Below are 60,671 nucleotides of genomic sequence, written 5' to 3'. Positions count from 1 at the left end.
TTTACAGTGTATTCAGACGGACCTCTTTATATTTTTTGCAGTGTATTTAGATGGACCTCTTTATATTTTTTGCAGTGTATTTAGATGGACCTCTTTATATTTTTTGCAGTGTATTTAGATGGACCTCTTTATATTTTTTGCAGTGTATTTACAGGCCTCCTGGCTCTGTCCTCTCCTGCTGACTCGTCTCCGTCCGTCCAGCTGTCTTCGTCCTCGGGTCTTGTCCTCGTTGGGCTGCAGCTCATAGCCTGGATCTGTCAGAGGATGATGAGTGTCTCCTCAAACCGTCCACGGCTTCATGTGTGAGAAATTTTCTACCGGAGTCGAGTTTCCTCCAGAGCGGCTAGAAACGTTCCACAGAGGAGAACCTTCAACACAAAGACCTCAGAGATGAAGAACAACCTCCTCCATCTGCACGGCAGGAGGATGGAGGACCACATACAGGAGCTGTTTGTTCTGTTGATTATATTTTATAGATTTTGATCATATTTTATTTTGCCTTCGTTTCCCTTCTGTTGTCTTATTGGTAAACCCAAAATGAGTCAAAAATGATCCAAGATTCTTCTAATTTAGTCAGAAATCATTAAAAATGTGTTCAAAATGTCTAAAATCACTTTAACATGTTCAACATTACACAAAGTTTGTCCAAAATGAGAAAATAACGTCCAAAATCCTCAAAATTTAGATAAAACGACCAAATATGGCCAAAATCACACAAAATTTATGCAAAATGACTGAACATCAGTATAAAATGACTAAAGCTTTTTCAAAACAAATTAAAATGATCCAAGATTCTTTAAATGTTCTCAGAAATCATTCAAAACTTGTAGAAAATAATTCAGAATTTATTGAGCATGACACGATGACTCAAACTTTGTGTAAAGTCACTTAAAACTCATCCAACATGATACAAATAAAAAATTAACAAAATGACTCAAAATGAGAATAAAATCCTTGAAATTTTGTATGAAATGATTCAAAATTTGTCCAAAGGGAGAAAATCAATCAGAAATGAATCACAAATTGTCCAAAATGACTCCAAACTTATTGATAATTACATAAACTAAGTTCAAAATGACTCAAACCTTGTATAAAATTAGATGAATTTGTTTAAATTTTGTCAGAAATCAATTAAAATTAACCCAAAATGACTCAAATAACATCTAAAATTACTTTAAATATGCCCAACATGATACAATCCATCTAAAATGAGAAAAAAAAAGTCCAAAATGAGTCTAAAAATCCTTGAAATTGTGGATAGAATTTTTATTTTTCATTTATTTATTATTTTTCTCTGATTTAACTTCTTTTTTCAATTACAGATAATGTCCACTGTATATATATCTATACACACGTGGACAAAATTGTTGGTACCCCTCAGTTAAAGAAGGAAAAACCCACAATTCTCACTGAAATCACTTGAAACTCACAAAAGTAACAATAAATAAAAATTTATTGAAAATTAAATAATCAAAATCAGCCATCACTTTTGAATTGTTGATTAACATCATTATTTTAAAAAACAAACTAATGAAATAGGGCTGGACAAAAATGATGGTACCCATAACTTAATATTTTGTTGCACAACCTTTTGAGGCAATCACTGCAATTAAACGATTTCTGTATTTGTCAATGAGCGTTCTGCAGCTGTCAACAGGTATTTTGGCCCACTCCTCATGAGCAAACAGCTCCAGTTGTCTCAGGTTTGATGGGTGTCTTCTCCAAATGGCATGTTTCAGCTCCTTCCACATATGTTCAATGGGATTCAGATCTGGGCTCATAGAAGGCCACTTTAGAATAGTCCAACGCTTTTCTCTCAGCCATTCTTGGGTGTTTTTGGCTGTGTGTTTTGGATCGTTGTCCAGTTGGAAGACCCATGACCTGCGACTGAGACCAAGCTTTCTGACACCAGGCAGCACATTTCTCTCCAGAATGCCTTGATAGTCTTCAGATTTCATCGTACCTTGCACACTTTCAAGACACCCTGTGCCAGATGCAGCAAAGCAGCCCCAAAACATTACTGAGCCTCCTCCATGTTTCACCGTAGGGACAGTGTTCTTTTCTTCGTATGCTTGGTTTTTGAGTCTATGAACATAGAGTTGATGTGCCTTACCAAAAAGCTCCAGTTTGGTCTCATCTGTCCAAAGGACATTCTCCCAGAAGCTTTGTGGCTTGTCAACGTGCATTTTTGCAAATTCCAGTCGCGCTTTTTTATGAGTTTTTTTCAGCAGTGGTGTCCTCCTTGGTCGTCTCCCATGAAGTCCACTTTGGCTCAAACAACGACGAATGGTGCGATCTGACACTGATGTACCTTGGCCTTGGAGTTCACCTTTAATTTCTTTGGAGGTTGCTCTGGGCTCTTTGGATACAATTCCAACGATCCGTCTCTTCAATTTGTCATCAATTTTCCTCTTGCGGCCACGTCCAGGGAGGTTGGCTACTGTACCGTGGGTCTTGAACTTCTGAATAATATGAGCCACTGTTGTCACAGGAACTTCAAGCTGTTTAGAGATGGTCTTATAGCCTTTACCTTTAAGATGTTTGTCTATCATTTTTTTTCGGATGTCCTGGGACCATTCTCTCCTTCGCTTTCTGTTGTCCATGTTCAGTGTGGTACACACCTTTTCACCAAACAGCAGGGTGACTACTTGTCTCCCTTTAAATAGGCAGACTGACTGATTATGAGTTTGGAAACACCTGTGATGTCAATTAAATGACACACCTGAGTTAATCATGTCACTCTGGTCAAATAGTTTTCAATCTTTTATAGAGGTACCATCATTTTTGTCCAGGCCTGTTTCATTAGTTTGTTTTTTTAAATAATTATGTTAATCAACAATTCAAAAGTAATGGCTGTTTTTGATTATTTAATTTTCAATAAATTTTTATTTATTGTTACTTTTGTGAGTTTCAAGTGATTTCAGTGAGAATTGTGGGTTTTTCCTTCTTTAACTGAGGGGTACCAACAATTTTGTCCACGTGTGTATATATATAAAACAAATGCTTATTTGTTCTTTTATAACATTTGATCAAAAAATACAATTTGTTTTTTACAGTATTTAAGTCAGCAAAAAAAGTGCAAGTAATTTCTGTTATTTAGGATAAAATCTAGACAAACTAATATTAAATTGTATTTAAATCAGATATAAAGACATCAAAATTGTGAGTAATTTTCAACAGTTATTTGGCTAATTTATATCTGTAAAATAAGTTTGTTATTTTTTTATTGGATTCAAATATATATTGTTAAAAAAATTAATAAAAAAATAGTTTAAAAAATGAAAATACAGATTTTTGATGTGGACTCTTTTTTTACAGTCACTATTTAAATAAATACTTTACCGAGCAGAAAAGCAGATTATTATTATTTTTTTTTTTTTACAAAGGCAGGGTAAGTCTGCAAAATAACAAAATTATTCACCATTTTTCTATTTTTATTCAATTTTTTTATGTAATGGCAAATATCTGTAAAATAATGATTAACTTTTTTTTAGCACGTTTAATTTTGAAATTTGTGTATTTTTCTGGTCAAATAGAAAAGAAAAAATATTACTGCAATTTTTGATTTTTTTTTTTTTTTACAGTTTTGCCCAGTTTGACTTCAAGTGAAATAAATTCTCAAAAACATACGAAAATCATGAAATCTTCAAAGAAAATGTGGAGCTTTGTGTTTAATTCATTATAAATAGTTTTAAAAGAACATTTCTATTATCCGTTAAATGATCGATTGATCCTTTCAGGTCTAAATCACACAAATATCTGGTTGCCATGGAGACTTTAAATCACACTTTGAGTCATTCATGAACTGCAGGTGAAACACAAATAAAACATCATTAATTATTAGAGAAACTAAAGCATCCGTGGTGTTTTCTGGTCCTGATGTGATGCTCTGCAGTCTGACTGACTTTAAACTGATCTGAGAACAAACTAAAGCTGAACTTTTGCTCCTTCAGTTCAGGAAAACCTGCAGAACGGAGTTCCACTTCCTGTGGCGGAGCTCCACCTGCTGGCTGAACCCAGAACTGCAGCAGTTCAGTTTGAAGGGGAGCTTTAGTTTCATGTTAAAGTTTTTAAATTAACATGAAATAAACAGAAATAAAAAGCAGGAAATAAACGTTTACACTCGTCTGTTTGTGCTCGATGTTTCTCAAACATCTCTTTTCACTTTAGTTTTGCTTTTAACACGTTTTTTGACTTTGTGTTTTAAAAATTACCAAAATGACACAATTTTCAACTTTCCAACAGTCCTTGAACTAACCGTGTGGTTCTGTCCCGACAAATAATTATTCTGTTGATTTATGACCCACACGCTACACTGTAAAAAAAACTGTATTTTCAACTGTGATGTTTTTTAAACAGATTATTTTTGTGTTTTTAAATCACAGAGAGGAAAAAAGCAGCAATTTACATGTTAAACTAAAGAAAAAATATTAAAACGTAAATACGCCCGCTTCTTCTGTAAATTGTAACTTATTATTTTACTGTATTTAAATCTAGACCAAGTGTTATTTTACAGATATTCGTTGTTATTTTTTTTAAATCTGGATATGAATGATTTATTATTTGTGAGTGGTAGATTTTCCTTTTTTTGTTGGTTAAATTACAGATATCTGGTAAAATCACAGATTATGGTATCGATAATTTACATGTGTAAAGTTAAAAAAAGAAGAAAAAACTAAAAATAATTCTCACAGCACAAATCCATATTCTAAATGTTAATTACTTTTTAACTGTAAAATTACTGTTCACTGTTTTTAAATGCATTAAAATATATTTACATGTACTACAATATTTATTTTATCACTAAATTCTTAATAGATTATTATTCTATTATTTATATAACATAATATTATATGTAATATAAGTAATAGAATAACAATACATTAAGAATTTATTAATAATTATATACATTTAAATGCATTTAAAAATAAATACAAATATATAATAGAATTATATATATATATATATATATATGACATTCAACTTATGCAAAATAATATTTATTTTTAATTCACTTAAAAATAAATGTATTATTTTCACCTTTTAAAATATTTTTATGACACACTTGCCACCACATTTTGACTTTATTCTTTTTTTACCGGATTTAAAAAAATTGTTATTTTTTAATGCATTTATTTACATATTTATCTATGTATTTGTCTATTTATTCATCCATTTATTTATTTTATTTCTACAGTGCAGATCTGATTATTTTACTGGATTCTTTTAAACAAACCAGACACACACACACACACACACACACACACACACACACACACACACACACACACACACACACACACACACACACACACACACACACACACACACACACACACACACACACACACACACACGAGCGATAATATCAGATTAGAGGAGGCTTCAGTCATCACAGATCATCAAAAATTAACTCTGCAGGAGAAGATGGAGCTAAAACTGACAATCAGAGAGTTTAGATTCAAATTAAAACGACCAGATTAGAATGAAAAACTATTAACGGCAAAGAAACAGAACCAAAAATGGAATGTGGGTCATAAAAAAAAAAACCCAGCATCGATTGAGTGTCTGAGCAGCAAAGTGAGGACTGATGAAGGAGGAGGAGGAAGACGAAGAGGAGGAGGTGCAGGAGAGAGAAGGAGGGGAAACAAGAGAAGACAAAAGATCCATAAAAACTAAAAGCACCTTGTGGACGACAGCACAGAGTTGTGAGTACCGCTTCATTATTCTGCTTCTTTTTCAGCTGACATTTGAAATCTGCAGCAGAAAAACTGAGCGAGCTGCAGAGGAGGGTTCTGTTAGACGCAGAGCTCATTAACGGGCTGTGGGCTTGTGTGATGTGATGTGGGGCTGCGTGTTTGCTTCGTTAACAAACTAAACGAGGAAGGAACAGGTTCTAAAGCGGACAGAAAACACGGTCTGGCTGCTGGTCGTACAGTTGGGAAAGGTTGTGTGAAAGCTGGGAAAGAATGTGCGACTGTACCGGAGGAGGGGTGGAGGGCACCGAAAACACATTCTTTGGAGAGAACTCACATCTTGGACGGCAAAGTCACACTGACACATGACGAGAGGAATGATGCAGGGCGGGGAGCAGGGAGGAGGAATTAGGCAAGAGGAAAAACACTCGTGTGAGCCGCTCTATCGGCCTGTTTACAAGCCGTCCAATAAATACTAGGATAAATAAACGCAGGAAAAATGACATCAACCCAAAGAAAACACGGCCGCACACGTGTGTGTTCAGCTGCAAGGGAAAACATGACACGAAATCACCACAAAAGGGCACTAAATCATCAGAAAAAGACACGAAATCACCACAAAAGTTCACTAAATTATTAGAAAAAGACACAAAATCACCACAAAAGGGCACTAAATTACCAGAAAAAGACAAGAAATCACCACAAAAGTTCACTAAATTATCAGAAAAAGACACAAAATCAACCACAAAGATACAAAACAACCACAGATACTTAAACTACCCATAAAGAGACACTAAACGACCACAAAAAGACACAAAATTACCACAAAAGGTTACTAAATTACCATAAAAAGACACTTAAATATGCTAAAAAGACACAATTAAAGCACAAAAATACAAAACAGCCACAAAAAGACACAAAATTCTCATAAAAAGATGCAAAATTATCAGCAAAAGTCACTAAATTATCATAAAAATACACAGCGTTGCCATGAAGAGACAACATTAGCACAAAACACTAAATTACCATAAAAAGAGACAAAACTACGACCAAAAGACATAAAATTACTGCAAAAAGACACTAAATTACCTTAAGAGACATTGAATTTCCGTTAAAAGACACAAACCAATCATCAAGAGACACAAAACAACCAAAAAAAGACAAAATTTCTATAATAAGACAAAAAAATTACCACAAAAGGACACTAAATAAAGATAAAAAGTAAAAACTGGCCACAAAGACACAAAAATACACTAAGCTACCAGAAAAAGACACAAAACTAACATAAAAAGACACTAAGTTACCATCAAAGACACTGAACTTCCACAAAAAGACACAAAACAATCAGGAGACACAAAATTACCACAAAAAGAAACAAAATGTCCAAAAGAGACATAAAATTACCATAAAGGGATACAAAATTTCCCAGAGACACAAAATTACCAAAAAAAGTTATTAAATTACCATATTAAGACAACAAACAACCACAAAGAGACACAAAACAATGACAAAGATGCACTATTTCCATAAAAGACACAAAATTACAAAAAAAAATAAAAAAAATTATCCTAAACGGAGACTAAACAACCACAAAAGTCACTTCATTTTATTGTAAAAGACACAAAATTACCACAAAAAGCTACAATATTATGACAAAAAGACACAAAATTGTCAGACACAAAATTACCATAAAAACACACAAAATTACCATAAAGAGACACAAAATTACCGTAAAAAATTTATTAAATTACCATTAAAAAGACACAAAATTACCAGAAAAAGCTACAAAAAGACACAAAAATCGACAAAATAACCAAAAAGTCATGAAATTACTGTAAAAAGACAATAAACAACCACAAAGTCACTGAATTTCCATAAAAAGACACAACATGACATCAGCCCAAACACAGGTGTGTGTTCAGCTGTGAGGGAAAACATGAGCGGAGCGCCGCAGGGAAACACAAACACTCTTCATCGTCCTCTTCCTCTTCCTGCAGCTCGTAAAGCTCACCTCCGACCAGAACCGAACCGATGGGCGGCCTCCCAGTGGTGCTGCTCCTCTGCTGTTTCCACGGTAACAAACAGAGCACACACACGATCCGATTCGAGTCGCTGCCGCTGCTTCTCTGAGGAAATGTGTTTTGTGTTCCGCAGCGCTGGCAGCCGTGGGTCGAGCCCAGCAGCCCGGTAAGACTCTGGATCAGGACACGTCCGTCTGACTCACAGAGCCGCCTTCTGATCTAACTCTGCTCTCTGTTCTGCTTCTAGACGCCACCGAGGAGCCCGGAGGAGTCCTGCCGCCCGGTGAGTTCCCTCAGGAGACCTTCCCTGATGTTCTTCCTGATTCCTGAAGCTCTAACTGTATTTTCTGTGTTGTCAGACTGCAGGGAGGAGATGTATCCCTGCACCAGGATGTACTCCGTCCACAGGCCCATCAAGAGATGCATCGGAGCCCTGTGCCTCTACAGGTCTGATCATTCATAGACGTCGAACTAACACAAAGAGACACTAAACAACCATTAAGAGACGCAAAACAACCACGAAAAGACACTAAATTACCACAAAGACACACTAAATTATCATAGAATGCAATAAATTACCATAAAAAGACAATGAACAACCACAAAAAGACACAAAGTTACCAGAAGAGAGACAACATTTCCTTGGAAAGACACAAAATAACCACAGAAAAGATACAACGTTACTACAAAAGACTCAAAAAGGCACAAAATTTCCATAAAAAGACACTAAATAACCACAAATAGACACTAAATTACCAGAAAAGAGACACACAAAAAATTCTACAATTCTACAATTTCATTTAGCAGACGCTTTTGTCCAAAGCGACGTACAACACAAGCAAGAATTCAGACATAAGGAAAAACCTGTAGGAAGTGCAAAAAATGCGATTGGTCAAAGGTGTTGCCATCAAGTTGCAGAAGAAGTGCCAACCACCGCCTCTCCCCCACTTTTTTTAATACTTTGTCAGCGCTAAATGAGACACAAAACTTCAAAAAAAGAGAAAATTTTATCGAAAAAGTCATTAAACCACCACAAAAAGACTCAAACTTACTACAAAAGACACAAAATTTCCATAAAAGTCATTAATTACCGTAAAAAAGACAAAAGAGACATTTTATCACCATAAAACAGACACTGAATCTCCATAAAAAGGCACAAAATAACCACAAAAAGACAAACACAAAACACACAAAATGTCCATGAAAAGACACAAAACAATCATAAAGAGACACAAAATGACTAAAAATGACCACAAAGACACTAAACAACCACATGAAGACACAAATTCACCACAAAAAGACTCAAAATGACCAAAAAAGTCACTAAATTACATTAAAAAAGACAAATAACCACAAAGAGACACTAAATTACCACAAAAAGGCACAAAACAATCATCAAGAGACACGACATAACCAGAAGGGACACAAAATTACCAAAGTCACTAAATTACTGTAAAAAAAAACGACAATAAACAACCACAAAGAGACACTAAATGACCATAAAGGAGACACAAAATTACCACAAAAGACACTAAAGTATCACAAAAAGACACAAAATTTCCATAAAATGACACAAAACTATGACCAGGAGATACAAAATTACCCCAAAGAGACAGAAAATGACCATAAAGAGAGTAAATTACCACAAAAAGACACCAAACATCTAGAAACAAACTGAAAACGACTTAAACTAACGTCTAATAATCATCACATTAATGTGTTTTCAGACGTCTGATGGTTTATTTCCAGGATTCCTTCTACTGCCGATAAAACCATTAAATCTGACTTTCAGTTCCTCAGCTTGTTTCTGGTACCAGAGGAGGACTGGGCTTTGTTTTTCTGCACAGATTCAGTGACTAAACACAGATTCCTGAGAGCACAGTCAGCACTGAGCCTCCAGGTTTGGAAAACACCATTATTTCAGTCTTGTTTTTATTTAGTTAGACAAGGTTCTGTTGCACAATGAAGTCCTGTTGGAACTCAGCTCAGGGCAGCACAATTATTCAGTGGTAGACGTGGGCTGAGGAGGACACGAAAAGACACAAAAAGACACAAAATGAGCACGAAAAGACACGAAAAGACACGAAAAGAGCAGAAAAAGACACAAAAAGACACAAAAAGACACAGAAAGACACGAAAAGAGCAGAAAAAGACACAAAAGGAGCACGAAAAGACACGAAAAGAGCAGAAAAAGACACAAAAAGACACAGAAAGACACAAAAAGAGCAGAAAAAGACACGAAAAGACACAAAAAGACACAAAAGGAGCACGAAAAGACACGAAAAGAGCAGAAAAAGACACAAAAAGACACAGAAAGACACAAAAAGAGCAGAAAAAGCCACGAAAAGACAAAAAGAGCACGAAAAGACACGAAAAGAGCAGAAAAAGACACAAAAAGACACAGAAAGACACAAAAAGAGCAGAAAAAGACACGAAAAGACACAAAAGGAGCACGAAAAGAGCAGAAAAGACACAAAAAGACACAGAAAGACACAAAAAGAGCAGAAAAAGACACGAAAAGACACAAAAGGAGCACGAAAAGACACAAAATGAGCACGAAAAGACACGAAAAGAGCAGAAAAAGACTCAAAAAGACACAAAAGGAGCACGAAAAGACACGAAAAGACACAAAAAGACACGAAAAGACACAAAAGGAGCACGAAAAGAGCAGAAAAAGACACGAAAAGGCACAAAAAGACACAAAAAGACACAAAAGAGCACAAAAAGCACAAAAACACACAAAAAGACACAAAATGAGCACGAAAAGACACAAAAAGACACAAAATGAGCATGAAAAGACGCGAAAAGACACAAAAAGATACAAAAAGAGCACAAAAACACACAAAATGAGCACGAAAAGACACAAAATGAGCATGAAAAGACACAAAAAGACACAAAAAGACACAAAATGAGCACGAAAAGACACGAAAAGAGCAGAAAAAGACATAGAAAGACACAAAATGACACAAAAAGATACAAAATGACCACGAAAAGACACAAAGCAGCGACAAAAAGACACAAAGCAGCGACAAAAAGACACAAAGCAGACACAGAAAGACATGAAATTTGCACAAAAAGGCATAAAATTACCAAAAAAGTCATTAAATTACAGCAAAAAGACACTAAACTACCACAAAAAGACACAAAAAACTGTCTGTGCATTAAACACTCTTTAAGTCTGTGTCTGATTTTATTCCAGCCTCCCTCGAGTCTACGTGATCAACAACGAGATCTGTGTGAGAACCGTCTGCCAGCAGGACGAGTACCTGAAAGGTAAGACTGGAAATAATAATAATAAAAAATAAAAATAAAATAAAAAACACTGAAAGGTAAGACTGGAAATAATAATAATAAAAAATAAAATAAAAAAACACTGAAAGGTAAGACTGGAAATAATAATAATAAAAATAAAAATAAAATAAAAAACACTGAAAGGTAAGACTGGAAATAATAATAATAAAAAATAAAAAAAACACTGAAAGGTAAGACTGGAAATAATAATAATAAAAAATAAAAATAAAATAAAAAAAACACTGAAAGGTAAGACTGGAAATAATAATAATAAAAATAAAAATAAAATAAAAAAACACTGAAAGGTAAGACTGGAAATAATAATAATAAAAAAACAAGAATAAAATAAAGAAAACACTGAAAGGTAAGACTGAAAATAATAATAATAATAAAAAAAACAAAAAGAAAATAATAAAACACTGAAAGGTAAGACTGAAAATAATAATAATAATAAAAAAACAAAAAGAAAATAAAAAAACACTGAAAGGTAAGACTGGATAATAAAACATCAAATAAAAATAATAATAAAAAACAAAAATTAAATAAAGAAAACACTGAAAGGTGAGACTGGATAATAAAATATAAAATAAAAACAATAAAATAAAAAAAAACACTGAAAGGTAAGACTGGAAATAATAATAATAAAAATAAAAACAAAAAGAAAATAAAGAAAACACTGAAAGGTGAGACTGGATCATAAAATATAGAATAAAAATAATAAAATTAAAAAACACTGAAAGGTGGGACTGGAAATAATGACAAAATAATAATAATAAAAAAATAAAATAAACACTGAAGGTATTTTTCAAAAACTTATTTATAAATAACATCTGGAAAAAATTATTTTAAATTTTTATTATTATTTTTCAATGTTTTCTATATTTTTGAATTAATAGTAATTTTTTAAAAAGCTGTCACTGTACTGTTTGCTTTTTCCCCAAACAGATAAATTATTTTTTGAACTAAATAAGACCATTAACACTGTTTTTTTATTTTTACATATTTATACAATATATTTTAATATATTTAAAGAAACAGCTAAATTCAGGTTAACAGTGTAAATAATTTATTGAATATGGAAATGTTATTGTTTTTACACATGGAAATATTCTTTATTGTTTATGTATTGCAAAGTTAAAATTTTTATGCAAAACTAAATTTTTTAAAACAAAATAAGATTGTTTCATTTTCACAAATATTTAAGTTATAAATATTTAATATTTTTATTATAAAATCATTTTTATATATGCTTTTTATTTATTAAAGGAAACCATTAAATCTAGTATTAATAATGTAAATATTTTTTATTATTTAAATTGATCTATTTTTATTAGACACAATTGGACAATTATAAATATATATATATATATATTTTTTATGTGAATATTCTTTATTGTTCATGTATTGAAAAGTTCCAATTTTTTATGCAAAATTCAGTATTAATTCTGGAGGCAATTTTTATTATTTATTTTTTGTTACAGCATTAATGGAAACGGTAGTTTTATTGTTTCTACACACGTGAATGTTCTAAATTAAACATTAAAAAGCAATAAAATAAACATTTAATTTGAATTTAATCGACACAAAGTTAAAGTTAAAAATATCTTAACTATGGAGAATTCTAGTTTTTTTTATGAGGTAGTTATTTTACTTTTATTAAATAAAACCCTGTCCCGCCTCCAGCCGAGCTGTGCCGGGAGCGCTCCGGTTGGCCCCGACGCATCGAGAGGTCGTCCAATAGGAGACGCTGCCGCAGTCGCCGTAGCAACCCCAAAACCTGGGCAAGCAGGGCCTGATGGCGCCGTCACCGTGGCGACCTGGCGAAACAGCCCATAAAGCCGGAGTCATATCTACCTTCACGTACTAGTGTTACTGTTGATCCGTGTGCTGGAGGACACGGATCACGTCTTCATGTTTACGACCCGTTTAAGGTACTGTAGGAACGGTTCTATAGCAGCACTGAGCACTAACACCAGTAGTTAGCAGGACTTTATATGAGGATGTCACTAATTACCCAATAAAACATTTCACTTCTTCATTCACCTGTGTGCTTCTCTTCATTTAAAGCAGCTTCTACAAACGCCCACACACACTTTGGTTGGTTTTCTGCTGATTTCGCTCATTTTTTTGTCTCATTTCCATCATTTTGTTTCTTGTTTTGTGTCATTTCATGCCTCATTTCAGTTGTTTTGTGTCTCGTTTTACAAGTTTTATTTCAAATGTGAGACAGCTTTCTCACTTTTTCTGTCATTTTGAGTCTGATTTTGGTTGTTTTGTCTCATTTTAAGTCTGATTTTGGTTGTTTTGTCTCATTTTAAGTATGATTTTGGTTGTTTTGTGAATTTTTTGTCTTATTTTTGTTGTTTTCTGTCATTTTGAGGCTTATTTTGGGGTTTTTTTCCATCTTATTTTGGTTGTTTTATGTCATTTCATGCCTCATTTTGTTCAGTTTTGTCTGGTTGCGCAAGTTTTATTTCAATGTATGACGGTTGTCTTGCTTGTTCCATCGTTTTGAGTCTCATTTTGGTTGCTTTGTGTCATTTTTTGTCACATTTTGGATGTTTTATTGTCTCACGTTGGCCGTTTTGTGTCATTTTGGTTGTTTTATCCCATTTGAAGTCTAATTTTGGTTGTTTTATGTCATTTTCTGTCTTATTTTGGTAGTTTTGTGTCATTTCATGCTTCATTTCAGTTGTTTTGTGTCTGGTTTTGCTCGTTTTATTTCAATCTATGACAGTTTTCTCGCTTTTTCTGTCATTTTGACTCTGATTTTCATTGTTTTATGTCATTTTTAGTCACATTTTGATTGTTTTTTGACATTTTGAGTCTCATTTTGGGGGGGTTGTCTTATTTTGACTGTTTTGTGTCATTTCATGCCTCATTTCAGTTTTTTTGCGTCTGGTTTTGCTCCTTTTATTTCAATCAATGACAGTTTTCTTGCTTTTTCTGTCATTTTGAGTCTCATTTTGTTTTTGTTTGTTTGTTTATTTCACAATGTTACATACGTCAATTCTCCACTTTGAGATCAACAGAGTCTTGTCGGTTTTTACATTGTGAAAATGGACACCATGAGGAAGCTACAAGCCTATAAAGTACGTGTCCAGCATCCAACCACCCGTAACAAATTACTGTTATTAAAATAAAAATATATTTTACATTGTCAAGTGTAGCTCAGTACAGCTCATAGGTCTGCAAGACAACAACAGAACATGTATCAACATAGAACAGACTCTTACTCATGTGGTCTTTAGGAAAAAACACAGCACTTCCATTATGAACAATTACATCCTGCACATTACGAAACTGACAACATGCATAGAGAGAAAATGTAATCCTGTAAACACTGTAAATACTGGACCGCAAGTTCAAAAGTTGACCCTTTAGTTTTCTTTTAAATATCGATAATGTAGCAGATAATTTTAAGTTATTCTCCAGCCCATTCCATAATTGTGGACCTTCACAGCCTTGTGTCTCACTGAAGTAATATTATGTCTATTTTTTTTGCTTTGCGTCTCATTTCTGTCATGTAACGTCTCATTTGGCTCGTTTTTGTCATTTCATTTGTGCTTAAGACACTTTTGTCTCTTTTTTTAATCAGTTTGTGTCCCGTTTGTGTTGCTTTGTGTCTCTTAAATGTGTCTCTTAATTAATTAAGAAAAACTTCCAATCAATATTGACTCAGGAAATAATGATTTCTGTTATTTTCAGTTTGTTTCGGTTCAGTTCTGTGAGGTTTGGGACAGTTTGAAGGAACGTTCCATCTGTTTGGGAAGAAAAATGTTGACTTACCTTAATTAGGGTCCAACGAAGATGCAGAAACCCATCAGTGTCCAAACAGGTAGAATGAGGTTTATTCAGTGCTGCAGTTTCTTCTAGAATCTCCCAAACATCCACCTGGTCCTGGTCCTAGTCCTAGTCCTGGTCCTAGTCATGGTTCTGGTCCTGGTCCTAGTCATGGTCCTGGTCCTGGTCCTAGTCCTGGTCCTAGTCATGGTCCTGGTCCTGGTTCCAAAGACTCCGTTTAGTTTGTCATAAACATGAGCAGAAGCTGAACTTGTCTTCCTTAAATCTCCTCCATGCTTCCATTGCTAGCTTTAGCATTAGCATTAGCATGAGCTCCCAGGTGATTTATGACCTCACTTCCTGCTCTCCTGTCAGCTGTTCAGTCAGTTTAATTTCTGCTCCAACATGATGAGTTCAAGGACCATCAGGAAGTAAAAAATCGAACTATTCCTTGTATTTTCAGCGTTTCTGTCTGATAAACGGAGTCATTTTGGTGATTTTTTTTTTAAGGGTGACTCAGACTTTGCCTTCAGGACCCCCCAGAAATAAAGTTTTATTTTAAATTACAACTTAAAATAATCTTTATAGACTTGCTTTTATGTATTTATTTCTATTTTAGTTTTTTTAAATTTACTTGCTGTTTTAAAAATATACAGTTTTACATGATATTTTTATATTTTATCATATATTTTGAAATATACTTTTATATATTTTTATTATCATCTATTAATGTCAACTTGTTCCTTTTTATATATATTTATATGGTATTTTTTGTTTGTATCCATGGATCCAATATTACATATGATAAAATATTTGTTTTTTATTATGGCTTTACCCTCTATATTCTTCTTTTTTTCTTTCTTAATTTGATATGATAATTTGGTACTTTTATTTTTTTATTTGCATCCACTGGTGATTCATTTTGAAAAAAATTCTCCAATTTTGCTTCTTTGGTCTTTTTTGTTTTTTTCCTGAATATCCTCCATTTTTTAAACTACTTTGTAAGCTTTGTTTTTATTATAAACAACATTTTATTTAATCTATTAATGCTTTTTCCAGCGGTGAGCTCAGAAAAAAACACACAGCAGCACCTGAGAGTTTCGTTCGTTGAGTGTTTTCTTTATATTTTTCTTTGCATATTCATTTCCGTACACATTTACAGTTTGAATTACAGGTAACGTCTGGGAGATATGCACATAATCTGGACGACAAACACGCACCCACACACACACACACACAACCCGTGATACCGGCGTGACACAACCAGCCTCTGAAACGAGCATCACAACAACACATCTGTTCCTCTTCGTCAGTTAACAACATCTGGATATGGAATAAAGTTCACAGTAAACGACATGCGATGATCTCTGAGGAGGAGGAAGGAGGCCGCGCTCCTCCAGCTGTGAGGATGACATAACCACGACTTTTCCCCCGGAGGCTCGGATAAAAGCACTTGTCGCCTCTCCCATCCAGCCTCCTGATTTACAGCCAGCAGAGTCTCCAGTGAATCACACCCGCTCTCTTTCAAGTAGAATCACTTTGTGGTGAGCTGAGCGATAATCTAGGCCTCCTATTGGACGGCTGGACCGTCAGTCAGTGCATAAATTCAGTCCCACTGCTGAGACTTGGAGGAGAAGCTACACGAAGAGACGACACCACAGACCATAATTACAAACCACTGACCATATATACACATTAAAATAAATATTCTCTGTACATTAAACTCCTTCATTGATAGATTTCATCTTTAGGTACGGCTGAGACGACTCCCTTGATATCTCTATTATGTTTTAATCTACATCAGAAATAAAACACCGGAGGGGAAGGAGCGGCAGAGTTAAACTGATCTAGAGTCTGCTGAGTGTTAGATTGTAAGACTGCGCTGTGATTTCTGAGGGTTTGGGGCACAGAGGGCTGCCCTGCTCGGCAGGGAGAGACACGGGACCCCAGAACGGAGGAAACAAAAAGGTTCAAAAAGAGCTGCATAAGTTTACAGACGGCGACGACAGAGGAATGGAGCTCCTCACTTTGGGGAAACGGAGTCAAAGTCTCCCCAGAGGTCGGAGCTGGAGGTGGAGGTCGGGTTGGACGGAGCCACAGAGTTGGAGTTACTGGAGTCCAGGTCCAGCAAACAACCTGGAGGAGGGAGAGGAAAGAGAAACGGGAGAAAAATATGAGACTGTCTGCTTCTATCCATCCATTATCTAAACACCGCTTAGTCCTCAGTAGGGTCTGGATGGAGTCTATCCCAGCTGACTGAGGCTGAAGGTTTACCTGGACGGAAATACTACCACCACTACCAAAAAGACACAAAACCTCCATAAAAAGACACAAAATAAGCATCAAGAGACGCAACATTTCCACAAAGAGACACAGAACAACCACAAAAAGACGTTAAATTACCAAAAAAGTCATTAAATTACCACAAAAAGACACTAAATGTCCAAAAAAAAGAAATAAAGTTACTATAAAAAGACACCAAATTTCCACAAGACACAGAACAACCACAATAGACACAGAACTTCCAAAAAATACCTAAAATTACCAAAAAGTCATTAAATTACCATAAAAACACACAAAATTACAACAAAAAGACACTAAATTTCCATAGAAAGACACAAAATAATCATCAAGAGATGCTACATTTCCATAAAGAGACACAAAACAACCACAAAAAGACATTAAATTACCAAAAAGTCATTGAATTACCATAAAAACACACAAAATTACCACAAAAACACACTAAACAACCACGAAAAGACACACAATTATCACAATAAGACACAAAACCACAAAAAGACACTAAAGTTCCATAGAAAAGACACAAAACTGTCATCAAGAGATGCAAAAGTACTCTAAAGCGATGCAAAATTTTCACAAAGACACAAAACAACCATAAAGAGACACAAAATTATCACAAAAAGACACTAAATTACCAAAAAAAGACCTAAAATTACCATAAAGACACTAAATTTTGATAGAAAGACTCAAAATTACCACAAACAGATACTAACTTACCAAAAAAGGACCTAAAATTACCACAAAAAGACACAAAATCACCACAAAAAGACACTAAATGTCCAAAAAAAGAAATAAAATTACTATAAAAAGACACCAAATTTCCACAAGACACAGAACAACAATAGACACAGAACTTCCAAAAAATACCTAAAATTACCAAAAAGTCATTAAATTACCAGAAAAACACACAAAATTACAACAAAAAGACACAAAATTTCCATAGAAAGACTCAAAATTACCACAAAAAGATACTAAATTACCAAAAAAAAGACCTAAAATTACCATAAAAAGTCACTAAATTACACAACAGACATGCTGAATTTCTATAAAAAAAGACACAAAGCAATCATCAAGAGATGCAAAACAACCACAAAAAGACACAAAATGAGCTTTTGGGATGTCAGCCTCTGAAACTAAAACAAGAATGGAGGTAAAAAGAATTTTATTGGAGTTAAAGTATTAAAAAATGAGTCTTTCCACAAACAGTTTAGTCTTTCCTCTGAAAAAAAGTCACAGCCCTATTTAACAGCTCAAATGAACTGTTTTATCCTCATCAGTTCTTCAAAGACAAACTGTAGAATTTGTCTTTAAAAGCTTTGAGCGCCACAACAACAGAGAGTTCAGGAGTCTACATGGATCTCAGAGGAATCCCTGGATGTGTTTCTGGTTTGATCCCACCAGGAGGAAACGGTGACGCTGCTCGGTTTGTTTTCAGGATACGACAACGTGGCTTCACAGTGTAAACACTTCGGGTCCGGAGAAGGTCAGAGCGGCTTTTTATGCAGGAAAATTCCAGAGTTTTACGGTTTATTTGTCATAGTTCTGGCTGCTTCTCCTGTAGGTCAGCGTGACAGTGAACTCAGCACCTCCACTGTAAAGACCGAACGCTCCACTGGAAACTGAAATACAACAACAAAATAACTTTCCTCTGCTTCATACAGACCATTTACAGTTTCTATAAACACCACTCACCCCCACTGGAAGTTTTCTGCTTCTCCTGCTCTTCAACTTTGAATCACTGAGTTTACAAAAACAGACTCTTTCATGTCAAAGTGAAAACAGATTTCTACAAAGTAATGTCGGATAATTAAAAATATAAAGTGAGTGATAAAATAAATTCAGTCAATCCGGGATAGAACCACACCATGAAGACTGAAGAACTCCAAGAATCTCTGAGAAAAGGTTGTTGAAATGCATCAGTCAGGACGATACAAGAACATTTAAAGTTCCTGAAGATCTCCTGGAGTCCAGTTAAATCCATCATTAAGAAATGGAAGAAGATGGCAGCATCATGTGAAGCACGGTGGTGGCAGCATCATGATATGAAGCATGGTGGAGGCAGCATCATGACGTGAAGCACGGTGGTGGCAGCATCATGACGTGAAGCATGGTAGTGGCAGCATCATGATGTGAAGCACGGTGGTGGCAGCATCATGACGTGAAGCACGGTGGTGGCAGCATCATGACGTGAAGCATGGTAGAGGCAGCATCATGATGTGAAGCACGGTGGTGGCAGCATCATGACGTGAAGCACGGTGGTGGCAGCATCATGACGTGAAGCACGGTGGTGGCAGCATCATGACGTGAAGCATGGTAGAGGCAGCATCATGACGTGAAGCACGGTGGTGGCAGCATCATGACGTGAAGCACGGTGGTGGCAGCATCATGACGTGAAGCACGGTGGTGGCAGCATCATGATGTGAAGCACGGTGGTGGCAGCATCATGATGTGAAGCACGGTGGTGGCAGCATCATGACGTGAAACATGGTGGAGGCAGCATCATGACGTGAAACATGGTGGAGGCAGCATCATAACTGACGATAATTCAGTGTTGAAAGCAGTAACATATGATATATACTGAAGCAGATTAAAGTTATTTAGTTGTTTATCTTGTTATTTTGCAGTTTATTTTGTTGCTAAATGCTCAGAAACGCTGTAAAGTCAACACGAATCCAAATTCCCGCCTTGTGTTGTTTTTTTTACGCTGACTGTTTGGTGTGGTTTCCAGGCGACGTCTGCTGTCACAATAGAGTCTCATTCCTGCTTTTATTATTTTCAGCCGTCATGAAGTCACACATCAAACAGACGTGACATCAGTCTGAGGGTGGAGGCTGCTTTGGTTCTGCTATCATCACATCTGGACCTCTGCAGCTCTTTCTACCTGCCAGACCCAGAACCCATCTGAAACCAGCAGGGGGCCATCTGCTCCACCGCCTCCTGGAACTTCTTGATCATTTGAAATCATGAAAATATCGACACATATCGTCATTTTTTAAAAACTCCCCGTCGATCCACTTCCATCAGGTTTTTCTCTCATTCAGTCTGTTTGAACAACAACATCTGAGGAACTATTGAAGACAAAAATCTGAACTTTTCTCTCTTATTTCTCATGTCATTCAGAATTTTCAATATTAAACAAATACATAAAATAATTTCTGATTATTGGAGTTGAATTGTGAAAGTAAAGTCAAGTTTTCATGAAAATTTCCATCTTTGAGCTCACGAACATAAAAGTTTCTCCTCAAAAAACTGAACAAAATGCAAATAAAAGTGATTTTCTTAGTTATATTTGGAGAAACATGTATTAAACTCTAGAAATATTTTAGTTTTTGTGCTAAAACTTGTCAAATCTGCTCAATTAGTTATAAAATTTTAACTAAAATAGCTATATTTTCATGTTTTTGATCAGATATTTCATATTAAAGTCTTTAAGCTGATATTAATAATAAAACTGCTCATCAGAAGTGAACTAGTGATATTTTCTGAACCACAATAATACAAAACTAAACATGTAGAATGCTTAAAATGAAATATGACAAGTTGTAATACATAATATGAGCATATTTTACTTTTTTGGAGGAGAAATATTTTAGTTTTTGTAAAATTCTGATGAGATTTTCATTTCCAAAGTCCTCAAGAAGCACTTTGGATTCTGAAAATAATCTGTAAAAACCCACCGGTGTCACTTCCTCCTGCTGGCGGTTGTGTGTTGTGATTGGTGGATCTGGATGAAGGGGGCGGAGCCAGCTTGCCCCCAGGTGGAGGTGGGAGGAGCCCGAGACCACCTGAACCCTGAGGACGAGACCTGTCCTTCTTTTTGGATTGCTGGAGGACGAAGAGACGAGAAAAGAAAACGGCGAGACAGTTGGTTCTTTCACTTTAACCCTCCTGTTGTCCTCATTTACAGGCACCAAAAATATTGTTTCCTTGTCTGTAACAAATCCAAAAATTCAGGAAAATAATTCCCCAAATTTCTGAAAATTAACAAACCCTTAAGGAATAAAATTCCACCCCAAAAAAACCCTCAAATTTGGAAAGAAAATTCTAGGAAATATTTTCCAAAAAATGAGTAAAAATCTTCCAAATCCTAAAAATATCAAAAGTGATTCCATATATATCAGTAAAATGTTGAATATTTTCTTTAACCATCTTGTTGTCTTCATTTACGGGCACCAAAAAATATTGTTTCCTTTTCTGAAAAAAATACAAAAATTCTGCAAAAAAAATCCTCAAATTTCTGAAAATTTGCAAAACCTTCATGAAGAAAATTCCAATAATTCCTTAAAAACCTTCCTTGAGTTGTACTTTAAAAAATCCCCCACATTTGGCAGGAAAATTCTTGTAAATATTTTCAAAACTTGTTCCAAAAAAATCCTAAAAATATCTAAAGTGATTCAATATATATCAGTAAAATTTCCAATATTTTCTTTAAGAACATTCACATAAAAATCATCCAAAATCCAGAGAAATTCGATGGATTTTGGTTGAATTTTTTCTGAATGTTCTTAAAGAAACACTTCTGTTTACATTTCTGTTTTTCCCACCAAAAATGTTCAAAATCAATTAAATAAAAAAATTAAAACAGTTCAATTTGACCCGCAGAGTTAAACCTGAATCGTGATTAAAATGACTGCCTGCTTTGCTTTGAAGCTCCAGCCTGGTAATCGTGAAACTGTGAGGACGTACCCCGATGTTCAGGGTGATGGTCTGTCCCTCCTTGAAGCCCAGGTCCAGTTTGGGGTCGAGTCTGGAGCCTGAGCCTGTTTGGTGAACTCATCTTCCTGCTTCACCCACCTGAAGACGACACAGAGATCAGAGATGATTGAGGAACAGAAATCGTTCCCAGTTAGAGGTCAGAGATGATTGAGGAGCTGCTTTCGTACTTGAAGTGGTCCTGAAGAGCGACGTTGAAGTCGAAGGCGTCTCCTCGATCTCCAAACCCGATGCCGATGAACGCACTGCGACCTGAGAGAGAAACAAACACAAAAACACAAAGAGGTCAAACCTGAACACAAACACGTCATCCTCTAAGTTACGAGCACGTTTCAAAGACGTTTCCACCGGCCCACCCACCGTTGTCGTCCTGGATACGAAGCACAAAGTAGCGGCTCGAGTCGCTGACTGTTTCCACGGCGATACCTGGATATTCATCCACCGGAGCCTGAGCGAAGAGCTCACCTGGAGGTCACAGAACAATATTTATTGATTGGTTTGCATGCCTTTGTGTTTGTTTTGTGTCTATTTGTGGTTCCTGTTCCTGTTCTGCAGCCGTGGATCCAGACTATAAGCCGCATCACTGACAAAGTCTGATCCCTTGGCCTTTGTGTCATTTCTGATCTTCCCTGAAAATTTCATCCAAATCTGTTAGTCTGTTTTTGAGTAAAGTTGTTAACAGACAGACAGACAGACAAACCAATATTGATCGTCACATAACTCTGTCGAGGCTTGGTCTCAACAAATGATCACGAACTGACATACAATGACCAAAATGTGACAAAAAGACAAAAGAAACGACCAAACTGGTTTCAAAACAACCACAAAGTAGCATAAAACCACAATAAAAAGAAACAAAATGATCGCAAATTGCCACAAAATAACGACAAAGTGACAAAAGAATATAGAAACTGACACAAAACCACCACACAGGGATGCAAAGCGACCACAAAGGGATGCAAAAAAGCTCCAGACCCGCAAAGCGACTACTTTAAGAGAGCAAATGATCAGAAACTGACAAAAAAATAACCAAAAAGGAAGCAAAATGGGTGCAAAAAGACAAAAAAAATGCCAAAATGGGCATAAGAGAACCACAAAGTAACATAGAACCACAAGAAAAAGGCACAAAATGACATGAAAACGATGTAAAATAACCATAAAGTGACAAAAATGATTACAAAACATAAAAAACCACCACAAAAGGATGCAAAACATAACAGAATAAACAAAAATTAACCAAAATGGGCACAAAAAGACAAAAAAAACTACAAAAATCGGCACAAAGGAACCACAAAGTAATATAAAACCACAATAAAAAGGCACAAAATGACAAGAAATTGATGTAAAATAACCTAAAATAACTCAAAAATTCTATTAAAAAAAAACGACAGATTCTGAAGACATGAAGCAGCTCTGGGTTCCTGGTGATGAAAGCAGCCAATAGAAGCTCTGATCTGAAGAAAGCAGCCAATAGAAGCTCTGATCTGATGAAAACAGCCAATAGAAGCTCTGATCTGAAGAAAACAGCCAATAGAAGCTCTGATCTGATGAAAACAGCCAATAGAAGCTCTGATCTGAAGAAAACAGCCAATAGAAGCTCTGATCTGAAGAAAGCAGCCAATAGAAGCTCTGATCTGAAGAAAGCAGCCAATAGAAGCTCCGATCTGATGAAAACAGCCAATAGAAGCTCTGATCTGAAGAAAGCAGCCAATAGAAGCTCTGATCTGAAGAAAACAGCCAATAGAAGCTCCGATCTGATGAAAACAGCCAATAGAAGCTCTGATCTGAAGAAAGCAGCCAATAGAAGCTCTGATCTGAAGAAAACAGCCAATAGAAGCTCTGATCTGAAGAAAACAGCCAATAGAAGCTCCGATCTGATAAAAGCAGCCAATAGAAGCTCCGATCTGAAGAAAACAGCCAATAGAAGCTCCGATCTGATGAAAACAGCCAATAGAAGCTCCGATCTGAAGAAAGCAGCCAATAGAAGCTCCGATCTGATGAAAGCAGCCAATAGAAGCTCCGATCTGATGAAACAGCCAATAGAAGCTCCGATCTGATGAAAGCAGCCAATAGAAGCTCCGATCTGATGAAAGCAGCCAATAGAAGCTCCGATCTGATAAAGGCAGCCAGTAGAAGCTCCGATCTGATAAAAGCAGCCAATAGAAGCTCCGATCTGATGAAAACAGCCAATAGAAGCTCCGATCTGATGAAAGCAGCCAATGGAAGCTCCGATCTGATGAAAACAGCCAAATAGAAGCTCCGATCTGATGAAAACAGCCAATAGAAGCTCCGATCTGATGAAAGCAGCCAATAGAAGCTCCGATCTGATAAAGGCAGCCAGTAGAAGCTCCGATCTGATAAAAGCAGCCAATAGAAGCTCCGATCTGATGAAAGCAGCCAATAGAAGCTCCGATCTGATAAAGGCAGCCAGTAGAAGCTCCGATCTGATAAAGCAGCCAATAGAAGCTCCGATCTGATGAAAGCAGCCAATAGAAGCTCCGATCTGATGAAAGCAGCTAATGGAAGCTCCGATCTGATGAAAACAGCCAATAGAAGCTCCGATCTGATGAAAACAGCCAATAGAAGCTCCGATCTGATGAAAGCAGCCAATAGAAGCTCCGATCTGATGAAAGCAGCTAATGGAAGCTCCGATCTGATGAAAACAGCCAATAGAAGCTCCGATCTGATAAAAGCAGCCAGTAGAAGCTCCGATCTGATAAAAGCAGCCTATAGAACCTCCGATGCTGCTGGACGTTCTGGGTCACCTTGGAGATGACTAACAGCAGAATGATTTACAGAAAACCCACCAGATATTTTGTCCTCCAGCTTCACGTACACCACTTTGCCCCGAGCCGTCACTCTCATCCGTCCCGTCCAATCAGGAGCGTCCAGCTTCCAGTCTGCAGCCCTGACACACACACACACACACACAAACAAACAAACATGGATGTCGGTGATGGACTCAGACAGAAACTCTCTGACCAAGACGTCCGCTGTCATGTCAGCCAATCAGAGGCCTCCGTCAGCGTCCAGTCAGGAGCAGCGGGTCAGACTGGAGGATCAGCCAATCAGAGGGCAGTAAACAACCCAATGACAACCTTTCTGGAACGTTTCTGCTGCAGGTGATGGAATGATGAGAACAAATCTGTCAGCTGCAGCATCACAGACACCAAGCAGCCGTGTTGTGTAGTGATTTGTGGTGGTTTTGCATCCCATTTATGCTCAATACTGTTTATTTGTGGCGATTCGGAGTCTCTTGTTGGTAATTTTGTGTCTCTTCGTGGCCGTTTTATGCCGTTTAGGTCGTTTGCGCCTTATTTGTTGTCATTTTGCATCATTTTCCCACCGACTGTGTGTTACTCTGCAGTTGTTTTTGTGTCTTTTAACAGTAATTTTGCATCCATTTATGCTCTTTACTGCTTATTTGTGGTGGTTTTGAGTCTGTTTTTGGTCATTTTGTGTTTTTTTGTGGTCATCTTGTGTCTCTTTGTGGCAGTTTTTTCGTGTATTTAGGTTGTTTGCGCCTCATTCTTGTCATTTTGCGTACTTTCCACCTATTTTGGGTTACTCTGCAGTTGTTTTGTGTCTTTGATTGGTTTGCATGTCTTTGTGGTTGTATTGTGTCTTTTTGTGGTAATTTTGTGTCTTATGGTTGTTTAGTGTCTTTTCGTGGATGTTTAGTGTCTTTTTGTGGTTGTTTGTATCTTTTTGTGGTCGTTTTGTGTCTGTTTACAGTAATTTTTGCATCCATTTGTTGTCCTTTTGTGACATTTTTGGTCATTTTGCGTCACTTTGTGGCTGTTTTCCACTTCTATTTGTGGTTATTTTGTGCCCATTCTTGTTATTTTCCATCTCTTTTCACCTACTTTGTGTTACTTCTGCAGTTGTTTTGTGTCTATGTGGTTGCTTAGTGTCTACTAATGGTTGTTGTGTATCTTCTTGTGGACATTTTGTGTCTATTTGTGGTTGTTTAGTGTTGATTTGTGGTTGTTTTGTTTCTTTTTGTGGTCATTTTGTGTATTTTGTGATTGTTTTGTTTCATTTTGTGTCTATTTGTGGTTGTTTAGTGTTGATTTGTGTTTGTTTTGTTTCTTTTTGTGGTCATTTTGTGTCTAATTTGTGGTTGTTTAATGTTGATTGTGGTTGTTTTGTTTCTATTTTGCGGACATTTTGTGTCTATTTGCGGTTGTTTAGTGTTGATTTGTGGCTGTTTTGTTTCTTTTTGTGGTCATTTTGTGTCTATTTGCGGTTGTTTAGTGTTGATTTGTGATTGTTTTGTTTCATTTTGTGTCTATTTGTGGTTGTTTAGTGTTGATTTGTGGTTGTTTTGTTTGTGTTTGTGATTGTTTTGTATCTTCTTGTGGACATTTTGTGTCATATTTGTGGTTGTTTTAGTGTTGATTTGTGTTGTTTTGTTTCTTTTTGTGGTCATTTTGTGTCTATTTGTGGTCATTTTGTGTATTTTGTGATTGTTTTGTTTCATTTTGTGTCTATTTGTGGTTGTTTTAGTGTTGATTTTGTGGTTGTTTTGTTTCTTTTTGTGATTGTTTGTTTCTTTTTGTGATTGTTTTGTTCTTTTGTGGACATTTTGGTGTCTATTTGTGGTTGTTTAGTGTTGATTTGTGGTTGTTTTGTGTCTAATTTTCTGATTGTTTTGTTTCTTTTGTGGACATTTTGGGTCTATTTGTGGTTGTTTAGTGATGATTTGTGGTTGTTTGTTTGTTTTTGTGATTGTTTTGTTTTTTTGTGATTGTTTTGTATCTTCTTGTGGACATTTTGTGTCTATTTGTGGGTTGTTTAGTGTTGATTTGTTTTGTTTGGTTTCTTTTGTGTGTCATTTGTGTCTATTTGTGGTCATTTGTGTATTTGTGAATTGTTTTGTTTCATTTTGTGTCTATTTGTGGTTGTTTAGTGTTGATTGTGTTTGTTTTGTTTCTTTTTGTGGTCATTTTGTGTCTATTTGTGTCATTTTGTGTATTTTGTGATTGTTTTGTTTCATTTGTGTCTATTTGTGGTTGTTTAGTGTTGATTGTGGTTGTTTTGTTTTCTTTTTGTGATTGTTTTGTTTTCTTTTTGTGATTGTTTTGTTTTCTTTTTGTGGACCAATTTTGGTGTTGGTCTATTTGTGGTTGTTTAGTGTTGATTTGTGGACATTTTGTGTCTATTTCTGATTGTTTTGTTTCTTTTCGTGGTCCATTTTGTGTGTTCTGTGGTTGTTTTCTGTCCATATTGTGATCATCCTGTGCATATTCATCGGTGTTTTCGTGTCTGTTTCAAGGAATCAAACGCTAAAATGCCGACTGAAGAGCGACCAACGTGCTGCATCGACAGTTTTTACATCAACGATAGAGACGACAACGGACGCTGCGACACCAAAAACTGACCCGTGAGAGCAGAAAGTGATTATTAAAGCAGAATATTCGGTTCAAACACGTCTCCAGCTGCTTTTATCTGCATCAAACTGGTCTAAAGGTGCAAATGAGGTGCAATAATGATGAAACGTAAAGGAGACACATCTGGAGTGCAGTGATTAATAAGCTCGATTAACTGTAAACTATTTTTGGAATATTGTCTAAATTCTGTGACTTCAGCTTCTTAAATGTGAATATTTTCTGGTTTCTTTCCTCTGTGACGGTAACTGAAGATGTTTGGACATTTGAGGAAACTCTGATCCACGTTTTTAAACATTTAAAGACATTTTAGAACCAAACAGCTGATCAATTTATCATAAAAAGAACATCTATAAATGAATAATAATGAAAATAATCATTACGCTCAGAGCAGGTAGTTCTTGGTTTGACGTGATTTTAAGCGTGAATTTAAGAGAATCTGCCACTAAAATCTGTATTTTGGGCCTCTTTAGGGCAAAAACTACCAATTATTTCCAACATTAGCGTTTAATCTGCTGATTATATTTTGGATTATTTTTATTGTTTTGGCTCTAAAATGTCTCAGGATGCGAAAATGTCCCATCAGCATCTCTTAAAGTCTTTCTTGACAGCTATTCTGGTCATTGGTTGATCAGTTTTAAATTAGAAACTGTCTAAATTCTGTGTTTTTAGCTCCTTAAATGTGAACATTTTCCTGCTTTCTTTCCTCTGTGACGGTAACTGAAGATGTTTGGACGATTGATTCATCCACAGTGAATGTAAATAATCATGATGATTTCAGCCCCAATATCATAAATATTCTACATTATAGGATGTTTATCTAGAATATCTTTGTTTAAATTTGTAACTAGACTTTAATTATTGCTGATTTTAGCCTATAAATAAATAACTGATCTCGTTAGAGGTTGTGTAATGAGCTGTATATTTACATTCTGACCTGTCAGTGGTTCTGGTGTATTCATAATATTTCTGAGACAATATTAAAGCTGATAAACGCGTTTTTTGATCCGTTCAATCGGTTTTATCCGGTTAAACACCTGAGCAGGTGACATAAAACAAACAGAAATCAGATCGTGTTTGTGTTTTCAGGATAAATCCGGTTAACCAGAGTCCAGATTTAAACCGGGACGTTAAGACGCAGCGGGGATCCGGTCCCGTCAGGACACCTGCCACCTGTCCGGTACCACCGTCCGCGTTCCGGTTGTTTATCGTGACCTTGTAAACAGACGGCAGCAGAAACAAACAACCGGTTTGAGGCTGCAGGACCGGGAGGGGTCGGTGCTCGCTCGGCTCGGCTCGGACCGGCCCCGGGTACCGGTACCGGCACCGGACCGCCGCCTCCTCTGCTCACCTGATGGCCCGGTTGGATGCTCTGGGCGGGATCCGGTAAACGTTCACCTCGGGCTTCACGCACAGCACCCGACTCGTACTCGAACTGACCCTCGTCGCCATCTTGCCTCGTTCTCGGTGGATGCGCCGGTCGGTGACGGTGATCCTCCGGTTACGGCTGCGTCACCGTTAAAACACCGAGTAGGTGCGCAACGACGCTGCGCACCGGGACGAAGAGGGACGGTTTTACCCCCCAAGGGGACATCATGTTTATTTTTCTTCAAAAAGAGCGTATTGTCAATAACAAAAACAGCAACATAATAAAATAATAATAATAACTTTATATATACAATAAATATAATAAATATAAAAATAAGAATTTTTTATTTAAATAATAAATAAATAAAAACTGTAAAAAACTAAAAATTCATAAAAAGGGTAGAAGTTAATATGTATTAATTATTAATGCAATTTTTAATGAGATTTTATTGATATTATTCTGAAATTTTTACAAAACAGGAAAAATCTGTAAACAGCAGTTAGTGAGCTATTTATTTTTTAAATGAATTTTTCCATTATTTAAATAGGTATAAAATATTGTTTTATATATATCTGCAATTATTTGAAAAACAAAACAAAACAAAACGAGCATGTTAAAGGTAGCATAATGATAAAAATAATTAAATAAATGCTGTTTTACACATGCTTCCTGCTTTGTTAAATTATAGATAATATCTAGGAAAATCTCAGGAAAATCTTTTTATTTATTTTACATATTAACCCTGATCTTTTTTAAAATGTATATATTTTTTACTATATATATATATATATGTATATAAATTTCATTTTTAATTTAATTTTAATCAGTAGAAAATATTTTTATAGATATTTGTTAACTATTTCAAAGAAAAATTAATATATTATTGGTTGCATAATGATAAAAATAAGTAATAAAATGCTATTTTATATGTTTTGTATATTTTGTTAAATTGCAGATATCTAGTAAATTCGATTAAAATTTTGTGTTAATTTAGAAATTATCCCCTATGACTTTGTATAACTTAGATTTTATTATTTTGCATATTTACATTATTTTATTTATTTATTTAAACATTTTTTTACTTTATTGAAATCAGTAGAAATATTATTTTATTATCTAAAGGACCCCCCCCCCCCCCTTTCAGAGGCAGGAGGAAGCATACTAGAGGTTGCACAATAATAAAGATAAATAAAAACAAATAACTGCTCTTTTACAGATTTTTCCTGTTTGGTTAAATTGCAGTTTTGAGCTGTTTTAGTGGAATCTGGGATTTCTAAACTACTGTTTTACAGTTGTATTTGTTGAAATACGCTTTTAATTTGCAACCAGTCCTGAAGAAAAAAGAACAAAAAACAAAAACCTGTACAATGGTCATTTTTCCACTGCAGGAACATTTACAGGAACTAATCAGATCTTTCAGTTTTCTCTTTCTATTGTTGCTCCAACAGCTTCGATATTCACTCAAAGTGACCAAATATCTGATTAAATTACTGGATCTAGCTCCAGTTCTATGGAGGAAACAGATGAGTGGAGGTTTGGTATATCAGAATATCTGGAGGAATTTTACATTGTTGAAGGCAAGTTAGAGAGAAGAGCGCTCTTAGACAAAACCAGTCAGCACTGAGACTCTCAGACTCTCACCTACCCTGAAAAAGCACTAAAAGGGATTCGCTTCAAATCTAATATTTAACAAGAAAGACACGGTGCTGTGACTTTGTAAGCAGCGTCATCAGGAAAAGGGAATAATGAGATATTAAAGAAATAAAGAAAATGAAAGAAATAAAAAGACATTAGATCAAAACAGCCTAAGATTCCACTTCCTGTATCAAACTCCTACACAATCCTGGACACACCATAAAATCAACAACACAAACCCAATCTCATCGGACATTATTTTATTTCACATTGACTTTGATGCTACAGACAAAGCTGCCTTCTAACTTTAAAAGCTTGCTACATCTGAAAGCAGTTTTTTTCTCAGTTTTTTTTCGCATTTCTCAGTTCAGCGGTTGTAGTGACGGATCAACAGGAGGTTTTCACAGTCCCAGAAGCTTGAAGGCGTCTCGTAGATCTTCAGTCTCACAGGGCTGAGGAGCAAAAGGAGAGTTTGTTATCGTTTTAAACTCACTGTCGATGGGTTGGATCGCTACAAAGAACTAACGTTGTGTTTTCATGTCCTACTGCAGGATGCGGTTGAGTTTTCTGGCCAGACGGACGGAGTTCTGGTGCAGACCATCCCAGGGTTTGAACTTACTCTGATTCCGAGCCACAAAGGTCTGCCAGCAGTAGAAGTAGTCTGAGGAGGGTTCAAAAACAGTAGTGAGAAGCAGTTTGGTGGAACTCCAGAGTGGACTAAAACAGGTTGATGGACCACCTTTGTAGCTCATGACCGTTAGTTGAACGCCGCTTTCTTCAGGAGCCTCAGACCTTCTCGCTCCCGGCTTGTCTCCATGTCGCAGAAGTAGAGCGAGCACGAAGATCCGGAGGCGAAGGTTGGGCGTCTGATGGAGGAACTGGCCAGTCTGAAGGAGCAGTCGGCACAAGGAGACCAGGAGCAGAACCAGGTGATGGAGTAGTGGTCCTGTTCTGTCCGGTGGACTCCATAACCCCAGAGACCAGGACACAAGGCTCCCAGGTAGCGCAGGACAGCAGCTGGACACCAAACAGGAGAAGATTCATGGAGTCAAGTTAAATACTAGTCATAAGTTAGGCTTTAGGGAGTTTTTGTTCAACCAGCAGTCTCTGTCTGGATGGAAATGACAAAACACGTCGTCTTAGTGATGTTAATGATGATTTTGTACTATTTCACAAGCTTTGGTCACAATTTACTGTCCAAAATCATTCAAACTCTTTGAAACTCTAAAAAAATTTTGATAACAGGTAGCTTGTAATCTCATTCCAATGTTCTTGTTAGCTGATGCACTATTTCTCTAGTCAGTTATAGTCCCAAAACAGACTCAAAATGATTCCTCCCCAAATGCCAAATTTGGATTTATGCTAAATTTTTCTTTGACCAACAAGTTTCTTCTGGCTGGAAATGACAGAACAAGCAACAAAACACTTAATGTTTTAGATGTTTTCATCCAAACTGGTTCCTCTTGTTCCTCAGTGATCAGAGTCTTCATGTCCTCCATCAGTCCACCAGTAGTTTCTAGTGTCTAACAGTCTTTCTTCAGGTCTCCACTGGGATTTGGTTCCTCCAAGTGTCTATCTCCAGCTCTTTGAAGGCTTCCTCTCCATCACTCTGCTCTTCAGTTCCTCCACAGATTCTGGATGGATTCAGGTCTGGATCTTCTCATTCTTTTCTCTTCACCACTTTGGCTCCATGTTTCACTCGTTGTCTTGTTGGAAGCTCCAATGCTGTCCAAGCAGCAGTTCTTCTGCAGACCGACTGATGTTCTCCTCCACATCTTTCCTCCTGATGCCGTTTCCTTTGACCAGGCTGCCAGAAACAGCCCAAAGCATCACATTCCCAGCTTCACCATGTTGGAACCATTGGATGTTTCTCCTCGTCCTTTGATGAGTCCTCCTTGGTGTGATCCATGGAGACCAGCCTTGTTTCTTCTCATGGACATGTTGCTTACCAGAACTGCTCACATTCATCAGGATGCTCTTGGAGCTGATCCTTGGATTCTTCTTGGCCTCTACCGTTCTTCTTCCTAGCAGCCCTTTGACATGTTCTACAGTGTGGAGCTCCTTGGACTTTTCCATTAGGCTTCAAACTGAGAACACTGGACCTTGAAGACACCGAGATCTGACTTTAGAGCCTTTAAAGGTCTTGTGAGCAGCAACAATGTGCAGTGATGGACCCTAATAGCAGCTCAACTGGCCCACATACAGACCTGTCGCCCTCACCTCCCACCTCATGAAGACCATGGAGAGGCTCCTCCTCCACTACCTCCGCTCAGTGGTGAGCTCCGACCTGGACCCGCTGCAGTTTGCCTACAGGCCCAACATGGGGGTAGAAGACGCTGTCATCTACCTGCTGCAGCGAGCGCTCACTCACCTGGACAGCGCCGGCAGCGCTGTGAGAGTCATGTTCTTTGACTTCTCCAGCGCCTTCAACACCATCAGGCCGGCGCTGCTGCGGGGGAAGCTGGTGGACGCGGGAGTTGATGGACATCTCGCTGCCTGGACCACTGACTACCTCACTGACCGTCCACAGTACGTGCGGCTGCGCGGCTGCGAGTCAGAGGTGGTAGTCTGCAGCACGGGGGCGCCCCAGGGCACCGTCCTCTCACCCTTCCTCTTCACCATCTACACCTCGGACTTCACCTACAACACGGACAGCTGCCATCTCCAGAAGTTCTCCGATGACTCCGCCATTGTGGGCCGTGTGTCTGAGGGGAACGAGCTGGAGTATCGTCGGTCATCCAATGGAAATTTGTGGACTGTGTGAGCGCAACCCACTGTGCTCAACACCAGTAAGCGAAGGAGATGGTGGTCGACTTCAGGAGAGGACACTCCCAATCCACCACCTGAACATCAGGGCAGGACATTGAAACAGTGGACAGTTTCAAGTACCTGGGTGTTCACCTCAACAATAAACTGGACTGGTCCCACAACACCGATGCTCTGTACAAGAAGGGCCAGAGTCGCCTCCACCTTCTGAGGAGGCTGAGGTCCTTCGGAGTGTGCAGACCTCTACTAAGGATTTCTACGACACTGTGGTAGCCCTCTGCTTTCCTCTACGCTGTCGTCTGCTGGGCCCCGGGCAGCACAGAGCGGGACATGAAGAGACTGAACAAGCTGACCAAGAGGGCCAGCTCTGTCCCTGGGCTGCCCACTGGACTCTTGTGATGGATGTGGGTGAAGAGGAGGATGTTGACCAAGCTCTCATCCCATCATGGACAACAGACCCACTGCACCGGACTGTAGTGGAGCTGAGCAGCTCCTTTAGCACGAGACTCAGACACCCTCAGTGCAAGAAGAGCGCTACAACAGTCCTTCATCCCACTGCCATCAGACTGTAGAACACTACTGTGTAGTTGTTATTATGTGCATATTTATTATCTTGTTCTTGCACTTTCGTGACTTTGCACTCCTCTGTTTTTGTTTCTAAGAGCCCTGTAATGTTAATTTCTCCTTTGCGAGATTATAAAGTCTATCTTATCTTATCTTACACTGTGCTTTTACTTTCAGACACGACTTGGAACTGACTAGAAACCTGACTAGAAGATCTACTGCATCAGCTGTTCTAACCTTTATAGTGACTAGAACTTGATAGACATGGAGGGAACCAAGAAGAACGTCTGGAATTGGATAGAAGCAACATTTTTACTGAGTTTTATCTCTTGTTTATGTCATTTCCAGCAGAAGAAATTTACCGTAAATCAAAATTTGGCATGGAGAGGATCATTTTGGGTCTTTTTTTGGACTATAAATGACTAGAGAACTGCTGTTCTACCTTTATAGTGGACTAGAACGCTCTAGAACATAGCAGAAACTAACCAGGACATCTGGATGAGATAGAAGAATTGTAGAATTGTTTATGCCATTTCCATCCAGAAGAAACCTGTCGGTCAACAAAAATTTACCCATAAATCAAAGTTTGGCATGGAGAGCAATCCTGTTGGGTCTTTTGGGACTATAAATATCTAGAGAACACTGCTCTACCCATCATCCAGCGACTAGAACGCTCCAGAAACTACTGGAAATATCTGGAATGAGATGGACGAATTGTAGAACTGTTTACGCTGTTTTCCAGCCAGAAGAAACCCAAAGTTGCCTCCACCTCTACATGGCAGCGGTTGCGGTTCCGTAGATGTCCGAAGTCGAAGGACAGCGATACGGACCGGCTTCGTTTTTGATCACGAAGCAGAGGTAGTCTCACAGCGGCCTCTGGCCCAGCGGAGGTTCTTGTAGTGGTAGATGAACTTCTTTCTGGGCAGAAGCACACTGAGACAAACACACAGCTGCAGACGTTAGTGGATTCAAGAACAACAAACCCGGTGGAGAATCTAAAGCAGCATCTTTACAGTCATCTAATGGCAGCAGAGTCTGAGACGAACCCGATGAAGGAACTGAATCCACGACTCATTCATTAATTCAGCTTTTAATGCACATGTTAAAACAGTAAGTCATGTAAAAGCTGTGGTTAACCAGCAGCTAGCATTCACTAACAAACTCTCACTTTCACAGCTTTTAGTGAAACTAGTCCATCAGCTATTAATACTGAAACCCTGATCAGGTTCAGCAATACATCACTCACTTCTCATATTAGCATCGAGAGCTTTAAATTCAAAGATTTCTGCAGAACTATTAGTAAAAACTTAAATGCTGCAAATTAACTCATGGATTTCTGCGTTTTGCTCACCTGTCGAGCTTTGTGATCATTTCAAACGACGCGCTTCGCCTCGCCACCCGTCGAACGTGGGTTTAATAAATGGAGGTGAGTGAGACAGAGTGAAAGTGTGTGTGTGTGTGTGTGTGTGTGTGTGTGTGTGTGTGTGTGTGTGTGTCGGGGGGGGTTAAAAGGAGGGAACTGAGAACATATACGTCTAAACATAAACATCCTGCGTACAACAATCGCAGCTTCTGGTTGGACAGAAGGTTTTTCAAAGTGACTTTTGGGCGGCGTGAAGCAGAAACGATGCTGCAAAGAAATCAGTCTAAAAATGGATCCTCACCTGCTGCTCTCCTCTCTGTACACACCACCGGTTAAAGGTTTGGGGTCACTGAGAAATGTCCTTATTGCTGAAAGAAAAGCAGTAAAGCTAACATTAAATGAATGATAAATCCAGTGTAGACATAATTAATGTGCTAAATGACTATTCTATCTGGAAACAGCTGATGTTTAATGGAATATCTCCATAGGGGTACAGAGGAACATTTCCAGCAACCATCACTCCTGTGTTCTAATGCTACATTGTGTTAGCTAATGGTGCTGAAAGGCTCATTGATGGTTAGAAAACCCTTGTGCAGTTATGCTAGCACATGGATAAAAGTGGAAGTTTTTATGGAGACACATGGAATTATCTGGATGACCCCAAACTTTTGAACGGTAGTGTCGGTCAACTTTAACTCATATAGAGCAGCTTTAATTCATTTTAGAGCGACTTTAGCTAATATAGAGCAACTTTAGCTAATGTAGAGAAATTTTAGCTAATGTAGAGCAATTTTAGCTAATATAAAGCAACTTTAGCTAATGTAGAGAAATTTTAGCTTATGTAGGGCAACTTTAGCTAATATAGAGCAACTTTAGCTAATGTTGAGCAACTTTAGCTAATGTAGAGAAATTCTAGCTTATGTAGGGCAACTTTAGCTAATATAAAGCAACTTTAGCTAATGTAGAGCATTTTTAGCTCATGTAGAGCTACTTAAACGAAAACAGAGCAACTTTAATATGGAGCAACCTTAATTAACGCAGAGCAACTCTAACTGATATACAGCAACTTTAACTCCTTTAGAGCAACTATAACAAATATAGAGCAACTTTAGCTCATTTTAGAGCAACTTTAGCTAATATAGAGCAACTTTAGCTCATTTTTGAGCAGCTATAATTCATGTACAGTATAATCTCCTTTTCATGCGCTGTTTCTTGTATATTCCTGCTCGTCACCTAAGTATATGTGAGTGAATGTGACTCTGAATGAGTGTGTTCTGTAAACAGGTTGATCACAGCCCTGAGGTGGAGATTTCACCGCCTTTGAGTCCAAATGTTTGCTTTCTAAATGGTTTGAATTTACTCTACATTAGTCCACGTCGTAATTAAAGCGAGACCATTGTTTTGGTAGGAGGCAGTGCAGGAATTTTACTGGCCCGGCCCGATTACACAACTCAGATCTTAGAAAATAATCAGAGTGACCACACATGAGAGCAGTGTTTGACGTGGTTCGTGACCTTTGGAGTTTTTCCACAGACGTCAGTAAATGCAGCAGGATTTTCCAGACAGAAGTAAAAGCTTCCAGATTCCTTCACACCTTTACCAACCGGCGGGGTCGACACCGACCCCTCGGTTCCACCTAAACCCTCAGAGGAGGTTTTTTGTGTTCATTTTCTGTGGTTTTGTGTAATTTTTTGGTTGTTATGCATCTCTTTGAAGTTGTTTTATGTCTCTTTGTGGTTGTTCTGTGTTTCTTTGCAGTTATTTTGCATCTCTGCTGTCAGTTTGTGTTTCTTTATGAATGTTTTGCATCCTTCTGTGGTCAGTTTGTATCTCTATGACATCCTTTTGTGACTCTGTGGTTGTTTTGAGTCTCTTTCTGATCATTTTGCATCACTTTGCAGTTGTTTTGTGTGTCTGTGGTTGTTTTACGTCCTTTTGTAGCTGTTTTTTGTCTCTTTGTGGTTGCTTTGCTTACCTTTGCAGTTGTTTTGTGTCTCTTTGTGGTTATTTTGTGTCTCTTTGCGGTTGTTTCTTTGTCTCTTTGCAGTTGTTTTGAGTCTCTTTGCGGTTGTTTTGTGTCTCTTTGTGTTTGTTTTGTATTTTTTTGCAGTTATTTTGCATCTCTGTTGTCTTTATGTCTGTTTATGGATGTTTTTCATTATTTTCTTCCCTCAGAGGTTCTAGGTGGAGCCGAGGGGTCGGCACTGACCCCTCGGCTCCACCTAGAACCTCTGAGGAGGTTTTGGTGGAGCTGCAGGCGTTTCCAGACTCGGAGGCCCCGACACTTTCTCCGTCCTCTGATCTGGGTTTTCCCAAACTGTGTGTCTGTAATCGACCTCCCTTCGCCCCACGCCGGCCAGCTGACCGACCGCACTGTGCGGACGAATCTCGCTCGGAGGCCTTTGAAGCGCTGTCCGCCGCCGCCAGAACCAGGATGTGCTTTATTTTGCTCTCGCTCCGTCTGTTTTAGCTCCGCTCGCTCGGCGGCACTGCATGAAGGCATCCTGCTTTCCCATGACTCCCCTCACCCTCTCATGCACTCTGTGGTCGGGGGAATTCACCGTTTCCCAGGGTGGCTGTTTTTGGAGCTCATCTGTGTGTGTGTGTGTGTGGCATGTGTGTGTGTGTTAGACATCTGTATGAGCATGTCATTAACACAGTCTATATGTTATACCTCATCTGGAACTAATTCATCTAATTTATCCTGTGATTGTGTGGTGCCCCAGAATTCAGCGTGATTCATGTGTGTGTGTGTGTGTGTGTGTGTGTGCGTGCGACCTCACATCATATTGCATTACTCTGACGCTGCACTCAGACTAATGTCTCTGCACATTTGATCTCGTGTGCATGTGTCTTTTCTCGACTTCAAGAGGCTGATCGGACGCCAAACTATATGTAACCACTTCCCACCCGGCGCTCTGGCTTCCACCGCAGCTGACCAAGGTCATCTCACAGTCACACGTGAACGCTCACATGCACATGCACCGTCCGTCCGTGTGTGTGTGTGTGTGTGTGTGTGTGTGTGTGTGTGTGTGTGTGTGTGTGTGTGTGTGTGTGTGTGTGTGTGTGTGTGTGGCAGTACAGTAGTGCATTTAACCCGTAGTCAGGGGCAGAAACCGGGTGTAAGAAACGCCGAGTCATATTTTCCGAAACCCACCCGCCCACACCCTGCACCACGCACACACACACGCACACAGCACACACGCACACACGCACACACGCACACACACACACACACACACACACACACACACACAGCCATACCGTGCAGACGCATACGACCACAGTCACAAACAGACTTTCTTTCCAGTGTGTGAACTCACATCTGTTCCTGACAACAATATAGCAGCAGATCGGCCGGGTGGAGAAGCAGCTCACAGGTGTCTGCAGCTCCACACTCCGGACCCCAACAAGTGGGACTTTTTTTTTTCTTTACGAGGTGAAAACGACAACGCCGCCGTGCTCCCTGGGTGTCGCAGCTTTTTCATTCAGTGACTTTCCCCTCCGGTAAAGCTGCACTCACGCTCACTTCTTCCCACACTCGGTGACACGGTGTTTACCTGCGGCCTGTCGACGCTGCGCTGACAGCGTCTGAGGTTAGACTCGCGATGCAAGCGTGAGGGCTGCTAACCAGATTCAGGTTAGCCTCAGGCAGGAGAGCATTTCCACGCTTAGTCACATAAACTGCCACTCACCTGCTAACCACACTCAGTCTGAAATTGAATGCAATGAGCTGCAGAGAGCATGCCAGAAATTCAGCTCGATGTTCACTAAATCTTTAATAACGCTCACTTTCTCATTACTGTAAATAAGTTTATATGCATATTTACACTCAGAGAGGGCAGTCCTCCTCCAAAGCTGCTCATTCCCTCATTTGTAAGAAATGCAGCATTTGTTTATTAGTTACTGATGATCAGAAATCCTCCATCCATCCATTTAATATAGACGAACCCACAAACAAAATGACCTGAGAACTGACTTTATGCATGTGTGCAGTATGTACGGATATTGCATCAAAATGTGACAAAAAGGATAACAAAAGACAAAAAAATGGGTGCAAAACAACCACAAAGTAGCATAAAACCACAATAAAAAGGAACAAAATTATCACAAATTTCCATAAAATACTGAATAAGTGACAAAAAAGCCCCAAACTGACACAAAACCACCACACAGGGATGCAAAGCGACCACAAAAGGATGCAAAAAAGCTCCAGACCACAAAACGACTACTTTAAGAGAGCAAATGACCAGAAATTGACACAAAATAACCAAAAAGAGACCAAAATTGGTGCAAAAAGCCAAAACTCTACCCAAAATGGGCACAAAAGCACCACAAAGTAACAGAAAAACACAATAAAAAGGGACAAAATGACAAGAAATTGATGTAAAATAACCAAAAAGTGACAAAAATAACCCAAAAATATACAAAATCACCACAAAAGGATGCAAAATAGCATCAGACCTGCTAAACGACAACATAAAGAGAAGAAATGACCAAAATGGGTCCAAAACAACCACACAGTAACACAAGAAAAACACTGAGAGAGCGCAGTACTCAGCTGCATTTCTGACAATGACATACGGGGGAATGGACAGCCTTGGAGGAGGACTGAGCTCTCTGACTGGTTTTGGTGCATTAATTAAAATCCCAACACTCTGCTAAGCGTTCATTCAACAGACACCTGCCGAACGCTGAAGCTCTAGCAGTCGTCTTTTAAAATAAAAACCCAGAAAACTAAAAGCAGAACTGGAGGTAGCGGTAAATAGAGCAGATGGCGTTTCTGCAGAGTCACCGAGCCACAAAGTGTAGGTGAAGGTGAGCAGCGAAACGCGAGGAGATGAGGGACGATAAATTCTGCACATTCACAGAAACCACTTCCCTATACAGTAACCGTTCACACCTACACACCGGTACAGTTTCACACACCTTCACTGCTCCGAAACGACGCAGGAAAGCAGCTTCAGGAGGCAAGAAAGCGGCAAAACATGAGGCTTCAGCACGTCGTTTATTAAACAATGAACACGCTTTTGTTTTATCAAATGAGCAAATGTTGTTTTAAAATGAAAACATGACAAAGAAACCGTAACAGCAACACATACAGCAAATAAATACTGGAATAAATAACACATAAATACCAACTTACATGTCCAAAAACCTTCAGCAGAACATTTATACTCATAAAAGGCATTTACCCCCATTTAAAGTATTAATTTTTTATTGTTTTTAAACACTGAAATCATGGTGGAATTCATTCAGATTTTTTGATTAAAAAAGACTCTTCCATGATTTCTACAAAATAATGTCAAAAAATATAATATATAAACTGAGATATTGAGATGTACCACCACCGCGCTTCAGTCATGATGCTGCCACCACCGTGCTTCATGGTGGGGATGATGTATTTGCTTAAGGTGGTAGTCTACCCTAATTTATTAAACAACCTATTTTGTTATAATTTCTAAACATGCAACCAATCAACACAAAACTTGGCACAAAGATAGATTTAGTAGAAGCATTTTACATTTAGCTAAAGTCTGCCACATTTTATAGTTTCCATAGCAACAGATTTGGCGAGATACCAAAAATCTTGTGGAACAAAATCTTCAGAAGGAAAACAGCTATCAACACCAGATTTGGTGTGGCTGACTCCTGATGTTATTATGGATGTTTTAAGTAGACAGATTTTACTTCATCTAATATTTCTGCTCAAATAGGAAAAAAGGACTCTTTTTATGGTTATCATTCTAGTATACAAAAGTAGGAAAAATTGTCTACTTAAAACATACATTAATAAGGAGTCAGCACACCAAATTTGGTGTTGATAGCTATTTTCCGTCTGAAGATTTTTGTTCCACAAGATTTTTTGTATCTCGCCAAATCTATTGGCTATGGAAACTATCAAATGTGGCAGACTTTAGCTAAATGTAAAATGCTTCTACTAAATCTATCTTTCTTTGTGCCAAGTTTTGTGTTGATTGGTTGCATTGTTCAGAAATTAGAACAAAATAAGACTACCACCTTAACAAAACCTCTGCTCTGATGGACAAAAGCTCCATTTCGGTCTCCTCAGACCAAAGAACCTTCTTCCAGTTGAGACCTTCTTCCAGTTGACTTCACAGTCTCCCACATGCCTTCTTTGACATTACTTTATAGAAATCTGTTCTCACTCTGACACTAAAGAGTCTTTATTGGTAAATTCTTGTCAAAAAACTCAAATTAAACTGGCCATGATTCAGCGTTGAACAGCAATCAAAGGGTCAAACTTCCATGGGGTTAATACCTTCTGTAGCTCCTGCATGTCTTCACTCAGTCACAAGTCTTTGTAGAACACCTTGGTGAGGGGTATCCCAGGAAGCCCCTCTCTGGAGTCTCTAGTTTCAGCTCCTCGTCGTCTTCTTCACCGGTTTCCCTGCCCCAGCAGCTGGTAGCCCAGCTTCCTGAAGAAGGCCTCGCCCACCTTGGATGGGTAGGGTACGTGGGCGTAGACCCGGTGGGCTCCGGCCTCCGGTCCCTCTGCTCCAGGCTCTGGACGCAGCAGTCGGCCCAGACCCTCCCTCCGGTACCAGCAGCCCGTCACCAGCCTGCAGATCCGGCTGACGCCCGGTCTGGTGTCGGCCTCCCTGAAGATGCAGCCCAGGATCTCCCCGTCGCTGTCGGCCCACAAACACCTGGCCGGCCGCCTCCTCCCTCTCTGGGCTGATCTTCTCCGTGGACGCATCCTTCTCCTTGTCTCTGGATCCGATTCTGCGCCTCGTCTGGCAAAAACAACCAAAGTTATCCGGCTGCACGGTGACGTGGTTTTGATGAACTGGAGTTAAAGTTACTGATGCCAGGAGGACAAGTTCCAGTCTGACAAACATCCACAACAACCAGAGTCACGTGGTCGTTTGTGTCCGTTTGACTGGTTCTGTGTTGGGTTGTTTTTGTTTGTTTTGCATCTCTGTGGTTATTTTGTGTCTCTTTGTGGCTGCTTTGTGTTTCTTTGCAGTTATTTTGCATCTCTGTTATCTATTTGTGTATCTTTATGGATGTTTGCATCTTTCTGTGGTTGTTTTGTGTGTCTTTGTAGTTGTTTTGCATCTCTGCATGGTCATTCTGTGTCCCTTTGTGGTTGTTCCATGTCTCTTTGTAGTTGTTTTGTGTTTCTTTGCAGCTGTTTTGTCTTTGCGGTTGTTTGTCTTTGCGTTTTTTTGTGTCTTTGCAGTTGTTTTCTGTCTCTAAATGTTAAAACAGCTCGTGGTTCTGGTTCTAGTACTGGACTTGAGTCAGAATCGGGCTACCTTCAGTGAACTGACCTTCTTGTTAGCCGGGGTTTTGCCGCTTGATCCTGCAGTAGGGGTTCTGCAGCGTCTCGTCCTGACCTCCTCGATAGCTGCTGCCCACGTAGTCCCAGTAAGGCCGGCTGCTGCCCAGCACCCGGTGGACTTCGGCATGGTGATCTTCAGGAAGACGATGAGCAGGAAGACGGGGATGGCCAGGGCCAGCATGAAGGAGTGGACGAGGCAGCGCAGGATGGAGGAGAAGACGGCCAGGACGAAGAGGCAGAGAGACGGGTGAGGATGTGGAGGATGAGGCGGTTCTCTGTTCCCTCACTGCCCTCCTGGAAGACAGTCAGAACACTGGGATTAACAGGAATAAAGCAGCCTGGAGGAAGACTTAACTGGAGATGTTCTACAGATGGACCTCTGGGACACTAAACTGAAGATCTTTACCACGAACTGACATTTTTCACCACCTTCTGACTTTAGAGACAAAATAAGCAATAATTTGATCGGTTTGAGTCACTTTTTAAAATACTGCAGTAAACATCTGGCAGAGTCTCCTCAAACCAACCTTGATGAGAGCTTTGACCAATCTCGATGTCTTCGTCCTTCATCCTCCTCATCACCACCTGGTCCAGCTCCAGCCTCACCATGTTCAGGCCTGCAGCTCCACCACACTGCTCAGGACTTCCAGCCTGGGAGAACATGAGGAGCCACACATTAAACCTGCAGGTTCTCCACAATAAAGCACCTCGGTGTGTTTGTCTGTTTGTTTGTTTATGGGATGCCGGAGCTGAAACGCGTCACCACGCAGCTCCGTGCGGACAGAGGGGGATTATGGGGGATTAGGTGATTGTTTCTCTGCACATTTCAGAGCTTGTGGAGCAGCCCAGAGAGCAGCTTCAGCTCCTTTTATGGTTCTGCTCTGCGCTGCGGTGAACTGACCCGTTTCAGGCCCGGCAGCTGCTCCTGAAGCGGCTCTTCTTACCTTCCACGGCGCGGCTCGGATCAGCCGAAGAACGCGGAGAATAAAACCCGCCGCTCGTGTTTCTTCTGCTTTAAAGCCCGGACTGCTCGATTCAATCTCCACACTGTCGATTCCTGCGCAAACAGCCCGATTCTGGACGCAAACCTGCCCCGTTTTATCCTCCGTTACGCGCTCCACTGTGCCAAACTGCGCCATCTGCGTACGCACCATGCGCAATGCGTAAAAGAGACGTGGATGGCACGTAACGGCGGAAAGAGCGTAAAGAACACATGGCGACCTTAAAACTGTTCATCTTCAGAATAAACAAAGATTTATAGTGAGTTTTTATTTGAACAATAGGCTTATTCTGCATGGAAGTTACATAAACAAGCGAAAAAATACAGTAAAACTCACGTTTATGGTCAATTTAATGATCAATTTGAACTACTTCATGTTTTTTCTTGATTTTATTACAATTATTTAGAATTTTTGAGAAAATGCAGCTTTTGTAGCATCTCTAATGCACTATAACAGATGTAAAAACCCCAAAGTGATTCATATCAATGCCAAATTTAGATTTTTTTGGTTTCTTCTGTCTTTAAATGACATAAATAAGCAACAAAAAAGCAGTACTTACTTCAGAAAAGAATTATTCGAATAATAAATAAAGCTTCCTACTGTGAAAGTACCAAGAAACTATTTATAGAGTCATGCACCTTGAAATTTTTAGATATTGTATACTTAAAAACATTAGAAATACTATTTAAAGTAAAGAATAAAAGTCTCCCTATATGTATTCAACATTTTTTTAAATTAAGAGAAAAAAATTATAATTTAAGAGGGCTGAGTGTCTGACAGGGGTAAGATGAGAACTAATTTTGGACGTGGCATTTTTTGTAAAAATGCTTTTAAAAAACTGAGAAATTGTTAAAAATTCATCATTAACATCTCTAATATAACGTTTCTGTTTTATCTCTTCTTTATGTCATTTGTTAGCGATGTCGGTGAGGAATTTTAACTACTTCCATGTTTCATTTTACATTTTTTGTAAAAATACCACATCCAAAATGATGAGTACTGTGGAAATTGTGTGATATTTTTGATAAAATGCAGCTTCTGACCCATTCCAGATGTGTGAATACACTGCCACAGAAAAAGAAGCAGAAAGATAAAAGGTATTAACAGATTTATTAATAATAATTAGTTCCTATTAACACGGTGGAGAAAGTCATTTATTTACTGGATAAACAGACTGCCAGCGACAGTATAATTTAAACCGAAAGATTTCCGAACACGCAGGTCCAAGTGCAGCCGTCTGAATGTATAACATTTCTAGTAGGAGGCACCATGGCTGTACAACAACCTGTTCACGTTCTCCTAAGTCCTGGAGAACTCAGCTAAAGTGCTAACACGCTAACACACACACACAGGCTAACACACACACACACGCTAACACACACTCTCTTGTTTTTGTCATTTTGTGTCTCATTTTTGTCATTTTGTTTGTTTCCGTCTTGTTTTTGTCGTTTTGTGTCTCGATTTTGTGTCTAGATTTTGTCGTTTTGTGTCTAGATTTTGTCGTTTTGTGTCTCGATTTTGTCATTTTGTGTCTAGATTTTGTCGTTTTGTGTCTAGATTTTGTCGTTTTGTGTCTCGATTTTGTCATTTTGTTTCTGTCTTGTTTTGTCGTTTTGTGTCTCGATTTTGTTGTTTTGTGTCTAGATTTTGTCGTTTCGTGTCTCATTTTGTCGTTTTGTGTCTCGGTTTTGTCGTTTTGTGTCTCGGTTTTGTCGTTTTGTGTCTCGGTTTTGTCGTTTCGTGTCTCGGTTTTGTCGTTTCGTGTCTCGGTTTTGTTGTTTTGTGTCTAGACTGTCGTTTTGTGTCTAGACTTTGTCGTTTTGTGTCTCATTTTGTCGTTTTGTGTCTCGGTTTTGTCGTTTTGTGTCTCGGTTTTTGTCGTTTTGTGTCTCGGTTTTGTCGTTTCGTGTCTCGATTTTGTTGTTTCGTGTCTAGACTTTGTCGTTTTGTGTCTCATTTTGTCGTTTTGTGTCTCGGTTTTGTCGTTTTGTGTCTCGGTTTTGTCGTTTTGTATCTTGATTTTGTCATTTTGTGTCTCGATTTTGTCACATTCTGTCTTGTTTTTGTCGTTTTGTGGAAAGCTGCAGGCTTCATTTTCCGATGGCCTTTCATCTCCGTGTGGAAGTGCAGGATGTTCGACTCCTCCCGGCCCCCCATTGGTGCAGCAGTGACATCACCCCTCCCTAACACACACACACACACACACACACACACACACACACACACACACACACACACACACACACACACACACACACACACACACACACACACACACACACACACACACTCTCTCCGTCTCCTCAGTTAGGGCATCTCTTTGCCGATAGGTCCGTTTCTGATGGCGTCTTCGCTCTGAGCTCCGTCGGGTTCTTGGTTTCTGGGTTTGTCCTTCGCCTCCCCCCCTGTGGGAGCTCCGCCTCCCCTCCTCGCTCCACCCTGCCCTCCCTCAGGCTGCTGGTGCTGACCTCGATGATGACGATCTCGTCTCCGCTCTCCAGCTGAAATATTCCCTCCATGGACGCCGCCGTCGCCGCTCCGCCCTCGGTGACCCCGCCACCTCCGCCACCCGCATCGCTGCACCCTGCCCCCTCCTCCCCCGTCATCACCCCTCCCTCGCCCTCAATCAGCGCGATCATCTGCATCCCCTCCTCGACGTCTGGCTCCATCTTGGCGGCCCCGCCCAGCTCCAACACCACCTCCTGCCCGTCCAGAGGCACCAGGCTCTGGGCGTCAGAGCAGGAAAGCTGCAGGCTTCGTTCTCGGCCTCCGCTGACGGCGCCGCCCTGCGTCTCGGTATGGAAGTGCAGGACGTACGACTCCCCCCGCCCATCCTCTCCGCCGCCGCCCGCTGCCTCCCCCGCCTTCTCCCCCCCCACTGGTGCAGCAGTGACATCACCCCTGCCTTGTCTCCCCCCTTCCCCCCCTCGCCGTCCGTTTTGAACTGCAGCACCAGCGACTTCCTGTCCCCGCCCACCCCTCCGTCCGCCTCCCCCTCGGTCGGGTTTCCCTCAAACTGCAGCACGTACGACTCCCCCTCCTCCCCCATCCTCACCCCCTGCTTGGCCCGGCCCTCGTTATCGAAGCACAACACGAACTGCTTCCCCGTCACGCCGTCCTCCGTCCTCGTCTGCTCTGAGGCGGGGTGAGGTCGGCTCTCCGGGGCGGGCGCCGGGGCGACGCTGGGCGGGGGACCTGAGGTGTCCGTTGTCGTGGATACGGGAGGCGGCAGCGGTGGCGACTCTGTGGCATGGCCGTTAGTCACCGGAGGATTTGCTGGTTTCTGGAGAGCGGCTTTGGGTTTCCGTCCCCGTCGACCCCGAGCCGTCCTCGTGCTCCTCCCCAGGATCGGCCGGTTGAGCAGGTAGCTTTGCGTCGCCGTGGCAACAGGAGCGTGCGTGTTGTTGTTGTTGGTGATGATGATCCTGGTCTGCTGCTGCTGAACGGAGGGAAACTGGGCGATCTGCGGCTGGAATGTCTGGATGGTCTGCAGGACGGGGAGGTTCTCCGGAGCCGACGGGGGTTGGCGGCCGTGGGGACGAGGATCAGGCTGGACTGGCCGCCGCTGTTTGCTGGACACTGCAGGAGGAGGAAGTTCTGGGGCTGCGAGGGAGGCGGCGGAGGAGGAGGAGGAGGCGGCGGTGGCGGCGCTGGAGCGGACAGAGGGATGAGCTGCAGGCCGCTGGCGGTCTGGATCATGAAGTAGTTCTGGGACGTGTTGGGGGGAATGTTGAGCGCCGGCTGGGACACGATGAGGCTGCCGCTGCTCCCCGACGCCTCCAGGGTGATGGGGTTGAGCAGCGTGGTGGTGGTGGTCACCCCGCCCACGCTCGCCTTCACCGACACGCCGTCCTTAACGCCGCCGCCGGCCTGCAGGGAGACGCCGCCGCCGTGCGTCCGGATGTGTCTCTGCAGGTAGGAGTGCATGACGAACTCCTTGGAGCAGAAGGGACACTTGAAGTCTTTGCGTGAGGAGTGGGTGCGGAGGTGCAGCTGCAGGTTGGAGGAGTGGGTGAAGCTCTTACTGCAGTGGGTGCACTGGAAGGGACGCTCGCCGGAGTGGGTCCGCTCATGCTGAAGAAGAAAGAAAGACAAGAGACGTTGGAAAAACAGTCTGGGTCGATATGATGGAGGGACTTCTGAAGTACAGGGGAAAAATTAGCATACATTTTTACTGGGGTTGGTTGGTTGGTTTTATCGTTTTCTGTTTCATTTTTGTCATTTTGTGACTCATTTTGGTCATTTTCTGTCTTGTTTTTGACATTTTGAGTCTTGTTTCTGTCATTTTGTGTCTCATTTTTATTGTTTTGTCTCGTTTTTGTAATTTTCTGTCTCGTTTTTGTCACTTTGTGTCTCATTTTGTTGTTTTGTGTCTTGATTTTGTCATTTTGTCTTGATTTTGTAATTTTGTGACTCGTTTTTGTCATTTTCTGTCTTGTTTCTGTCATTTTGTCTCGTTTTTGTCATTTTGTGTCTCAGTTTTGTCATTCTCCGTCTCATTTTTATTGCTTTGTATCTCGTTTTTGTTGTTTTGTGTCTTGTTTGTGTCGTTTTGTGTCTTGTTTTTGTAATTTGCTTTTGTGTTTTGTGTCATGTTTTGTCATTTTGTGCGTGAGTCAAGTGTGGATTTATCACGTCAACAGGTTTACAACAATATCTTTATAAATAACTTTCAATTTGAATTTGACTGAACTGTATATGTACACTTTAGAAGAATGTTTCTGTAAAAATGCCCTGTGGTGCTTGGTTGTGTTGATTGTCGGCCTGAAAACAGCAGAAATGTCCACTGTGAGTGTGCAGCTCTGACCTGCTTGAGGTTGGACGTCTGGGAGAAGGACTTGGAGCAGACGGAGCAGGTGTGAGGCCTCAGACCTGAGTGCATCTGACTGTGTCTCCGCAGACAGCTGGTGTTCTTGAAGGACTTCCCGCATTCCTTACAGACGTACGGACGCTCACCTGTGTGCTGCCGCAGGTGATACTGGTAGTGGGAGCTCCACTTGAAGGTGAGAGGACAGTGAGGACACTGGAAGGCCCGGACCCCCGTATGGACCTGGAGAGGGACAAATGAAAGGTGGGACTATTTTACACCGAAAATAGATGTTGCAGTTAGCTGCTCCCTGTGAACCCCAATTTTGTGTCTCATTTTTCTCATTTCTTCTCATTTTGCATCTCATTTGTCTCATTTTGTGTCTTATTTTTCTTATTTTGTATTATTTTCTTCGAGTCTCTTTTTCTCATTCTGAGTCTCATTTTTCTCATTTTGTGTCTCATTTTTCTCATTTTGTGTCTCATTTTTCTCATTTTGTGTCTCATTTTTCTCATTTTGTGTCTCATTTTTCTTGTCTTGTGTAGTTTTGCGTCTTGGAGTCATTTCGTGTCTCTCAGTGATCATTTTTTCTCTACATACTACAGATATTAAAGTATTTTCACTTTTACAAACTTTGAGAGACAATTTAGTCGCCTTTATGTTGTTTTGTGTCTCACAGTTCTCATTTTGTGTCTCACAGTTCTCATTTTGTGTCTCGTTTTTGAAGTTTTATTTCATTTTCTGTCTCGTTTGTGTTTATTTGAGACAATTTGGGGATTTATCTGTTGTTTCGAGTCTTGGTTTTCTTATTGTGTGTCTCATTTTTCTTATTTTGTGTCTTATTTGTGAAGTTTTACGTCATTTCCAGTCTCATTTTTGGTAATCTGTGTCTGTCTGTGATCATTTTCTCTCTACATATTACAGATATTTAACTATTTCCATTTTTATAGAGACAGCTTACTCTCCTGTATGTTCTGTTGTGTCTCATAGTTCACATTTTGTGTCTCATTTTTCTTATTTCCTGTCTCATTTTCATATTTTGTGTCTTAGTTTTCTTTTTCTGTCTTATTTCTCTAATTTTGTGTCTCATTTTTTAGGTTTCATGTCATTTCCTGTCTCATTTGTGGTATCTCATGTCTCTTTGTGATCATGTTGCCTCTACATACTACAGATATTTAACTATTCCCACTTTTACAGAGACAGTTTTGTCTCCTTTATGCTGTTTTGTGTCTAAAAAATTTCATTTTGTGTCTTGTTTCTCACCTTGCGTCATTTCGTGTTTCGTTTATGCCACTTTTTCCTCTTTGTGGTTATTTTGTGGGTTGTTTTTGTCATTTTCTGTCTCACTGCTGTCAGTTCGAGTCTGTCTTTCACAGAATGTGGTTAGAGGAAATGCTCTTTTTGATGATTTTTTTCAAATGAAAGACTAGAGAGAATAATTTGGTGAAACATTGCAGTTTAAGACGATAACTACATGGAAGTGAAAAATCTGCTGATCCTCTCGGTGTTTACAGTTTCTGGCAGACAGACGGTGTCATTTTGGTGATTCTTTCAAAACATAACACGCCTGGGCTGGTTTTTGGGGTCCAGAGGGTTAAAGCTGAGGTTGTTTTTTACCCTCTGGTGGATGGAGAGCAGCGAGGATCTCTTGAAGCTCTTCCCACACTCGGTGCAGCGGTAGGGCCTCTCCCCAGTGTGATCCCTCATGTGGTACTTCAACCCCGACGAACCTTTGAAGGCTTTTCCACACTCCGAGCAGCGGTATGGCCTCTCTGGGAGACAGAAATCACCATTTAAAAACAGAAAAATACAGAAGAAAGAGATTAAATCAAGATGTTTGGATGATATAAAGGTGTCCCGAATTCAGAAGGTGTTAAAGCACAAAACTTGCTGTTGTAGATTCAAACCTCTTCAGCCAAATTTAGAGTTAGAGTGACTTTTTATTGGACCTTTTGACTGGAAATGACATAAATAAATTGTTGTGTTGGGCTTTTGAGGATGAATTTGACCTATTTCTATGCTTTTAGAACCATTTTATTGCTGTGAGGTCAAAGGTTTTGCCCTTAATTAACAAAAAAAGATTCTGAATAATGTTGGACCATGAGTTCAAATGACTAGACACTGACCAGGAATACACTGTCCTACCTTTAAAATACATTTTTGTAATAACAATCCAGGAAAAAAAACATTGAAATAGTTAAAATTATTCTTTACATTGTTCAGTAACATATGCTTCACTGTCTTCTGTCTCTTGTTTATGTGATTTCCAGTCAAAATAAACCTGTTGGTGAAATAAAAACTCACTATAAATCAACATTTTTCATGGAGCTGAATAATTCTGAGACTTGAATCTGCAAACGAGTCTAAACCTGGAACCTAATTTACTCTTGTTTCGATGTTTTAATCTTAAATTCACACATTTCAAAGCAGAAAAATGTCTGAAGGTCACTTTAGAACAATATTGTGGTTTCTTTGTGTTGAAAGTCCATTAAAATCACATAAAACAAGAATTTTTAATGTCCGTTTGAATAATTTTGAATTGTTTGAACTAAAACAGACTCTTTTATGGCACATTTATGACAATTTCAATGGTATGAAGACATAGTAGTTTTCGCAAGAAATAGTTCAAATACATCATTAACATCTCTAACAATGTTTTCCTGTGTTTTGTCGCTTGTTTATGCTATTTTTTTAGCCAAAACAAACCGGATAGTCGAATAAAAACTCACTATAAATCAACAATTGTCAAGAGGAGGAATAATTTTGGGGCTTAAATCTGCAAAAGCGTCTAAACCTGGAATCTACTCGACTCTTATTTCTCTGTTTTAAACTTAAATTCAGATTTCTAAAGCAGCATAAATGTTCGACTGTGTTTTGTCTCTTGTTTCTGTCATTTCCAGCCAGAATAATGAAATAAAACCTCACTATAAATGTAAATAAATAATCTGGGGCCTCCATGCCAGCGGTCAGTTTCTGATCTCACCTCCGGCGGCGGCGCTCTTGCTGGGTCCCGTCTTCTTGTGAGCTTTGCTGGCTTTGACCGGCTGCTCCTCCTGCTCCTCCCCGACGGCGATGATGTCCACGTGGATCTCCCTGCGGCCCTCCTGCTGCTTGTCGGCCCGGCCAGGCGAGGACGGCAGCGGCAGCGACAGCGACAGCGACGGGGGACAGACGATCTCGGCCTCCGCCTCGGCCAGCAGCCGCTGCTCCGGAGTGTGGGAGTGCTGGTGGGTGAGGAGGGAGGACAGCAGGGGGAAGGAGCGGTCGCAGGCCGAGCAGCTGAACTGGGAGCGGGACTGGGACGACAGGGAGTGCATCTGGAGGCATGAAAACAGCAGAAAACGTTCAGCTAAAGAATGCTGAAGGGGTGCAGGACGTTGGTGGTTCAGTTCTCTGCACAAGTCAAAGAAGGAAAGACGCCTGATTGGGACGTTGCTCCTGATCCCAGCTTTGTTGTCATTGGTGTGAAAATAGGTGAATGAGAAACACAGAAAGAGCTTTGAGTTCCACAGATGTGAACAAGAAAAGCACTCGGAGAGGACAGTACAGGAGTTTCACTCCTACGGATCAACTTAAGTCGATTTTCGCTGTAAGTCGAACAAAACAAAGCCGTTCTGTGCATCACGATATCCAGCAGTTCTTCATAAAGTCATGAATACCAACGACTTTCCTGCATGTATGAGTCATTTTAGAAGAAGATAACAGAATATGCTGCTTGTTTCTACAACTGGAGCATTTTATTAGATCTAATTTCACGTCCATGGAGACGGCTTTCCTTTTCTCTGAAGCATCAGAAGAGTCTGACTAAAGCCGTGTGTCCACTAGATGTGTTTATCCCGCATGTAAACGCGCCGCATCTGAAAATCACATGCATGGTGGGCGGTAACTAGCGGGTCAAAACACTGTCATATCACAGCGCTTTCAGCTTGACAGTCTGACAGATGAGTCGGATAAACACAGCGGCTCGGTCGCAGACTTTCCCTTTTATTTCAAAAACACTTCAGGGAAAAGTACTTCTGACAGCATTTGAGGAGAGAAATAATCTGAGCAGCAGCTGAATCTGTCCTGGTTTTAGTTCACCGACGGCTAGTTTAGATGTCTGAGGACAGTTTCATGATGCGTGGGATCTCCGCACGCTGCAGGAAATTTGCATAAAGTAGAAGTCCAGTCTACTTTATGCAAATGAGCTCCAGGTAAACACACCGCATGTTGCATTCTGGTCCGGTTGCGGCGCGTTTCAAGCTGCGATCCGGTGGGTTCACCCGGAGAAGGCCGCAGCTCATTTGCATAAAGTAGACTGGACTTCTACTTTATGCAAATTTCCTGCGACACGCGAGGAATAAATCAGGTGTATGGAAATATTTCAGCCACAGAAAGGAAGACGTAAATAATAAGTTTGACTTTTTAAATCAGCAGAAGTTCTGTAAGACGAGTATTAAGACAGATCTGAACGATATCTGGAGCTAAAACACTAAAATCCTATTCTGCATATCTCTGCCAGAGGTACGCCATCTGAGAAATGCTCCAAATGGCTTTTTTTCCCAGCAATTTAATAATTATTCTCTATTTTTGGTGCCTACAAAATCAGCCCCAATCACTCTGGGATGATTCATTCTTTTTCCAAATTGAGTTATTCAAGTCATCTGATGAAAATTCGTGCATTTATTCACATTACGGACAAACTAAACATTGCAGTTGTTAGTTTTGTCCATTATGTTGCAGCCCTGGTGCTCAGAATGAGGCGCATTAATGCGTCTAACAGCGTTTCTCACCAGCGACACATGTCTGTTGAGGCCTCCGCTGGTCTTGAAGGTCTTATTGCAGTAGCCACATGACAGCCCTGCCCATGTGGTTCTGGCCTCCGGCTGAGCGGCCTCAGAGCTCTGAGTCACCTCGGTGAAGCTCTGCAGCAGGTCAAACTGGGCCTGGGTGGTGCCGACATTCTGAGGACAGACCAGAGGAAGTCAAACATATCAAAAACACGCATCTTCAGGCTGAACTCGCTGACTTCACCGCGCTGGACTTCTGCAGGTCAATTAGGATGAGATTCTGCAGACGGAGGAAGGTCTGCTTTGATGCTGAACGATGAATCACACAGAACTGTTTTACTTTGGTCCCTGCGTTCATGTCCTGTCTTTCAGCGATCAGGAGGGAATTATTTTGCTCAAACATCATCTTCAGTTTGGACAAAACTCTGGTAGTTTATGCTAAAAGCCGCTAGCTTCAAGTTGGTCCCAAAAACTGAGTAACCGAGCAAGAAACAGACGAGTGAGGGAGTCCACCAAGACACCTATGACTGCTCTGAAGGAATGACAAACATTGTACATCATCACAAACACACCATCCCCACTATTAAGCATGGTGGAGGCAGCATCATGATGTGAAGCATGGTGGAGGCAGCATCATGACTCAAGCACGGTGGTGGCAGCATCATGATGTGAAGCACGGTGGAGGCAGCATCATGATGTGAAGCACGGTGGTGGTAGCATCATGACTGAAGCACGGTGGTGGCAGCATCATGACTGAAGCACGGTGGTGGCAGCATCATGATGTGAAGCACGGTGGTGGAAACATCATGATGTGAAGCACGGTGGTGGCAGCATCATGACTGAAGCATGGTGGTGGCAGCATCATGATGTGAAGCACGGTGGTGGCAGCATCATGATGTGAAGCACGGTGGTGGCAGCATCATGATGTGAAGCACGGTGGTGGCAGCATCATGACTGAAGCACGGTGGTGGCAGCATCATGACTGAAGCACGGTGGTGGCAACATCATGACTGAAGTATGGTGGTGGCAGCATCATGATGTGAAGCACGGTGGTGGCAGCATCATGACTGAAGCACGGTGGTGGCAGCATCATGACTGAAGCACGGTGGTGGCAGCATCATGACTGAAGCACGGTGGTGGCAGCATCATGACTGAAGCACGGTGGTGGCAGCATCATGACTGAAGCACGGTGGTGGCAGCATCATGACTGAAGCATGGTGGTGGCAGCATCATGACTGAAGCATGGTGGTGGCAGCATCATGATGACTAAACACTGACTTGAAGGAGAATATTTATACAATCACTCACATTTTTAATTAAATGAAATACTTTGTTGAAATCAGTTTTCACTTTGTCATAAGAGTTTTTTTGTAACTTCTTGTCCTAAAAGTTAAATTAATTTGATGATTTAATGGAGGGCAACATTAAAATAGGAGAACAGAGGGCAAAAAATACTTTTCATAGACGCTGTATCAGTAAACATGAACTCAGCTGGTGTTTCTTTTTTAGTTTACTCCTATAAATCCATAACTTACCGTGCTGCTTCCTTCTGTTCCTTCTGTTAATCCCAGCAGTACTTCTGTTGTGTGTCCACTGTCAGCCACCGTAGTCGTCTCCACCACCTCCTCAAAGTCGGCCAGCAGGTGTCCGGCTCCCACCAGGCCGTCTCCGACCTCCATCCCGGCTCCGTGTCCGGCCTCCCCCCCGGCCCCATGCTCCTCGGGGGCCATGTGGATGGCCTGGTGCTCCTCCAGGTCGGTCCTGGTGCCAAAGGTGTGGCTGCAGCTGCCACAGCTATACAGCAGGACGCTGGCGCCGGTGTCGGTGCTCAGGTGGACCTCCGTCCCGATGGCCCTGGACGTGCACACGTCCTCCCCAGAGGGGGTGAGGGTGAGCTGGGGGAGGAGTCCCGGAGTCTGGCCAGAGGAGGCGGTGGACAGGAACACCTCCTCCATCCCCACCCCGACTCCATCGGCCCCCTCCTGGCTCACGAACCCCACCATGTCCGTCAGCATGGAGGAGGTCACCTCCTCCGCCCCAACCACCACCTCCACCACGTCCCCGGCCTTCATCCCGCCCTCGCTCCTCTTCGCCTCCTTGCCGGCGGCGTTCATGTTGGCGTGGGAGTTCTTGTGCAGCGCCAGGTTGGAGGAATGCGTGAAGCTGCGGCCGCATACGCTGCAGATGTAGGGCCGCTCCCCGGTGTGGATCCTCATGTGCTGCCTCAGGTTGGTGGACTGGGTGAAGGACTTGTTGCAGACGGAGCAGGTGTACGGCTTCAGGCCCAGGTGGACGTTCTTGTGGCGCCGCAGGCTGCTGGAGTTCTTGAAGGCCTTGGGGCAGGTGTCGCAGGGATACGGACACTCCCCGGTGTGCTGCCTCAGGTGGTACTGGTAGTGGGAGCTCCACTTGAAGGTCAGGGGGCAGAAGGGGCACAAGAAGGTCCGAACCCCGGTGTGGACACTCTGGTGGACCTGAGGACGGGCAGAGGGAGGAAACCATTCAATTTAAACATTAAAAAAACGGTGTTTATGACACTGTCAGCCAGATTGTGCACAGAGAAGCTTCTAGTCTCCATCAGTTACTGCAGCAGCTCAGAGACCAAAAATGAGTTTGAACAAAGTTCTGATGTCAGATTTACCTGGAACCAGGTGAGTTTATCTACATTTGTTGTTTTCGAGGAACAGGACACAAATTTATTTAATTTTGGGCACCAAATAAGCCACAATTGTCATTCAAAACTGTGCAGCTAACAGCTGATAACAGCTAATAACTGCTAATTACAGCTAACAACAGATAATAACAGCTAATAACAGCTGATAACAGCTAATAATAGCTAATAACAAATAACAGATAACAGCTGATAACGCCAAAATGCTTTAAAATAATATTTTTAATAAATAATTGCATTTTGCGTGTGATTTTAAAAGTTATTATTTGCTAGTTAACAAAGCAGGTAAAATATGTAAAAAACCAAGATGATTTATCTTCCTCCAAATTTAAAAATTAAAAGCATTTGGTTGTAATTTCTGAACATTTTTGTAAAAGTCCTCAAACAGGAAAAAAGATGCAGTTGCATTTTTCCTTCTTTTTCATCTGGATAATTTGGGATTTTAACATTTTTAAATGACGCACATAGAAAGAAGTCATGCTGATCAAATTTTAATAACTCAATATTCAACATGTTTGAACTAACATGATGGTTCATTGATCAAAACCAGAAAATGTGATGACTCTTTCCATTTTCAGAGTTTCTTTCTATGGTTAAAGGTGTAAATAAAGGTGATTTTTTAAAAGACAACCGGACATTCAAACCTTCTTGCAGGTTTCAGGGTTCAGAGAGTTAAAGTTTAAAGTGTGAATGTCGATTCTGCGACAGTAAAAGCTCAGTTCCAGCTGTGCTTTGGCTGCAATAAACACGTCATGTTGCTGTTTTATTATATTTCAGTGATTCCACAGAATTTACTGTGGTGGTGCGTGTCAACCAGGTTTGTTTTCTGAAGCTACAATTCACAGACGTTCCCTAAACGCCTCACATGCATCAGTCGTCGCTGTGAGACATAATCTGGGCTTGTAAAGAGTGAAATGAGGTGTTTTAATGTCAGATTTAACTGAAACGGAGTGATTTCATGCGCCTGACAGACCTGCTAAATGTGAAAATGAAAACGTTTATTTGCTTTGACTCCTCACCTGGAGCAGAGACGAGCGTTTGAAGGCTTTTCCACAGTCCTGACATTTATAAGGTTTCTCCCCGGAGTGAGACCTGCAACATCCGGCAGCATTAAAACCCAGAAACACAATCAGGAAGGAAACACTCTGCAAGACTTTCCTGGTTCCACCGCTGGAACGCTGGAAGGAATCAATTATGAATTTCACACAGTAACTTCCTTATTTGAACGTGTTTCTTTCGCCTCCGTTGACCTGAATGTGTCCAGACCGAACAGATTAGCAGGGAGGCGGACGGAAAGCATCGTCCGCATGACAGATAAATTCAGGCATTCGTGTTTCTGTGTGATCCGCTGGAAAACTTTCCCGGCTCAGAAGTTTTTAACTCGTGAAGCTGTTAAACAGAAACACTGTGTTGGAAAATGATTCACTATTGGAGCGACGTGCCATCGGCTTGTTTTGTAAAACACAGCAGTGAAACCCGAAAGGAATGCAGACATGAAACGAAACCAGAAAAACCCAGAAATCCATAATTACATCACCGCAAATTACATAAGGGATGACATCATGACAACAGCGGGAACACAGCAGGAGAATGTGGAGGACGAAGTCAGAAAATCCCTCAAAATTCATCCCTAAAAGTCCTGATTTTTATATTAAACTAGCAGAAATGTGTAATTTGTGATTATTCTGCTCAGTGTTTATTTATTAACACTCTTTAAATACACATTACATCCATTTATCTGTGAATTTTAGCGAATCTTAGTGTTAATTTTAAACAAACTTCACTGAATTCCTTGTGTTTATCTAAGTTTAATCAAACTTTGCAGCTATTATCAGTCAGTGCTTATTGGCTGCTACTTGTGACGGGACTTTAGGGCTGAAAATAATCATTATTTTCATTATTTTGTCTCTGAAATGTCAGATATTGGTGTAAAATATGGATCAGAGTTTCCTCAAATGTCTTTTTTAGTCCAAAGATCTTCAGTTTACCGTCACAGAGGAAAAAAACCCCAGAAAATATTCACATTTAAGAAGCTAAAAACACAGAATTTCCATTAATATTTGACAACGAATCAAATAATCGTTACAGCTCTACATGGTAAATTGAGTTTCTGAAAGATGTCTCCTTTGGTTTTAAGACATTTTCACCCTCCTGAGACACTTTAGAGACAAAATAATGAAAATAATCCAAAATATAAATCAGCAGAATCAAAATAAATGCTAGTTTTTCTCTTACAGATGGTTAAAAACATGGATTTAATGGTAGTTTCTCTTAAATTCATGCTAAAATCATCATGTCAAACCAAGAACTAACTGCACCGAGCACGATTATTTTCATTATCTGTCAGTTTGTTGAATATATGCGCCATTAATCATCGGCTGTTTGGTCTCTAAAATGTCAGAAAATGGTGAAAAACGTGGATCAGAGTTTCCTCAAACGTCTGGTTTAGTCCAAAGATTATCAGTTTACTGTCACAGAGGAAAGAAAACAGAAAATTCAATTCCAGTTTCATTCCAACAGTCAACACGTTTGAACCAATATTCAACATTTTTACAACTATTTTTGCAGCCAGTTCTTTGTTTCTAGAGTTTTTCTCATGTTCCTGCTCATGTATGTGGCTGTTTATCCAAATCTGCTGTTTTTTTAAGAGCAGAACACACATTTTAAACGCTAACAACACAACCTATCGTGGTCATTTAATCACTGAAAGCTAAAAATAATTGACTAATATTCCTTTCACTGTGCAGCTTTCAAACTGATTCTCTTGCAGCTAAATAACTTATTACGATGTGTCTGAGTTGATTTGTCCTACAGAAAGCGTGGTTCCAGCAGAATAAAGAGCAGAACAAAGTGGTTCTCGGTACCGTTGGTGGTAGAGCAGAGCCGAGGAGCCTTTGAAGGCCTTGGGGCAGAGGTTGCAGCGGTAAGGTCTCTCGTTGTTGTGGCTCCTCAGGTGATGCGTCAGCCTGGACGACCACCTGAAGCTCTTACCGCAGTCCAGACATTGGAAGGGATGGTCGGACTGCTCGGGCTGCCGGGCCGGCGCCGACACCATGTCCAGGACCACCTCCTCCCCGCCCTCCGCCACGCCCTTGTCGGCCTCCACCAGCTCCCCCCGATGCCGCTCGTCCTCGCAGTCCTCCGCCGAGCCGAGCAGCGACGGGAACGGAGACAGCGAGGCGGCGGACTGAGGAGGAAGCAGCTCCGCTTGGACCACTAGAGCCACCGAGTTGGCCATCGCCGGGCCGACGTGGAGGCAGGTGAAGGTAGGATCAGGATCAGTTCTGGTGTTTCCTCATGGCCGGCGTTTCAGCGTTCCTCCGTTCATGTTTTCTTCTGTGGATTTTTTCTACCAGAAACTCCAGCGATCATCCCAGGAAGTGAGATCAGACCTGACAGGAAGTAAACAGAGACACAAGCAGTGAGAATTTAGCAGAATGATCGACACAGGCAGTAATGAAGTTTTATGGATAGTAACTTCTACACCACTGTTCAAAAGTCTGGGATCATCCAGATAATTTCATGTTTTCCATGAAAACTCACACAAGGGTTTTCTAATCACCAATGGCTCATTGGTGATTAGCTCATAGGGTCATAGGGTCACTTAGAAAGGCTCTTTCTAAGTGACCCCAAACTTTTAAACGGTAGTGAACATAAATTGAAGTTGCTCTATATTAGTTGTCCTATCTTAATAATATGAGGTGGAGTGAGACGTTCAATCAAGGCTGACAATGTGAGGAAAATACGAAAAATAGAAGAGAGGACATAGCTTTGCTCTACCCATTCGTTAGGAAAACTGTTGGATGATGTCAACAACAAAAACAAGACACAAAACAACAAAAACAAGACACAAAACCAAAACAACACACAAATGACAGTAGCAAGACACAAAACAACAATGAGACAAAAATGACAAAAACGAGACACAAAATGACAAAAACAAGACACAAAAGACAAAAATGGCACCAACATGGTTGTTGTGGGACACATTCCATGCATATTAATTATTATTTAAAATATTATGTGATTATAAAAATGTTCCCACAATTACAAGAGACATCAATTAAAAAATAAAACCAAAAAAGGAGATTTACATTTCATTTTAATTGTTTTATTAGAGCTTCAGTTTGGTCATCGGGGGGTGGGACAAGAGAAAAATGTCATTTTAGGGGGAACTCCAGACTTATTTGGTATTTTAAACATATTTTCAAACATCCTTTTCTCCTAGTATTTTTATATTTGATCTCAGGACAAGAACATTTACACGACAACTGCATGTTTTAGGATTTTGTACATGGAATATTTGGAATTTGATGTAAAATACCCTCCAGTTCTGGAATGATCCATTTATTTAAAATATTATTCCAAAATTTTAAAATGTCAGAAATATTTTTATAAAAATGTATATTTTATTTTATGATGTTTTCAATCAGATCTGGGATGTCTGAACAGAGGTTTGCTTATTTTAGATATAATAATAATAAACTGATAAATAAACCCTGACAGGAAGTAGTCCCCCCCCCCCGTGTCTCCCTCTATCAGCCCCCAGTAAACAGCGCCTAGCTCCGCCACTGCTCCTCCCTCCTCCCGCTGTTTCTCCTCCGCTCGGGTTCGGTTCGGCTCGGTTCGCTCCCGCAGTGCGGAGCCCCACTACATTACCGGACTTTAACGGTGTCCCGGGTGAACCTGCAGCCCGCGGGGCCTCCACCGACCCTCTGACAGCCTCCTCCGGGCTGTTGACGGCCTGCTCCGGGGAGCAAAGAGAACAGAGCGGCTAGCTGAGCTGCCCGGCCTGGAGGTGCATGATCCCGGGCTGCAGCGGTACTCACCCCAATGCCTCTCCTCCCCCTGAGGCCCGCTGCGAGTCTCATGAAGTCCGGCTGGTACCGCAGTGCTGATCCACACAACCTTAACAATAAACACAGCGCAAACTAACAGCAGCTCTCCGCCCGATGCCGCCTCCCAACAACGGCTGCGCTGATTGGCTGCCCGCTGACGTAGACGGGACGTTCCTATTGGTCCGCCGCGTCAACAGACAGACGCTAAACTATAAATAAATATTTTAATAAGTATTTGAAACAAAATTTGAACTATAATGTCTTATCAGCGGTTTATATGTGCTGAAATGTGTCAAAAATGAATTTAGAAATCTTTATTCACAAATACAATGAATCTGTTTTCGTGTGACTCTGCCGCACAGACTTCTGGGTAACGTAGTATCA

General features: G+C 40.3%; 5 protein-coding genes across 5 annotated transcripts; 1 reads left to right on the top strand and 4 right to left on the bottom strand.

Moving 5' to 3' along the window:
* Positions 1–5,566: 5,566 nt before the first annotated feature.
* Positions 5,567–13,046, top strand: mfap5 (microfibril associated protein 5). The gene is made up of 7 exons (XM_051956727.1): positions 5,567–5,708; positions 7,694–7,770; positions 7,851–7,883; positions 7,965–8,000; positions 8,077–8,164; positions 10,917–10,990; positions 12,692–13,046. The coding sequence occupies exons 2-7, from the start codon at positions 7,728–7,730 to the stop codon at positions 12,802–12,804; spliced, it is 387 nt and encodes a 128-aa protein (XP_051812687.1). The 5' UTR covers positions 5,567–5,708; positions 7,694–7,727; the 3' UTR covers positions 12,805–13,046.
* A 2,843-nt stretch (positions 13,047–15,889) lies between these two features.
* On the bottom strand, positions 15,890–28,704 carry LOC110955950 (adaptin ear-binding coat-associated protein 1-like). The gene is given in 8 exon segments (XM_022201142.2): positions 15,890–16,927; positions 20,770–20,917; positions 21,779–21,834; positions 21,837–21,886; positions 21,976–22,057; positions 22,166–22,270; positions 24,613–24,713; positions 28,547–28,704. Coding segments are annotated over 8 exon segments (756 nt in total). The 5' UTR covers positions 28,648–28,704; the 3' UTR covers positions 15,890–16,814.
* A 1,815-nt stretch (positions 28,705–30,519) lies between these two features.
* On the bottom strand, positions 30,520–37,395 carry aicda (activation-induced cytidine deaminase). Its single transcript, XM_051956511.1, is given in 10 exon segments — positions 30,520–30,654; positions 30,748–30,860; positions 30,939–30,971; positions 30,974–31,035; positions 31,037–31,082; positions 31,085–31,216; positions 34,283–34,354; positions 34,357–34,392; positions 34,395–34,462; positions 37,262–37,395. Coding segments are annotated over 10 exon segments (750 nt in total). The 3' UTR covers positions 30,520–30,600.
* A 2,486-nt stretch (positions 37,396–39,881) lies between these two features.
* On the bottom strand, positions 39,882–42,852 carry nat14 (N-acetyltransferase 14 (GCN5-related, putative)). Its single transcript, XM_051956724.1, is given in 10 exon segments — positions 39,882–41,234; positions 41,237–41,306; positions 41,308–41,553; positions 41,555–41,650; positions 42,191–42,217; positions 42,219–42,310; positions 42,313–42,444; positions 42,447–42,495; positions 42,729–42,746; positions 42,748–42,852. Coding segments are annotated over 10 exon segments (822 nt in total). The 5' UTR covers positions 42,811–42,852; the 3' UTR covers positions 39,882–41,205.
* A 1,441-nt stretch (positions 42,853–44,293) lies between these two features.
* Positions 44,294–60,420, bottom strand: znf628 (zinc finger protein 628). The gene is made up of 9 exons (XM_022201144.2): positions 60,279–60,420; positions 58,314–58,841; positions 56,469–56,541; positions 54,314–55,252; positions 52,782–52,952; positions 50,993–51,326; positions 49,627–49,781; positions 48,010–48,252; positions 44,294–47,276 (listed from the first exon to the last, which is right to left on the bottom strand). The coding sequence occupies exons 2-9, from the start codon at positions 58,685–58,687 to the stop codon at positions 46,464–46,466; spliced, it is 3,102 nt and encodes a 1,033-aa protein (XP_022056836.2). The 5' UTR covers positions 58,688–58,841; positions 60,279–60,420; the 3' UTR covers positions 44,294–46,463.
* Between the last annotated feature and the right edge of the window lie 251 nt (positions 60,421–60,671).

The sequence above is a fragment of the Acanthochromis polyacanthus genome, chromosome 12, assembly GCF_021347895.1.
Source record: "Acanthochromis polyacanthus isolate Apoly-LR-REF ecotype Palm Island chromosome 12, KAUST_Apoly_ChrSc, whole genome shotgun sequence".
Classification (NCBI taxonomy): Eukaryota; Metazoa; Chordata; class Actinopteri; family Pomacentridae; genus Acanthochromis; species Acanthochromis polyacanthus.
Note: the sequence above shows the minus strand (reverse complement) of the source record. Positions and strands in the feature narration are given on the sequence as shown.

Coding starts and splice junctions, on each gene's coding strand:
- znf628 (XM_022201144.2), bottom strand. CDS start 58,687: ATGGCCAACTCGGTGGCTCTAGTGGTCCAAGCGGAGCTGCTTCCTCCT. Junction 55,253..56,468: donor AACGCTCGTCTCTGCTCCAG/GTGAGGAGTCAA, acceptor GCCCGTCCTCAG/GTCCACCAGAGTGTCCACAC. Junction 48,253..49,626: donor TGCTCTCCATCCACCAGAGG/GTAAAAAACAAC, acceptor GTCCCTCTCCAG/GTCCATACGGGGGTCCGGGC.
- mfap5 (XM_051956727.1), top strand. CDS start 7,728: ATGGGCGGCCTCCCAGTGGTGCTGCTCCTCTGCTGTTTCCACG. Junction 8,165..10,916: donor GGAGCCCTGTGCCTCTACAG/GTCTGATCATTC, acceptor ATTTTATTCCAG/CCTCCCTCGAGTCTACGTGA. Junction 10,991..12,691: donor GCAGGACGAGTACCTGAAAG/GTAAGACTGGAA, acceptor TCCCGCCTCCAG/CCGAGCTGTGCCGGGAGCGC.